The following is a 72,089-nucleotide window of genomic DNA, read 5'->3' on the forward strand; positions in this document are numbered from 1 at the left end:
TAATTTCAAAACCCTAGAACCATCTTCTCTCTCTCCCTACACACCTTCTCTCTAGGTTTTCATCTCCCTCTAGTGTAAATCTATACTAAGTCCTTTGTAAGAAAGGTAGAGTGGGTTGAGGGCTTTATTTTAGTCTGAAAGTTTGGCGATTTGGAGCACTTTGGTTTTTGGCCTTCATCTTCTCCATTCGGGTTATTTACTTCGAGGTAGGGATTTTCTACTCCATATTATAGGTTTTGTCCTAAGTTTTGGTATTTTGATATGTCGGGGGTTGTTTGGTAATTTTGGGAAAAACTCTAATTGTTGTAATAAATTAATTTGTATAATTAATTTAGGGAAAATTTGGGAATTTAGTTGAGTTCATGAAATTGAGGAATTTATTAATCAAATGGTGTAGTTGATTTGTTTAATCACTCACCTATGAAAATGTTGGAATTATATTAGTTGATTCAATTATTTCCTGTTTAGAAATAACTGTTTTGGGCTATCGGTGGAGGATAGTCGTGATTGTTGTAGACATTGCATGTGGATTAGGAAAAACTGAAACTAATCACATTGGTTAAGTCGTTGATTTTGACTGTTGAATTAATACAGAAAATACATGTATTGATTGTGTGTTGTATATGCCAAGTGTTTAATACATTGTATATGCATTTTGTTTGGGAGGAGATAGGGGATGTACTCCACGGTTTAGGGGAAGATAGGGGATGGACCTCTAAACCGGATTTTGTTTGGGAGGAGATAGGGGATGGACTCCATTAACACCACTATATGTGTGCTTATTGATTTATGGAAGTGTTTTTGCATGTTGTTGATACAGCACTAAAATGTGTATCAATCGGGAAGTATGGAAGTGTTTTGGTATGAGCCTTAGTCTCATTTGTTTTGTTGATATTGGAAGAAGTGTTAATGTGGTATTTAGTTCACTGTTATAGTTTGGCCAGGTTCTGAGCCATATTGATATAAATGGAAAGTTGAACAAATAATGGAAAATGAAATGTGTCATCGACATTAATGTCATGAAACTATATGTTGGGAAAGTGAATAGTTGTGTTAACCATCTATTGAATACTATTTCTTTATTCAATGCTTATATTTGGTTTAGTATGTTTCTAATGGGCTGTGGCTCACCCTATACGGGAACATCATTTTCAGGTTTAGGTGATATGCTACCTCCAAGGACTTAGCTTGGAAGGAGTTGGAGTTGAAGACTCTGTTTAGTTTAGTTGTTATTTATTTTATTTGATATTACATGTAAACAATCAAGCCAAGGGCTTAATTTGTAGTTGAGTTAGTACTCACATTTTGTGTCCAAGTGTTGGCTTGGAAAGATGTAAGCCCGTAGAGCATTTACTTTTGATGTTACATGTAATGCTTTTCAATAAGAATACTCTGATGAATGGTATAATGGTTGGTTTTCTTTTATTAATGCATGTCAATGTTATTTATTATGGGTTTATTTTGAGGGCGTTACAATACTGAACTAGACTGGGTGAATTAATTGGCCCATCAGGTACAGCATTCAAAGATTGGGCTTTGTAAAAGGTTCAAGAATTGGGCTAATGAAAGGTGTGTTTAGGACTGGGCATAGGGTTATCTGACCCGCCCAAACCGCCCTACCCGATCCGAACCGCACGTGTGTGGGCGGTTTCACAAACACATTAGGGTAGGGTGCGGTTTGGATTTTATATAAATTTCGGGTTGCGGGCAGGTTGCGGGTTTGAATAGCACCCGCCTAACCCGCCCGCATTAATACATTTTTTTTCCCTCTTTCAAATCCGACCGCTAGTTCATCTCATCTCACCAAACAAAACAAAAAAACCCTAATGATCTATCTACCTCTCAAACTCAAAAACATGATTCTCTCTCCCTTGCTCTCTCATCTCATCATTGTCTCTCTCACTCTCGTTACCGATTGTCTCACTCTCTCATCGCACCGTCGATCGACTCATTCTCTCATCGCACCACCAATCGACTCAGACCACTGATCGACTCACAGGTACATAAGCCTCTCAGTCTCTCAGTCTCTGTCTCTTTCTCTCTCGCCCCGATCTTTGAGTTTTTTTACAATATATATATATATATATATCAGATATATTTCTGATCTGTCTCCCTCACTCTCTTATCTCATCAGTCTCACTCTCTAGTTTTGCATCTGCACCGATCGATCACAGGTAAGCCTCTCTCTCTCCGTGATCTCTCATTTCATCGGTCTCACTCTCTGGTTTTGCTCTGTTTTTTTTTTTTGAATTGAATTGAATCTTATTTTTTTATCTGTATTGAATCTGTTTGTATTGAATCTGTATATTGAATCTATTTTTTTTTTTTTGGAATCTGTATTGTCTTAGGTTAAATTACAATGAGCCATTTAAGAGTTTTGCTTAATTAAAGGAGACATATTAATTGACTACCCAAAGATCAGTAATTCTGCAAGTGGAAATGTGTTTTTATGAGACCAAGATTAAAACATGGACTTTTGAAGCAGTGTCCAGTAATCCAGTATTCATTTCTTTCCTGTACAGGGTATTGCGATAATCATAGTTCTCCAGATTATACGCGTTCCTAATCTGAAGGTGATTTTCTAAACTAGGTTTTTTCTTTTTTTTGGGTGGACAGGGAAGCACTTATGCTACTTCTCTATGGATGTTATCTCAGATTGCTATGAACAGAAGTTCATTTTTTTGGCAATTTTGTGGCGCTATAAATTTTATTCCTAAGAATGTTGAAATTTTATAGTTAGCTTTTACGAAAATTAACAAGATTTGTAGATCCAGCACTGCTCATACACAATCTGTTATCACTTATATGAATCACTTGTGAATATTGGCTTTGAATGCATGATAGTGATGAAAATTTGGAAAGTAGTTTTGCTTTCTACGTTGTATTTGAATCTTCAGAATTTGGTGGTTTAAACACAATTTCATGTAAATCAATTTGTACTAGGGATGTTTGAGTCTTAATGAAGATAGGAAAATGTTCATAAACTAGCTACTGTTGATATTGTAACATTAAATGCTTGGCAATTGCATTCTAGGAATAAAATGATCCTCAAAACTTAAAAAACACGTATCTGAAAGAGATAGTTGACACTAACATTCCTTAGCTAGTGAATCAGATTAATAAATAGAATGGAGTGACAAACAGATACCTGATTTTATTGCAGGTATGAACCATAAATTGGCCAAATTGAAATTCTTGTATGCAAAAGTTTTTGTGACAGAAATTATAACTGATTTATTAGGGAGATTTCATATTTTATAAATGAAAAGAATCTTAATCAGTTATTAACTTTCAAATCTTTCTATGTTTGAAATTTTACATGTTTGTAAAAAGATTAACATTTTGTACATTTAGATATTGATGCTTCTCTTGAGGATCTGTATGTAATTATGTACCTTTCTAAAATTTCCTCTTCAGATCTGTATTTGATATTGATCCTCAAAAAATCAATTTAAATTTTTGCAAGGTGCAATTTTACAAATTTGGAACTGGTTGAGAAGCAAAAGCTATGCATTTCTTCCTCCTGCTAATTTGTTATTCATGTTTAATAAGTCAATGGAAAATATTAATTCCTATAAAATTGCTTTCATTGCTGCATTTGAATGCTTCAGGAAATCAGTTTTACTATATGTCAATATTTTGGCTTAGAGGAATGCAAATGGTTAGAACTAGTATTTTTTTTTTTAATATTTATTTCCATTCATGCTGAGAGGCTTATTGCTTTTCAATTAATGTAATTAAGATGATCTCTCATTCTTCTTGATGCAATCAGGTTGGAACTGTTCTTCTCAGTTGCGCTTTCTTGTATGACATTTTTTGGGTGTTTGTTTCTAAATTGTTTCTTGTATTTCTTCAAATCACGATGAAATAACAGTTCACTTGATAAAAGGCCATTGTTTAAAATGAAATCTGCTTTTCTTTTTCATACAGGTTGCTCGGGGTGATAAGATTGGAGAAGATGGCATACCGATGCTGCTAAAGATCCCTCGAATGTTTGATCCTTGGGGTGGCTACAACATCATTGGATTTGGTGACATTATCGTACCAGGACTGCTAGTAGCATTTTCACTAAGGTTTGAGCAATCCAGCCACGATAACTATTGTTCTCTTTGACTCTACTGAAAATGCATCATTGGCTCATTGTAATTTAACTTGTCGTTACTCCTTAGTAGTTTGTACAGACCCTACTACCATGTTAATTTAACGGAACCATCTATAGAGTGAACCATCTTAGGTTACGAATTGAATTTGTTGTGTTTTTTTTTTTTGTAAGTTTTAATTCATTAATTATTAATGTTTGAGCATTTTACGAATTGAGGAAAAAGGTCTAAAATAAAGATTGACAAAATGGGAGAAAAAAAAGGTTTGAAAATAAACTTTTTAAAAAAAAGTTCAATCCGCAAACACATCCACGAACCCTATCCGCACAAACCGCAAACCGCATTGTGGGTGGTTGCGGGTTGACTTTTCCCCAAACCACATAGATGCGGGCGGGTCCAAACCGAACCGCAAACCGTCCCAAACTGAACCGTGGACACCCCTAGGTGTGTTTGCTTGAATAGAGGCTAAAATTTTTAAGATGCGAATATGATACGAATAAAATACAAAATTAAGGTGGAGAGATGATTAATATATAACAAAAATAAAAAATAAAAAATAATTAGATTGAAGATTAATTTTTATTTTTTCAAAATAAGAAATCGGCAAAATTACCAAACAATAGCTTAGAATTCATATTACCAAAATAATAATAATAAAAAATAAATAAATAAATAAATTCCATCTTTGGTTGAAGATTAAAAATAAAAGAAATTTATTGACTCAGAAAATAAAATGCAACGTTATAAGTACAATTTGAGTTTTATTTGACTTGCATTTTGAGGTCATATATTCACAAAATACAAATTCAAAATGAATCCGACCTCAATATGCTACATCATCAACAAAAACATTTAAAGTGATTAGGTGAATAGTAAACCTAATTTAATGACTATTATTATTACATTACTTGTAAATTTTGGCTTTTATGAAACAAGTAAGGTAAATTTGCATTTAGTGTAGATGCCAAGTATGGATTAGGCTATTCCAGTGTGGTAGCTAGCTAGAGATGAATTGGATTTTGTTGCTTTGTTTATGAGATAAGAATTGTGAAGCGTTACACTTGAATTTGAGTTTTATTTTATTACTTGGGATTGTGGGGTTTTAGTTTACCAATCCCATTCCCTATCTCCCTCCCAAAATAACAATAATAATAATAATGATGATTTTTTGGGGGGAGAAATATAATTGAAAAAAAAAAATTAGATTCATAGTTAAAGTTTATAAACTTTAATTATTAAAGTCATATGAGTATTTAATTATTTTTAAAAATTACAATTGATTTATAATTGGTTATTTTTTCATTGAAGCACGAAATCATAATATAGATGGGTGCTCTTATCACTTGACATAAAGAGCCTGCTTGGTGCAATTTATCAAACAAGGTAAATTTGCATTTAGTGTAGATGCCGAGTATGGATTAGGTTGTTCCAGTGTAGTAGCTAGCTAGAGATGAATTGGATTTTGTCACTTTGTTTATGTGATAAGGATTGTACAGCGTTACACTTGTAGAACGTTACACGAAATCATAGTATATATATACATATCCCGAGCCCTATAAGTATTGTGCTAAGGTCGGCAAGTTTCTAGGCCTATGCCTATTTCCTACTTGGAAGTATTGTCCGTCATAAACGAGCCAAACAACTAATTTCATTGGTTTGTTGTTTTGGATTCAATCAAAGAAAGGACCTTTGTAATAGAGGTATCACGCACAGTCGATGTGGATTCCCACATCCTGCCTTGGCGCAAGCATGAGCCTAGCTTTGACATCATACATGTGGCCTAGCCCCTATTTAGAAATATTGTTTGATATGGCCCAATCCCCTTTGAGCTTTAACCCAAAAGGTGCTTTCACATTGGAGGTGTCCGACTATGTCTCATAAATTCATCTTGGACATCACCTATAAGTTGTAACTATACATTCAATGATTTTACTTACTTTCTTGAAGGAATTAAACTGATAAAGCATAGTAGGCCCATATCCTAGGATTGGAGCATTATGGAAGCTTAGCCACAACAATGATGCTGACCTGCTGTTAGTAGAAACAATGTGAATGCTTTTTCCTCAATCAACTTTAGCACCATTCTGCTACTTGTGGATTTTCTTTTATTGGGTTGGTTTGTTGTTCTCTGTTTTGAGATGTTTGGCTGGTCTCTCGTCAACCCTCCTCAATGCGGTGCTTGCACATGATTGGGTTAGTTCTGTAGTGCCAACTTAGTTGGGATCATGCTATCTTGTTATGATGCAATCTTGCACACACCATCTTCCCTCTTTGTTTATGAAGATCTTATTGGTTTCGTTTAGGATGTGGGTTGGCTTTTTGGCTTTTTGGTTTTAGCTATTTTAGCCTAAGGCTAAGGGGTTGTTTAGGATAAATTAAATAAGTTTACTTTTTGACTTTTTATGAAATATGGGTTAGGTATGGGTTAGGTTTGAAGTGATGTGGTTGAGAGATGATGGGAATTAAATAAGATGATGTGACTTAAATAAGATAGTGACTTTTTGACTTTTTGACTTTTTTAAGTTATGTCAAACCAAGCCTAAAAAGACTCATTTGGGATAGGTTTTTTTGCTTTATTTTGACTTCTGTGAGAGAAAAAATGAAATGATTATGGTTTGGATGTGAAATTTTGTCTTATTAGACTAAAAAGCCTATTTTGTCTTTTTATGGCTATTTTAGCCCCAATTCACCCCAAGCTATCATGCCAAACCAGTGTTGTATGTTGGTTTTTATCAGTAAGGTTTATCTCTCTTTTACCGAATCAAAAAAAAAAAAAAAAAGTTGTAACTAATGTGGGATTCCAACAACCCTTCCTAATTAGCTGCAACATACTTTTTAAGGATTAAAATGTTAAGTTAGTTATAGTCTAACATTTAAAAAGAAAGGTTAAAAATAGTACTTCTAACTTGAAATCCTATTTTACTAGAAGATGGTGACCAAAACAAAAAAAGATGCACTGGTCCGTCGAGAAGAGATGACAACCATAGGATTTGGGATAACCACTGACCTATTGGGCTGTTACAGCTTGCCCAATTCAAGTTAATAATTTTAGGACTTAGAATAAGTATTTTGGTCCATAAAGTCAAATTAGGCCAAAATTTGGAACCTATTTGTTTTTGGGTTGGGCTTAGAATGAAATTCTAGCTCAGTCTGGCCTATCTATTTATAAAATATTAATGAAAAATCTTATATTAAACATTTATTAAGGAACCCCAAAATCATTTACAATTGATTTATTAATGACTAAAATTCAAATAATCATTAAAAATGATAAATTAATATATATCGGATTAAGTGAACTGACTTGAGAGTTGAACTTACAACCTGAGTATTATACTTCCTGAATTCACTCATATATGTATTAAACTGTCCCACATATGCTCTATGTATATTGATTGATTTTCAGTTCATTTGTAGTGTTTGATGTAATATATATTTTTGTTTGATGTAAAGTTCATTTGTAGTGTTGCTGCCAAGGAATTTTGTGAGGATTTGATCAAGATGTTGAAGATAGGTATTCTCCTAATACTTGTTATATTTAACGTATTGCATGGTACCTCAAATACATACGCATCTGCACATGCTGCATACACTTGCAATGTTGATCTATATCTTTGCGTAGTATATGTATACAGGATTAATTAGCAATAGTAAATAAATCACAAACAATTGATTCCTACAATGTAGGAGATAAAATCAAATAAAATTATGTTTAGTAAAATATTTTCTTACAAAAATATCAGCTAAATTATTAAGCGTTTATGTATAATTTTATAGGCAAAAACATATATCCTAAGGGCACATGTTAAGAAAGTATTAAATAGGTACAACTACCTCCATTAATAGAGGAAGTTGTAAAAACTTAAATGATGTCTACATTAAATAGTTGTTTTTTATTATAAGATCAAAACACCATTGTTGTTTTTCTTTTCATTTTAACTTTTTAATTTATTTATTTTTGGTATAGAAATAATTTAAAAAATATGAAAAAATCTTCTTCTTCTTTTTTCTTTTTTGTATTTATTTTTAATAAATTAATTTATAAATTTCAAAATAAATTTTAAAAATTCAACCAAACAAATATAATTTTCAACTAAAGTTCTTTCTAATTTGGAATAACTTATTATAAAAATATTGAAAGATACCGTACATAAAATTCAAAATAAAAAACAAAATAGAAGATAAATGGTGGATAATTGAATAACCATTTATCAAAAAAGTTTGTTGGATTTTAATATTACAATTTCAGTTTTTATTTATTTATTTATAATTAATTTTTATCTTTGAACATCACACTATATTTAAAAAGCTTACCATCAATTTCATACCTCAAGAATGAGGTATTTTTGTCCACAAAAAAGAAGGGCTCAGCTATGGACTGGACTGTTGGACCCGTGGGGCCCACCATGGATTTTGTTTCAATAATCCGAACCGTTCAATGTGTAGAGCTCGTCGAGTAATTTATCCTTGAAAAAATCTCATTGATCGGATGTCGATAGCTACTTGATTGGATCAAATTTTCGTCAACAATTTATTTTGAAAATTATATTTATCGTTGACAAAAATCTGATCCAATCACGTAGCTATCAATATCTGATCAAAGTAATTTTGTATAGGGATAAAGTACTTAACGAGTTCTATATATTGATGATTCAGATCATCGAAACGAAACCTGTGATGGACCCCCACGGGCCCAACAACACGTTCCAATCCGTTTACGAACTGGAGAGAAGCCAGGTTCTAAAAGAAAATATGAAATTTATTAACATTTTAAAAAACATTAAATGTATTTATACTTTTGTTCAACATTCCCCATGCTAGTGGAAGTAGGTAAAGTTAATTATTACTTTCTCAATATGTGCCCTAAGAGCACATGTTAACAAGAACCAATCTTATACTTGTAAGATTATCTTGATATTTTATAGTGACTTCTGCTTACACTTATTGTAACCATGTTAAATAGGTTTATCATTATATGTATTCATAATTTTTTTAAGTTACTTAATCATTTGCCCCATACCTTTTCCCCTCTCTCTATTGCTTTTTTCACTTGGCAAGTCATCTCATTGTTGACTAATTTCACCAATTCGGTGTTGTGCTAGCACACGATTAAGTTTGCTTTGTGGTGCCCTAGTCTTGCTATGATGCTCCTTACACTCACCTCCTTTGCTGATATATCCACCTATATATATAAGAAGCGCTACACCCTTCGTGGCTCGTATTTTTTTTTCGATTTTACCCTTTTGCTTGGTTTTATTTATCAGTGGCTTACTTTAGTTTTCTCATTTTGTCTTTTTTTTTTAACTACTCATTTCATCATTCTCTTTTGCTTTTTTGTCTTATTAGAAATCCTTCAATAAATTTGCTTTGTTATTTTGAAATTGTATATTTTAGTTTTGTTTTGCGATAAGTGGTGGTGGTACCAACCATGGTTCTTATAGAACCAAGGGACAATTACAAAAAAAAAAAAAAAACTCCAGGGTTTGACCTTTATAACACTATAAATCTTAAGTTTTTAATTTTATCATTTAAATCCTAAATTTTTAATTTGTTTTCAATCTAAACCATTTATCTATTTTTGTTAACTAAAATCGACGAAAAAATAGTATTTTAGCCATTAAACCTAATGTAGGTATATATAAAATGTCTAAAATACCCATTTTCATTGAGTTTAATGACCAAAACATCAATTTTCTATCGATTTTACTTAACAAAAATAGATAAATAGTTCAGATGGAAAACAAATCAAAAGTTTAGGGTTTAAATTGATAAAATTAAAAACTCAGGGTTTATTTTGTTACATGGGTCAAATCTTGATATTTTTTTTGTAATTTACCCTCGAACCAATAACAATAATGATAGTGGAGATAGAAGATAATGGTTGTGTTGTTGGTGGAAGAATAATGTAATGGAGATAAAAACGAGGGTGGCAGCCATGGTGGAATGATGGTGATGGTTATGGCAATGGTATGAATTGTAGTAGTAGTTATTGTGGTGGTGGTAATGACAATGGCGATTATGGTGGTGGTGGTAGTGAAATGATGGCAGTACTTGTAATAAAAATGACAATAGTAATGAAGGTGGTGGTCGTGGAAGGGTGGTGGATGTTGGTGGTGGTTGTGGTGATAGTGGTGGTAGAGGCAAAGGTGGTGATGGTGGCAGTTGTGAGGTTGTAATGGTGTACGTTAATACTTATGTATAAGTATTTATAAACTTAGTCAGAATTAAGCAAGTTTCCTGTCATTTAAAGTTTTCTTAATTTTTAGCTTACATTTTAAGAGTCATTTAAATTTTTAAGAGATACAATTTGTTATTATCAAACGGACTTAATTGATTTTTATTTAATAGATTGGGTTTTAAGTGTTGAATTCAGTTATCAAATACTACCAAATTGAGGTGCTGTTTGATAAAATTGAAAACTAAAAGATGAAAATTTAGTGCTAAAAATTGAATACTAAATTTTTTTTAGCTAAAAAGTTGTTTAATAAAAATATAAGTGCTAAAGTAAAATAAATTATTTGATATATATGATATTAATAAATTTTAAATTTATTATTTTAAATTTTTTTTATTGTGATAATGAGTTGGTGTTGGTGGTGGAAGCAACAATAGTGCCTATAGCGTTAATGACAATGGTGGTGCAACTAGAGAGACAATGGTTGTGTTGATGATGGATGAGTAATGTAGTGATGATTAAAATTGAGTAACGGTAGTGTAATGAAGGTAGTGGAATGGTGGTGATTATTGTGGAGGTGGAATGATGGTGGTGGTTATGACAATGGTGGCAATGGTTGCGAATGTGAATTGTTGTAGTGGTGGTAGTAACGACAATGGCGATTGTAGTAGTGGTAGTGAAATAATGATAGTGCTTATGGAAATAATGATAGTGGTAAAGAAGGTGGTAGTCGGGGAAGGTTGGTAGATGGTGAGTGGTGGGTGGTGGTGGAGGCGGCAACGGTGATGGTGGTGGTAGTGACAGCATTGGTGGTAATGGCGGAGGTTGTGAGGTTATAACAATGTATGTTGATACTAATGTATGGTGGTAAAATTTTCTTATTTTGGGCCTACATTTTCAGAACCACTTAAATTTTTAATTGATATTATTTGTGATTATCAAACATACTTAATTAATTATAACTTAAAACATTCAAATTTAAATGCTGAATTAAGTTATCAAACACCACCTTAAATAATCTAATTAATTTACATATATTTAAATTTCTCAATAAAATTATTTCTTATGAACCTTCGACTTGTGCCTTGCACAAGCTTTTCTTTACTAGTATATATGTGTATATATATATATATATATCTTGTCTTGTACTCTGATCTTCATCAATATAGTTTTCTTTTGCCGATCAAAAAGAAAAAGATAGATTTCTTAATTTAATCATATTTTGTTTTAGCTTACTTATTTATTTAAGTTAAATTTTATAGCATAATTTTTTATCAACCGAAAAAAACTTTTATCGATGAGGAAACCCATACAAAGTGTACAAGATACATCAATAAAAGAAGAGCAAGTGCTCAAAGCATTATGGCGAGACAAATCAATCTCAACTAGGTTAGCACTAAAAAACATACCAAATCATCTGCTGAGCACCACGCCCACTGTTGGTGAGAAGCCAACAAAGCAAGACAAAACCAAACCAACACAACATCACCCCCAACAGCAAACAAAGCTGCTGCTACATAGTCAAACCACAATTACAAGTAAAATCTAGCCTCCCTAATGTTTTAAACAATATCATGGACTGTGTACTGAACTCCTATGAAATTTGATTTAGCCCACATAGCCACACTCACCTTAACAAGTTCCCCAATCTCTGCAAATTTTGGTTGACGACCATTAAACACCCAATCATTTGGGTTTTTTCGGGTTTTGCGCATGAATTCTTGACTTTAAACTCAATTATTTTAATGATACGGTTTCGTAGTTTACCCTAACCTTGATAGTTTTGACCTACATACCTATATATTTTACCCTACTTTATCAATGTTCTCCTAAACTTTTTTTTATTAAAATCGGGTTGGGACAAATATAATTGGGTTGGGTAATTTTGCCGTCTCCTTGCATTCCAAATCGACCACAACAGGGCAATAGGTACTGTTTTCCAAATCTGCTGCTCCATCTTCTTGAACTTGACACCCCTCCGCCATTGAAGCAATCCCTCCACATCTGCAGGTGTTACCCTGCTGATCTCCCACCAATCCAGCAAATCTGACCATACTTTCCATACTCCTGGACAAAGTAACAGAACATGATTCCCTGTTTCAGTTTCAGATTTGCAAAAGGGGCAAACAATACCCTCACTACTTCTAATAACCCCAATGCTATGCAAGAAATCTGCTGTCTTTACCCTGCCTTTCCAAGGTAACCACCCAAAAAATTGTGCTTTTGGTGGTGCTGCATTGTGCCATAACATCTTTGTAATTTGAAGCCTAGGTCCATACTTGGCATCACACTCCTTCCTTACTGATGCAACTGTAAACTGACTTGAAGAAGCAGCCTCTCACTGTAGGAAATCAGGGCAGTTCATTCTAAGCACTGGAGCATTACTCAGCAGACCCTGCAACCTGCTAACTTCTTCTTCTTCCCATGATTGGAGAGACCTTCTAAATGAGAGCATCCATTCCCCCGTGCTCCGTCTTCTTTGCACAAAATCCTTCAGAGAATCTTCTTTTTTCCATAGATAGACTATCGAACCTTGAGAATTCCTCTTTCAGTTGGATGTTCACGCACCACCTATCAACCCAGAAATGAATGCTGTAGCCATCACCTACCCCAATCTTTAGATTACTATCATAGAAGTTAAACAATGATGAGTTAGACATTACCACCTTCAACACGCCAAAGTGTTGATATCTTCCTTTCATCATCAGAGTTCATTGCTAGTAGCCATCTTCCACCCTGTAAACCACACTTGCACATTAGAACTCGTTTCCACAAAGCTTTATTTGCGGCCCTATACCTCCACTACCATTGCAATAAAAGACTCTGATTTACCTCCCATATCCTCCTAATGCCTAACCCTTCTTGATCTTTGTTCTTTGTCACTTCCACCCATTTGACCTTATGTACCTTTCTCTTCAGCTCTGAGCCACGCCACAAGAATGCAAAATTTAGAGTGTGGTGTCTTGCATCATAGATATGTAATATAAGATCAATTCCTTATTTTATCCTAAGGTTATGTTTGGTTTATGGATTTGGAAAAGGAAAAGATATGTGAAATGTGAATGAAATATAGCTAAATTTCATATATTTTTTCCCTTTCCCTACCCAAATACATGAACCAAACACAACCTAAAAAGAAATCTAAGATTAGTCACAGTTGGTTAATTATGCCTTGCAATTTTTTTTTCTTGTTATATATTGTTATATATAAGAGGAGTTAAAATTTTGTATTTCCAGACTCAAATATTCTGGGAGTGAACGTGGGTCATAAAAAATCCTCTTTCCATTTTGACATATTGGACAATCTTGTTAACCTTAATTTATTTCATCTAGTTCTCAAATCTAATATCCTATACTCTCAGTTTCACTTTGTGAGTTAGATTTGCTTGACTTCACTGAGTTCTAATATTTTATAGCTAAACTTCACCAGCTTTATAATCTATTTAGAAAATTTTAAATTTGTGCAAACAAAGATGTAGCATGAAAAATATTTTAATGGCGTAATTGATTAACTGGAAGTTTCATGATTATTATTATTGTTGTTGTTGTTGTTGTTTTTATAACCTATTTTTTACATGACTCGTGATTCTTTGTTGACAGGTTCAGTCTTTTTGTTGCACTTGGCTAAAAGCACTAAAAGATTAGTGAATTCAACAAGATCAATTCATGATATATATCTTTCATTTGTAATTTATGCCTTAATTAGTTTGTCAATATATATTTTTTAATAGCAAGATTTCAACCCTTGTAGGAGAGTAACACCCTTGGCCATTGAGTTGAACCCTCAAGTTTAAATTTACACTGTTATACTAATTCATTGTTCATAATTTACAGTTTGCTTTTTCTGCCTCAATTAATTGGGTGGAAAGGGGAGCACTACTTCCAGTTAGAAGACAAATTGGAAGTAAATGTTATTTTCTTCTTCTTTTTTGTTTTTCTTATTGATATTAAGTCCATAATCATTTTACTTTTATCCTTTTTTTTTTCCAGATACATGCTTTGTTGTTGCCGTTGTTGATGTGACGGCAAGTGCCCGTCACATATATTATGGAGAAGAGTTGGTTGCACTGGCAGCACAAGAGATCCTGGATTATATACCATGGAATCCGAGAAAAGGAGGATCGGAGATTATGGCATACGATTACATTTATAGGCAAGGGATCGCGTTGGAGAAGTATTATCCATACACAAGAGTGAAAGGGAAATACAAAAAATCAACAAAGGTATGTTTTACTTTTAATTAGAGTCAATTTGTGTGGCAAGTATGGTCAAACATCTGAATCATGTTTTACTTTTTTGTCCCTTTGTGTGGCAAGTATGGTAAAAAATCATAGGCCGGTGGGGATTAAAATGGTTATCCCATGTTTAGTTGATAGCTTAATGTAGTGGTGGATCGGCTGGAAATTCAGAAGAAAAAAAAAAAGGAAAGGAAAATTTGGAGAGCAATTCCCATAGCAATTGTTTTGTCACGCCCCAAATTTTAATTACTTGAAAACATTACTAAGAGCATGAAATTTAGGTCCATTTGTTTTTAATTAAAAATATCTATTACCCTTGAGTAATAGAAACATAGTAGTGCATGTTCTCTCTCATGATGAGTACAACAATAATAATAAAAAATACATGCCAAGCTCCCGCTACGGGATTACAAATAAATAATTACAAACATCAAGGTACAAAGAGATTACACACAAGATATACATGAACTTCCTAATCCTTCAACCAGTCAATCCGAAAATCTCTTCCTGTAAAAAAAATGAAACAATAAGGGGTGAGCACAATTGCCGAGTAGGAATCTCATAGTTCTAAAACAATAACCATCCTATAGATAGAAATGATCATGCATGCAAGGTGATACCATATAGTAGGTGACGTTTTGTAATTTCAAAATGTCATACACAGAGTATCATTTTTCTCGAAATTTATTTGAACATTTAGTAAAACCTTCGACCATCAAAACTATTGTTTTTATCAGAAAACCAAAAATCCTTTTGGAAACAAACAAGGTTAACGAACCACGTCATTTTATATTTATTAACCCATTCCAAAATATTCCTTATTAAATTTCCATCTTAACATTCCTCCTTTTTATTCCCATTCTCCCCTTTTACTAGTTACATTTATTATAACTCCATACCTCACGTTCATGTTCCCTTAATACTCAAAACAACCCTCATACACTCTATTCCCACTTGTCAATCCTTTATTGCTATAACTCTTTAACGTAGAAATCCAAGAAAAATTACATCACATTCACATTTGCATTATCAGATATAACTCAACACATCACAAGGACAATAAACTCTTTTGATTGAATTTCTCAATCAAACACAAAGCAAAACTACTAATCTTTCCTTATAGATACAAAAAGCCCGGTGAGTTCTTTATCACTAACCCCTTCTCCAATTACCATTTCATTATCCATTCTTTTCAAATAATTTCTATATGCATTTCCATTTCATACCAATTTACACATCAAATGGTAATTTCACAAGTTCATCACAAGTCACATATATCATCACTGACCATAACACACTTCACAACACATTCCACCTTTTGCCGGCTTGATACGGCGGGATAGCGGGCACCCAATTCATAGCACATTCCACCTTTTGCCGGCTATTATATGGCGGGAAGTGAACCCCCAAAAGTCATTCTCTCAAAAACCATATCTTTTTTTTTTTTTTTTTTTTTTTCGAAAACCATTTGCAACTTTTTAAAACCATCCCCCACATTTGCGGCTATTATACGGCAGGACGTGGGCACCCAAAACATTTTCGAAAATCATCCATTTTTCCACTTTGCCGGCTACAATACGGCAGGACTGTGTGGACACCTAAAATCATTTTTCCATTTTCACCAGCTACAATACGGCAGGACTGTGTGGACACCCAAAAACACTTTTGCCACATTCGTCCAGCGATAAGCCTAGACAGGGCAATTGGGCACCTTGAATTCAAACCACCCCCACATTTACCGGCTATTATACGAACGGTTGTGGGCACCAAAAAACCATTTTTCAATTTTTAAAACCATCCTCGACATTTACCGGCTATGATACGGACGGTCGTGGGCACCGAAAAACCATTTTTCAACTCCCCGTGCGGGTACTAACCACAACACAACTCAACTCAACCCAACACAACTCAACCAACTTAACACCACATAACCCAATACAATTCACATGACACACAACCATTTCAACACAAAGCTCATATCATCCATACTATTAGTAATTTCTTTTCCCCCAAGTTTGGTTCACATTATAACATAATTTAAAACATCAACATTGAGGGTTCAATCGCAACTTTTACATAAATTTGCAAACCTTTAAAATTTCAATTAAACTTGTACATGTGTAATTTAACACTTCAATTTCATGATTCTACTATCAATTGAAGCAAAACCATTAACCATCTTCATGATCCAAACTAGGGTTTTCAAGAGAAGTTAAAGCTTTTCACAAAACACATTTTATTCCAACCCTTCTATTACTTTTACACCCAAACTCAAGACCCAAGATCTTAACCCAACAAGTGAACCCAACTCCCTTCAAACCCTAACCCTCAATCTCATGATTCATCACAATATGCATAAAAATATAAACTCTTGTATTTATATAAAGAAAATACCACAAATCTATCCATAAACGAGGGTATTGAAAGAGAACTAGAAACCCCTACCTCTTGAAGCCAAGAGATGACGACCCAAAAATCAATGGCGACAAAACCACAAACCAATCGGACCAAAAGGAAGCCCAAAGGACCATGGTGAAAAGATCACTTTAGGTGAATAGATCTAGAGGTCTTAGTGCCAAGAGCTTGAGTTTAGAGAGAGAGAGAGAGGAGCACTCACGGTTTGAGAGAGAGGAAAGAGAAGAAAAGTGAAATGAAACTATGTTTAGAGCCTATTTATAGTAGTAGAAAAGTAGCCCTAAGGTCAATAAAATAATAGGCCCAAAACCTCCTAAAGGTAGGGCCCATTCAAACCTACAAATCTGGAAAAAAAAAACACGCAGGGGTTGACCCTTCGGGTAGGGGGGTTGACCTTTTAGGTAGAAAAAGACAATCTGACACAAGCAAGGGGGGTCGACCCTATTTTCCAACAACAAACACACAAATTCTACAACATAAGAGGGTCGACCCTCCCTAGACTGGTGTCTACCCTATTTTCCAGCAACACTTCTAGAAACTTCACCAATAGGTAAGGGTTGACCCTTAGGAAGGCTGGTGTCGACCCTAGAATGGAATTTCTAACTTCCTAATGAACTTTTTGACAAGAACAAGTGCAAACAAACAAACCCAACAAGTTTAAATCGGATCACACTCCTCCAAAACCAACATTCAATAACTCCAAAGACTCCCAAAAAGATAAAAATAAGGGAATTAAATACACACTCCAACGGATTAAAGGATGTGGGTGTTACATGTTTGGTCTGTGTGGAAACATATGAATGAATGTATCTTTAGTGATACTCAACCAAACTTGGAGGCATTGTGTGAGTTTATCAAAGTAGGATTAGCCATCTGGTTGAAATCACATAATGTTGGGTACTTTTACTCTATAAATGAGATTGTTTCAAATATACACTAGGTAAGAAGGTGTTGGAACCGAAGTGGTTAAGTCAGGACTGCTCAAATGAAGATGGAAACTGTGGGTTTGGCAGCTGCAGTGATTACAAGCTATTTCTGTGTCAACCTAGTTGGGATCGTTTAGTTTTGTTGTGATGCTCTTTTGCACCTACCTTCCCTTTATTGATAATAATTATTTGTATTGTTCCTTGGTTATTATTATTAAAGTTTATTTTTGCTGATAAAAAATATATATATTGAATTTATGTTGTTTATAATTTTTGTAGTTTCATAGTCCAAGAGTTTCTAACGATGGATATTTCGAGATGGGAGCCAGAAATGAGTATGAGATGTCAAGAATTCTCCAGTATCACCCGATCACTATTGGTATAGCCTGCCATACGTCTTTTGATCTTTATAAAGGGGTATAAACTACTAAACACAAAAATGTTTTATTTGAATAATTTTGAAATAAGTTCTAATTAAATGTTCTTGTAATTTATTTTTATATGTAGAGTTTGTACAAGCCACCTCGTTTTTTATTCGAGCTTGATATGGTGAAGCTGAGTGATAAATCAGATCTTGAAAACCATCCACTTCTGGAATTTCATGAGATTTTTCTTGTAGGCATGGGGACTGTAGACACCCCATTTTTGACCACCCTTAAGACTTGGGCGCTACTGATGGTTTGCTCGATGATGAAAGGTGTGCAGGGCAAATGTTCAGTTTCTTCGGCAAGGAGAGAGGCAAATCCTTCGAAGCACTTTGTTTAGGGGTTTGAAGTTGAAGAAAGGAGGGGAAGAGAGAAGAAACCAAGTTGGAGGAGAAGACGGGCATGAATCCGGGTAGAAGCGAGTCGAGCAGCCCTCGCTGAATCGGGCTTATCTATCTGTACACTTGGAGTTTAGCTATGGGGCCACCACCGTCGGAAAGCTTACTTCCGGGGCTTCATTTTTCACTCAAGAATCTCTTAAAGCCAAGTCCGGGTGGGGGAGATATGATTGGTTGAAGTTGGGTATCATCCCGGTTGGATCGAATTTGCGCGGCTTCACGAAAAAGGGCATAACTTTTTGCACAGAAGGAATTTTAATGCAAGGTTTGCGCCATTGGAAAGCTAACTTCCAGGGCTTCAATTTGAACACCAACCAGCTGTTTTTTGACCTTACCGGCCATCCACCGGCACTATATTTATCCGACCGGCCAGTATAAATTGCAGGTCGGCAATATATTGTGCCGACCGGCCATTTATTTTGCCGATGACCTCCTTTCATGGCCGATATGCCCCTTTTTCATCCCTCAAGCATGGTGCATGCCAGCTGTGCCAGCTAGGATGCACAGACCCTACTCCACGTGCATATATGTGGCTATTTTGCACCCTTTGCACACCCTTTGGCCCCTTTTCTTGCACCCTTTGCTCAAGGCTTCTTGGGGAAGCCTTGACCCCTTGTCTTGGCTTCCCCAAGAAGCTTACCAGCTGTCCTAGCTTCTCCAATAAGCCTTGACCTCCCCTCAAACCCCTTTGACCCTTTGTAGCTTGTCTTAGAAGCTTAGCCTTGCCTATATAAGGGGCCTCTCCTCCTCCATTGTTTAGGTTGGATTTTTGGAACAAAAAACCAGAGATATATAGATATATCTGATATATACATACATATATCCCTTCATCTCTCACTATATCTCTCCCATTCAACCATCAAACACCCTTGTTCTTGGGCCATTTCTTCATCAACTCATAGCACAAGGCATCCAACGCCCATTCCAGTGGCTTGAGGCTGTTCTCCAGAGCTTAGGAGCATCTAAACTTGGTCCAAGAGGTGCTGGTTTGCTGGTCTTCAAGGGTGAGTCCTCCTCTCCCATTTTCTAGTCTTTTCTTGCTTCATATCTAAGCCATAGTTGCTTGCATTTTTGGGCTCCGACCCAAACTGTAAATCATCATATTTTGAGGTCCTCTTCATGTTTGATTGAGGACCTCTTGCTGTTTGAGGACAGTAGCTTGCACTTGCTTCATTATCCTCCTTGAATGCCATTTTCTTGCATGCTTTGGCAGCCTATTATGCTTCTGTTTTTGGTCTTTACAGGCCTATAAATAGTCTTATTTTGGCCCATTCTTCATGTTTCATTAAGGGTCTTTGGCTGTTTGATGAATATTTTGTATACTTTGTGTTATAGCCTCTTTTGAGCCTCATTTTGCATTGCATTTCTAGCATGTTTGTACACTGTTTTGGAGTTTTTACAGTTCTGTAAATGTGCATATTTTGGGTCCCTCTTCAATGTTGTTGAAGGGCCCTAACCCATTTGGAGTTAGCAGCTGTGAGTTGCTTCATAATCTCATGTTTAGGGCCATTTTTGCATGCCATTGTTGCCCTATCTTTGCTTGCTGTTTGGCCATGATTTGTACTGAAAAAATGCTTATTTTGGGGCTGCCTTACTACTGTCTATTCATTGCATGTCCATATTGTGCATGTTTGGTATAGCTATAGGCCATTTCGGGTGCCAAAATTCATGTTTCGGGACTATTCCATGCATCGGGTGTGCTTTCGCCTCATTTCGGGGCTGTTTTCCCCCACATTTCAGTGCTGAAATCCCATTAGCATGTTTACATATCATTTTTCATGCCATTGCGTTGCATATACCATTGCCTCAGTTTGCGTGCCCGTGTGCACGCATTTCGAGGCACTTCATTTTCATCCATCGGCCTCTTATGTGAGTGTGGCTGAGGCTCTCTCATGTTAGTATAAGCCCATGTTGCATTCTATATGCCACTTTAGCCATTGCATTGCATATGCCATTGCCTCGGTTTGCGTGCCCGTGTGCACGCATTTCGAGGCACTTCATTTTCATCTTATGGCCTCCTATGTGAGTGTGGCTGAGGTCCACTTGTATTGTTGTAAGCCCATCTTGCATTGTGTATGCCATGTTTCAAAGTGTTGTGCATGTTATGTTGTTAGCATTGTGCATGCCATGTAGTTGCATAGCATGCTTGTATTCTTGTTTGCATACCTAGGTTGCATTGCATTGGCATGCATGCCTTGCCTCTTGATCATGTGATAGAGGTTGGGCTTTATGTGTTTGTTTGGTTTGCATGACATTTGAAATCAAAGCGCATACTTGGTTTCTTGGACCATCACGCATCGAAATGCGCAATTGGTGGTCCGAGAATCAAGGAACATACCCCTTTGAGTCAAAAGCATGATAAGGGATGTGTTGGTGCACACATTTGCTTGAAATTTCATGCCATACACTGCCTGTCCTTTGTTGCTGTCAAAATTGTCTTCTGCAGGAAGTTTCTGCCGACCGGCAACATTCAGTGCCGACCGGCTATTTATTCAGTGCCGATAGCTTTATCTCCAGCCGATGGATATTGTACACGGCCGGTGGCTATTCCTCCCAGCCGATGATGTTCTGCAATTCTCATAGAAGGTTCTCTGGGACTTTGACAAGTTTTCAGAGAAGAAAAGGCAGTGAAAACAGAGGCAGTAGTGCTATGGCAACGAGTTTCCGGGCAAGTTGGATCGAACGTGCATTATTCACGCATCCCAAGGCGGGGGCTGCGGCCATCTTCCTTTGGCACCTTTTTTTGATTAGACTAGAAGTTTTGTAATAATTATTCGGGCTGTATTATTATTTTTGTCCCTCCGAGTGAGGGCGTGTCTGTAATAAGTGTGTGTGCGTGGTGTGCATGTCTTCCAACCTCCACTTCTTTCTTCCCTTTTATTTACCTGCTTATGATGGTAGATTAGGGCACATTTATTTTAGCATACCTTATGCTACGCATGCGTGCATTCATGCATTTGTTGACATGCACCGGGCTCGGTACATCATACAAACTACATTGTACTTTTCAATTCCAAATTGAATACATGTTACTTGTAGCATTTCATATGCCATTTTAGGGTTAGCCGAGCCTGTTTAGATTGCATCTTTGCATGTGTTGCATTAGCCATTTTTAACATGAACTAGGATCATGCATATGATTACTGACTAGTTTCTGTTTTGGCTCGGAGTACTAGGTAAGCTTTTATGCTTTAGCATATCGCATGCGTGTGAGTGTTGCCATGACAGTATGATTACCATGAGGCTAGCTGCTTATGTGATATAACTGCTTGAATGCCTGTGGATGGAGGTTGAATTACCTAAATTGGAATAATGCATTAAAACTGTGAGTTTTAAGCCCACTAGATAGTGGCAAAATCATCTTTTCTAAAAGCCCACTTGAGGGTGGCAAAATCTGCATTTTAGCCTACTTACGAGTAGCAAACCATTTTCAAAACAAACATGAAATGTTTTGTTCCAATTTGGGCGATTTGGTCTATACTTGTTTGCTGTGCGCACAACATAGTAATTCTAGGCTAATAACCAGTTTAAGAACACATAACGTTTTCAAAATTGGATATCACGGTTAGTAGAGGCCGGTCTTCAGACCGGGCGAGAGGGGGTGCTCATAGCTGACCTTCCCCGATCGTACCCAAGTTCCCGAGCCGAGGCAACTTTGGTGATGACGGACACGTGGCCTTCGGCACCGGGTCAGGGTTTCCTAAATTTCCCCATTTAAAAATATTTAGGTGGCGACTCTGTATCTGGCAAAGCAGTCCATGTTTGGCACTACTTTTTCAAAAATCTGTTTCTCAAAACGATTTGCCAGATTTGGACTCTTTGGTTCAGATTAAGAACCGTGACACAAATTGAGTCCGAACTGTAGCATGAGGCCCACGGGCGCGTCTACAGGGACTTACAATGGAGAACCCGCCTGGTTGATAAAAAATTTCGGGGGGAAGCAGTGGGGTGTAGGTGGTTATGCATACATCTCACGTGACGGAAGCTACGCCGGAGCCTTAGGGATAAATTGTTGGCCAACTTATCCTATTATCGGTGATCACGAAAGATACGAGAAGCCTCGCCTCTATAAGCCACCTGCTGGGGTTATATTCCCGAAGAAGGATTAATCTTGTCATGTTCTCTGCTTGTCATTAACATTCCTTTGTTAGCAGTTTATTTATTATTTTTTATTTCTACATTCTGTTTCAATATATAAGGCATCTACTTGTACCGATGTGCACCTTTTATTTTGTGATAAACCCTTATGTGTGTCTGCTTATTTCATGGTCAAGCAAGGTAATGGAAATCAAAAGGATAATAACAAATAATAAAGGAGATGGATTCAACCAAGGTTTAGAAGGAGCCCAAAGACTCACAATGTTTCAATATTAGAGCCCATATGAGAATGGTTTTTTGCACGTATTTCAATTTGTTTGATGTGAATAAAGTTCTCTGGCTTTAGATTTATTAGCTATGGTTCATTATGTTATTATTAAAATCTTGGTTTGGTTGAGGTTCTTTAAAGGATTCCTTGCTTTAAGTCAATAAATTTTGGTTACTTGATCAAGCATGGTAGAACACTATAGTTGGGCACATTTTTAATTTACACATGTTGGAGACTTATATAGTAATTAGCTTTCCATGTATTTTACATCATGGTGTTGTGTGTTGATGGATATGAAATAAAGGGATTTGGGTTTCATTTCATATTGAAAGTAGTCGAGAGAATTGGTATTGAAGTTCTTCCATTTGAAGTGTTAAGGTAAAGGTATGAGATTCATCTTACTAGAATAGTTGTGCCACTAGAATTTTGAAGGTTTAGGTCAAAATTCATGTTTTTTTTTTCTTCTTCAAAATCATTCATAAAGTTCTTATAAATGCATTCATAGAAAATTTAATCCAAGCTATATTGCTTGAAGTTCTTTTTGTTAGAAGGTGGAAAAATAAGAGGAATGGAAGAAGGTAGGAGCAGAAGGATATCAAAGTTCACCTTTTTTCTTCCAAAATTACTGAGATACGGTTCTCAAATTCATTCGTGGAGTTTGTCCTCGTCAAATGATTTTTAGTTATGTTTAGTCTTGCTAAGGTTCACTATAGGAATTTACACTTTTAGCTACCAAACTTTTAGTCACCGAAGGTTCTTTTTTAGTCTTTGAAAGTCATTGGCGACTAAAGTTTTATGTTGCCCATTTAGTCACTGAAGCCTTGTCGGCAATAGTCAATGGTGAATAAATTCACGTTGGTCACTAATTATATTATCTTCAGCTACTACAACAAACTTAGTCGCCAATGGTCACTTTTTGGCGACAAAAGATTTAGTTGCCGAACGTGATCAAATAAAAATGAAATTCTTTTTCAACGACTAAATATTTTAGTCGCCAATAATAACACATTTAGCGACTAAAAAATTTAGTCATTGTTTTATGCCACCATTAGCCACCAAATAGTTTTGTCGCCAAAAGACTGGATATTTTCATTGCATTGTATTTTACGGCCAAACATTTTTGCCGGCAAAGGTGTAGTCAATGGCGAATAAATTCACGTTGGTCACTAATTATATTATCTTCAGCTACTAAAACAAACTTAGTCGTCAATGGTCACTTTTTGGCGACAAAAGATTTAGTCGCCGAACGTGATCAAATGAAAATGAAATTCTTTTTCAACGACTTAGTCGCCAATAATAACACATTTAGCGACTAAAAAATTTAGTCATTGTTTTATGCCACCATTAGCCACCAAATAGTTTTGTCGCCAAAAGACTGGATATTTTCATTGCATTGTATTTTACGGCCAAACATTTTTGCCGACAAAGGTGTATTCTTCTTTCGTGACTAAAATATTTAGCCAGCAATATTGTTTTGGCTACTAACTATTTGGTCGCCAAAAGTCTTTTGTTTTTTTTTTTTTTTGCTACAAAATATTTAGTCACCCAAAACCTTTGCTTACATTTTTGGCTACCAAATATTTAGTAGCCAAAAACTTTACAATCTGATTTTTTAATTAATTTCTCAACCACCTGTATTCATTCCATTATTAGTGCAACCTGTACCCTGTATATAAACAAAATAATCCATCTATTGATTATATTATCGATCATTCTAGAACGTGTACACATTTCACTTTCAACCATCCAATAAATTCATATTTAACATCAAATTCCAAATGTAATAGAAATTTCATATAAACGAAGTATAATCCAATCTCAAAAATGTAACTTCATACAGAACAGAGGATTAAACAAAAACCATGCCCTATAAACACAAAAAAGTAATCCAAAAAAATAATATATATAGACAATAGTAATATGTAGACTAAAACAATGTCCTCCGTAATTGTCCAAAAAAAGTCGTATCCACAATTCCACACCAAAAACCATCTGTAAAAATAAAATTAATCATTAGTATTGACTGAATATTGGCATATTTAAAATTATAAAAGAAAATCACATAAAACTCAAATGTAATTAATCTTTTCAAATTAATCATTAGTTTTGCATACTCAATTGTATAAAAAAAAATCAAAAAAAAAAAAAAGAAGAAGAAAGAAATTCAAAAAAAAAAATTAATAGTAATTTGTCTAAATAATTCTTCATAAACAACTCAAATCGCAGTTAGCAACTTAGAAATTCAGCTGACAAACAAATTAGTATTGACACAGACAATTCATAATTCCAATTTAGTATGAAGATAAAAATAAATCTCCATTATAATTTCACCAAAAGCTAAGCCTATTTCAACAAAGTGATACTAAACTTCTAGCAAAACAGGGCAAACACATAATATGTAGACTAGGGGCTCCAAAAAAAAAAAAAAAAAGACATTAATAATTGTCCCATTATGAGTATAGTCATTGTTCATTTGTGAAAGCTATGTTCAAGTTCGAAAGTGAAGGTAGACTTTTTAGTTTGTTTATGTTTTACTTCCATAAATGGAAAGTTAAAAAAAAAAAAAAGAATCAATATGCAACAACAGATCATACTAGAAGCAGAGTTGGAGATATTGATCTTCCTTTTTTTTTTTTTTCTCACAAATCAAAACTACTTCTACTACTACTTGTGAGCAGCACATTTAAATAGCACAAATGGATATGGTTTTGAACAATTAATAATAATGTAAGAACATTTAAAACAATGGTTTGGGGGTATTTTGCATTTTCGCCCCCAAATCCCATTTTTCGACTATGTTTAAGGTATAACTCTCAATTTATGTGTCCTATTTACATACCATCAGTTCTCACAAGTCATTTTTTACACAAGGAAGCTGCCCGTTACATCCAAACAGTGGTTGGGTGGCTGTTTTGCATTTTTGCCCCCTCGAACGCCCTTTTTCGACAAAGTTTAAGGCGTTTTTGACTCTAAATCCCAATCTACATGTCCTTTTTACGTACCATCAATTCTCACAGGTCATTTTTGGTACGACGAAGCTGCCTGTTACATTCCAACAGTGGTTGGGGAGCTATTTTGCATTTTCGCCCCCCAAACTAAGGATGGCAATTTGAACCCGGCCCGACGGGGACCCGACCCCCCGACCCTGATTTAAATGGTTTTTCTTCGAAAAATATCCCAAACGGGACAGGAATGGTATTCAAAAATCAATCCCCGATCAGTTTTGGGCTGGGGACGGGGATAAGTGTCCCAGCCCCGTACACGGCCCGGCCTCGTCCTCGTCCCCGCCCCTGTTCATCGCTGAAGCAAAATTACTATTTTACCCCTTTATATATATATATATATATAAGCCAAACAACACTCTCTTTGAGTCTCACGGCTCTCATCTCTCTCTCCCTCAGTCACGGCTCTTATCTCTCTAAGTCTCACCACCAGTTCTCTCATCTCTCTCCCTTACTCACTCAGATCTCTCTCATCTCTTATCAGCATCAACATCATCCAAATCCACCACCATCACCGATCTGAACAGATCGGTGGAGCCACTGATTTGAAGCCAACACTACCACCGATCCCTCTGTTGCCACCGATCTAAAGCCGTGACCATGACCAGGACCGTGCAGCCACCGATTGATGTCTTGATGCTGGTAAGAAGCTACTGATCTGAAGTCACTGACCGTAAAGCCACCGATCGTGAAGCCCCAATTCTCTATATGTATATATATATATATCTGTTGTTGATTGATGAACAAATTTTTTTTTCCAAGTTATTATCTATATTATCTGTTGTTGTTTGTTGTGTTGAACAGATCTGTATAGATACAGATTATTTTTTTTTTCTTTTTTGTTCTTGTGTCTGTATCTGTGTTGAACAGATTTGTCGGGGATTTTTCGGGGTCGGGGAAACCCGATCCCCTTTAGGGGACGGGGACGGGGATCGAAAAGGTGAAGGGTTTTCCACTGGGGATCGGGGGCAGGGCCGAGGCCAGGGATTTTGTTATTGTCAGGGATCGGGGATGGGGAGGGTCATCCCCAGCCCCGACCCGCCCCGTTGCCATTCTTACCCCAAACCCCCATTTTTCAACTAAGTTTAAGGCGTTTTTGACTCTGACTCCCAATCTACGTGTCCTATTTATGTACTATCAGTTCTCACAAGTCATTTTGGCACGAGGAAGCTGCCTGTTACATCCCAACAGTGGTTGGGGCGCTATTTTTCATTTTCACCCTCCGAACGCCTTTTTTTGACTAAGTTTAAGGCATTTTCGATACTAACTTCCAATCTGCGTGTCTTATTTATGTACCATTAGTTCTCATAGGTCATTTTTGGTATGAAGAAGCTGCTCGTTATATCCCAATAGTACCTAGAAACTAACCAAGCACCCAATTCCCAAGGTTGAAGAAAATAAATTGGGTAAATTACACTAACAGTCCCTGTACTTTATCTCTCATGTTACTTTGGTCCCCATAGTTTTAATTTACTCGATTTTGACTCTCAATTTTTGATTTTGTATCATTTTAGTCCAAGTGTTAACACCAGTTAAAATTGTCGACGGAAAACTAACACGTGAGATGCGCATGCCATACTCTTAGGGGTAAAATAGTAACTTCACCAATACTATTTATTTTGTTTCCTTCAAATCAGTGAGTTAACTCATAGAGTTCACTAATTATAAGTTCACTCATAGAAAACAAACACGTGAGACGCACATGCCATAGTCTTAGGGGTAAAATAGTAACTTCATCAATACTATTTATTTTTTTGCCTTCAAATCATAGAGTTCACTCATTATAATTTTTCCCTAAAATATCATTTTTCTAAAGAGAGAACTAGGAGGAGGAAGAGAAGAGAAACAAAATGGAATAGGAAGAGAGGAATGTGGTGGTTTATCGATGTTGAGACGAAAAAGTAGTGTGGTTGAGAAGATTGAGAGGTCATGGTTGGAAGTCTAAGGCAGGGGTGTCACAGCTGGAGAATGGTGAAAGAAGCATTGACGGAAAGGAAGAAGAGGGGGAGAGAGTCATTGCTGAACGAGGAAGATGGAGATTCTGACAGAGAATGAGCGGATCACGGTGAAAGAGAGCAAAGGTGAGGCTGATAGATAGGGGTTGTGAAGGGGCTAACTAAGCCCAAAGCGATCGCAACTGAGCAAGGTAAGGAAGAGGATGATAGATGGAAGTCGTGAAGGAGCTGACGGATGGAGGTCTGGGTTGGGAGATGCCGATCTTCTAGTAGATCACGATGATCTATTCAACAGATTGCAAAGAATCTTCTTTGCCAATATTCTTCTTCTCTTATTTTTTCTCTTCTCTTTTGTTGATTTTTTTGTATTTGATTTGCATGATTTGTTGTTTGATTTGATTGAATTACTATTTTATTTGGAGGAATTTGCGGTCTGTCACTTTGTTATTGTCATTGTTATCATCTCTCTCTGTTATTTTTTTGACTGTCACTTTGTTGTTTGGTGATGGTCGAATGATAGGGGTAGATGAAGGAGGTTGGATGGAGGTGATCGATATGGTAGGTATATGCAAAAGACAAGGTGGTGAATTTGGTAGTCTGGGTGGCAGATGATACTGGGTTTGATGTGGTGGAGGTGGATGGTGCTGATGTTGGGATTGGCCATGGATGATTTTGGTAGTGGAGGAAAGCAACGGTGGTAGGTGATTATTGTGTTGCAAAGACTCAAGAGGAAGAAGATGGTGAAATAAGGAAAGGGTTGTGAAATTTCTATATTGTCCTTGAAAAAGGGTCATGGGCGTCTCACGTGTTTGTTTTCCGTCAATAATTTTAACCAGTGTTAATAATTGGACTAAAATGATACAAAATCAAAAATTGAAGGTCAAAATCGAGCAAATTAAAACTACAAGGACCAAAATGACACAAGAGGTAAAGTGGAGGACTGCTAGTGTAATTTTCCCAAATAAATTTACATGTTATTGGCTAATATATATGTAGCAATATTTCCAAAGTTGATTGACCCTCCAACAATTATAATTAACAGCAAAGTGATGCTCATTCATTCTCCCTTTCAAACTTGACATTACAATGGCATAGATCATGCAATATACGCCTCTAATTATGCTTGCCATAGACATACAGAACTTGAAATTATGATATGCATATTGCAATCAAGTTAGGCAAAAATAGATGTTAAAATTTTCAAACTTCAAACTCTCCGTAACACCAACTTGTAGGAGGTATGACAAAGGAACTTTCAAATGCCCATAAACATATTCATAATTAAAAAAAAAATATGTTATTGAGCTAGGTGAAACCTGGCTCTGATACCACTTGATAGAACGGAATACGCAGGAAACTAGATATCGTTTTAGTAGACGAATACTCTTGAATCCATAAGAAAGAAACCCTTGAATCCACAAGCAAAATAGAGTAACTTGAAAATTATAATGATAGATAATGCCTTTGCCTCTAGGGTTACATAACTATTTATACTAGATAAAGTCTTGGTCACCAAGCATACCTGGATACCAAGTAATATAAAAAGAACTAATTGACTAGGGTAGTACTAGTCTTGGTCAACAAGAATACTTGGAGTCCAAGTATAGGAAAATATAAGAAAATAATAAATTAAGAAGTGGGGTAGGTCTAAGGATGAGATTCTTGTGGCTTCTAAGAAGAATTCGTGGTGTATGGTGTCATCCGAGCAAAAGATCATGAGAGTGATGGAATTTTTTGTTAATAAAACGGGTTGGGATTCTTCATTTCTTGCAAGAAGTCCAATACTTATTGGTTTTAGCTTAGAAAAGAGGATTGTTCCAAGGTGTGCAATGTATCAAGTATTGTTGTTGAAAGGTTTGATTAAGAACAGTTTTAACTTGACAACTATGTTGAAGAAACTTGAAAAGTGGTTCCTAACGAAGGTTGTCAACTGTCATGAGGAAGAAGCTCCTGAGCTATTGAAATTGTGGAAGGACAAGTTGGCTCTTGCAAAGAAAATAGCATATAACGATGTTTCTTTTGATACCAACTTAACAAACAATTGCCCTATTGTTTTGCTTCTCCTAGTTTAACACTGGTTATTGATTTATCTCATTTTGTCATCTGTAAGCAAGTTTGAGGTCAATGTTTTCACTTTGACAAATGGGATTTGAAGGTTTACATTGCTGCATTGAATCTTTATCATTCTGTAATGGCTGAGGCTTGAAGCAGTGTACCTATATCTGAAGATTAGCAAACTCCTTAATGCTGCATTCATCATTTGAGTAACCGTTGCACATTAACAGTTATAATGTAGATTGTTGTGTCCAGTAAATTGTTGATGTTATGCCTATGAGATGTTAACAAAGTGTCGGTAAGATAAGCCATTGTCTAACTTTTTTGTAGGGCTAATTGTGCAAGCCTCATTTGAAGGTAAGTAATCTTTCAAAGTTTAAATGCCACGATTTCAAGTAGCAACTGACAAAGATTGTCACATTTTCTTCAAAGATGCATTTTTCATTTTCTTAAGTTCACTCTTCTATTGTAGGGTTCCCGAATTTTGTATACTATTTACTGCATACAATAAGTGTAGCGGCTAGACAGGAACTAATAATTAGCTTCAATTTGAAATAACAATGATAGTTGAAATGGTTCACAACATATGGAAGTGTAGAGAAGCCTCTGGAATTCCTTGAAGGCTTATGGACTAGATGAGTGATCGGTATTAGAAGGTTCTTGAATGTGTTTAATTAATTCATCCATAGCTAACACCAACAGATAAGGATGCAAAGTTGACCCTTGATGCAATATCCTGCAGTGATTGGAAATTAGCAACTAGCCCGGAGGTTCTGAATAAGCTGAAATTAGCAACTTCAATTATGCAAACCATTGAAACCTTTTATGTACCCTGTATTTGGTTTGTGCAATTCTGGTAACCAGTGATGTTCATGGTCGTTCTGGTTGCTTAGTTTCCACATTTCTCATGTACATTAGAAGCATAACTGTGGTGTAAAGTTGTCATATAGGCACCGAAATGTTCCACATTGTGAGCTGTGGGCTTATAATTTGAGGTTATCAGATCTAGGTTATTATTTGTATTCTATTGGAAGCTATTATTTGTTTTCTATTGGAATGGGCATGTGGCATGGCTGGTGCTGGACATTTTTACCTTGTGACATTACCTTAAGTTGTATAAATAAGCTCACATTCTGTTGTCTTTTTTACTGTCTATTTTTAGTTGGTTGAGATAGGGGATCTAAAACCTGATCCAACTTTGTGGCACGAGGATAATGGAAGGAAGCCATGGGAAAATTGAAGGTATACTAGATTGTCTTTTCATTCAAGTGCCAATTTTTAATTGATTGATTCTACTCTTGATGAATACTTGGCACTGTTGTCTTAATATTCTAAAAGAATTGTTGTTTTGGGCTTTCTTCTTTCAAGCAAGATCCCCCTGGAAGCATTTCTGGCTGGCATCTAGGTGATGCTGCACATCGACTTGTAGCTAATAGCTTACAATTAAGGGCAAATCGGAATGGTTACAGCAATGAGGAAAAGAAAATATGTGTAAGATCTGCAGAAGTAGCCAACAAGAAGCATTTGGAAGGAGTGAAGAAAATAGCTAAGCTGAAAGCAAGTGCCAAAGATTGTGTGGTCTTGTGCGGAAGAAGTTGCCAGGTCCTGCAGCACTGGCTCAAATGAAGTTAGAAGTATAGAACTTGGGCCGGGATTACGGAGAAACTCAAGTAAGGAGGTCTCCTTTACAGCCTCCAAGTCTACACCCACCCCAATTGCCTGACTTTTCCCTTAATAGTGTACCAAAATTCTATAAAGAGAATGATTTTCTCATAGAACGTCTTTTGGCAATGGAAGAAGAAACAAAGATATAGAAAAAAGCTTTGGCAATGTGCACTAGTGAATTTCAAGCTTCCAGGAATATTTGTGCTAAGACAGTCAGCAAGCTTCAAATTTTAGAATCACAACTGCATGCTGATAATCAACAAAAAAGTCCATCAACATCTAGTCTTCAGATCCCCACTGAAGGTTCTCTCATTCAAAATGCTATCAGTCCACCGAGCTTCACCTCCATGTCTGAAGATGGAAATGACAATGAAAAAAGATGTGCTAGTTCTTGGGCTACAACATCGATCTCTGAGCTTTCCTATTTCAAGGGAAAGAACATCAAGAAATCTAACAAGGCTGAAAATGAAAATCACGTGGAGCTTATGGATGACTTTCTGGAGATGGAGAAATTGGCATCAAATGATTCAAATGGAGCCATCTCCGGTTCAGATATTTCAAATAATATGAGATCTGAAATGGCAAACCAAGATACTACAATCAACCCACATTTCCATTCCAAAGAACAACCTGAGTTGGATTCGTTAGAAAATCATGAGTCAAATGTGGAATTGCCAGTACTAGATCCATAATCTGATATTGATCCACTGCCCTTGATGAAATTCCAAATGCGAATCTCTATGTTGTTTGAGTCCAACGATACTGACATGAAAAATATTTTGGACGACATCAGACGTGTTGTGCAAGAAACACAGGATAGCCTGCATCACCACACCATGGGTTGTGTTTTCATGGAAAGTCACTACTCTGATGCCATTTGTGATAGGCAGGTTTGTTTTGAGGGGACTGAAGTAACTAAAGAGAAGGAAATGTCTTTGTCCAAAGATAGTTCCATTAATGAAGAATTGGTAGCTATTGTATCTTGGATTCATGACTTTGTATTGGTTCTGGGGAATGAAGCTACGGCTGTCCAGGGAACATCTCCTGACGGGGATGTACTGAGCTAAAAAATTCAAAAGTTCTCTGCCACCTTTGACAAGGTTATTAACAATAAAATAAGTTTGCTTGATTTTGTCCTTGACCTTTCATATGTTTTGATTAAAGCCAGTGAACTTCACTTTAATGTCCTGGGCTATAAGAATAATGAAGTAGAAACCAATTGTTCTTATTGCATAGACAAGGTTGCTTTACCTGAAAATAAGGTGGTTCAGGACACATCAGGAGACAGATATTCAAATAGTTGTGCTCACTTTTCTGATTCCGCTTTCGATCATGAAGAAAGTTTCATTTCAACCGTTGAATCAAATGCTACATCGTGGAAATACTTGCTTGAGGAGTTTGAACAGTTGAAATTAAAAAATGATAATATGGCTTTGGATCTGGAAAGCACCAAGGCTCAGCTACAGTGAACAGAGCAGCTTCTGGCAGAAGCTAAATCGCAATTGGCATCTACTCAAAAGTTGAACAGCTTGGCAGCTGAAATGTATGGCCAAGTCATACAGGTCTCTTGAAACACATGCAGAGGAGTTGCAAACTGAAGTGAATCTTTTGCCTGCCAAAACAGAAAATTTAGATAACGAGTTTCAAGAGGAAAGGCGGAACCATCAGGATGCTTTGGCCAAATTCAAGGATTTTTAGTTCCTAGCATTTTTATCGCATACTGGTCATCCTGCCCACAAACTGATACGTATTTCAAGTACAATGTCCAAAAGGATAGTTACTGTAGACACCCCATTTATGACCGTCCTCAAGACTTGGACGTCACCGTTTGAACACTCGGTGATCATCCTTGTTTGTGTTCGTCTTGAGTTCCCGGAGGTCTCGGCTACGCGCCTTGTCTCAGGATCTCTCCACTCGATTGTTTTGTGTTTGGTTTTGCACCAAACACTTGTGTTTGGTTTTGCACCAAACACTTGTGTTTTTGCTTTGGGAGGCAGGGAATGGCTTGTTGGCCTTTCCCACACATCACCGGCCAAGGCTTGAGCCACCGGCCTTGATTTCTTTCCACCGGCCATTGGTGATGGCCGGTCGGCTATTTGGATGGTCGACCGGCACTCTATTTAGCCGATGGCCTCCATTTCGGGCCGGTACCACCTTTGTGCCTTTTTCAGGCATAATGCAATGCATGGGTATGGCTGTTTTGAACCTTTGCACCTTTTTACTCAAGCTTCTTGGAGAAGCTTGCACTCTTTTGGTCTAGCTTCTTGAGGAAGCTTGACCCTTTGTCTTAGCTTCCCCAAGAAGCTTGGACCTTTGGGATAGCTTCTCTTAGAAGCTTGGTCCCTTTGACCCTTTTGTTTAGCTTCTTTGAGAAGCTTAACACTTTTTCTTGTTTATATAAGAGACCTCTCTTCTCCTTTGTTTGGGTTCAGCAAAAATAGACCTTAGACACACATATCTGATATATATATATCACCTTATCTCTGTATATCTCCCTCTCTCTCTTCATTTGTGTGTGTTTGAGAGCTTAAAAGTGTGTTTTGTTCTTAGTTTTGCACTAAGACACACACTATTACACCATACTTCGGTTGGGGAGGCTTTGAGAGGGTGTTCTTGGAGCTTTGAGTTGATTTTGATCAGAAGAAAGGGGCTGAGGTTGCTATTCTTCAAGAGTTCTTCAAGGGTGAGCACTATTCTTTTTTATCCCCCATTCTTGCACTAGTCTTTAACCTATCTTGCATACTGTTTTTGACTTTGTGTATAACTGAAAAAATTCTTGTTTTTACTTTCTTAAGATAGTTGTTCAAGGGTGTTTTGTTGGTTGAGGTTGTTTGACCCCTCTTAGGGCTTATTTGTCCCCATTTTGTGCTATTTTGGTTGAGCTCTGGGACCACCTTGCTTGGGCCTCCTCACCAATGAAATCTTGAGGGATTCCAGTGGTGAGGATGGTGGTTTGAGGTCCTAAGAAGGAGAGGGCCATCCCCTCTCCTTGTTGCCTTCAAAATAGGCCATTTAAGCCTCATGTGTGAGCATCTAGTTTAGGCTCATGTTGGCCATGTCCTGCCTCTTTTTTAGTGTTATTTAGCCATGATATAGCACTATGTTAAGTTGGTTTAGACACACCATGCTTTCCTTACATACATGTCTTGTAATGCCATCATTTGCCTCAACATGTACTTAGCATGTAGACTACCATGCTTACTTGTTTTGGCCAAGCTTTGTGAAGCTTTTAGGCTTGTTTTGCCGTGCTTAAGGTCTAATGTTGGTTGTCTTAGCCATGTTTTCCATGCTTTGCATACCCTCTTTGCATTTTAGCTTGTTAGCTTTAAGTGCATGAACCATGAGCATGCTTTACTTCCTTTGTTTCAGTGGTTTGGAACCACTTAACATGTCATTTCAGTCCTCATGATATACTTGTATGCTTGCATTTGATGCCCCTTTAATGCCTTAAGAGGTTGGTGTCTTATGCTCCATCTTTGTGCTATTGTGTATGCCTCTAGAATTAGATCATTTAGATGCCATTTAAGTGGTTTTGGGGCCTTACATGTGCATGATTTAGGACTGTTTTGATCCACTTTGGTCATTTGCTTCATGTGTCATGTGATCATAGTTTAAATCCTTGGGCTAATCCTAAGCTTTGTGCATGCTTTGCTTGTTCTGTTTAAGTGGTTTGGCACCTCTTTTCATGTAATTTCAGAGCTTACAATGCATGCCTTATGTCCATGATTGTCTTCCTTTAAGTGTGCTTAAGAGTTGCTCTTTATGTTCAAGTATTGGATCATGTGTGCATCAATGTTTGTGTGTACATTTGCCTCGCATTTCGTCACATACTTGACTTATCAAATGCTTGTTTGCATGCTTGAACATCCATATTGCATCTTGCATACTTGTTGGTTAACATTGCTTCATGCCTTGCACGCTTGTTTGCTTAGGTTGTGTGCCTAGCTTGCATAATTGCCCTCATGCTCATGTTGCACACTAGCCTCCATGCCTTGGTTCCATTCCATAGCATGCATGCCTTGACTCTTGAATTGAGTATGATAGAGGTTGGGTTTCATTTGTTTGTTTGATGTGCATTTCATTTGCAATTAAAATACACAACTTGGTTTCTTGGGCCATCATGCATCGAAATGCGCGATTAGTGGTCCGAGAATCAAGGACCATACCCCTTTGAGTCATAAACATGATAAGGGATGTGTTGGTGCACACATTTACTTGAAATACATTGCCATGCCATGTTTTGCCCTCTGCTGTTATCAAAACAGGATCCTACAGGAAGCTTTGGCCGGCGGGCCATCTTTAGTGCCGATCGACCAACAGTTGGTGGCCGATAGCTTCATTTTTGGCCGATGAGCATTCCCCATGTCCGGTGACAATTCCCCTTAGCCGGTGGTGTTCACAGTGTGCAGAGAGCATACCTTGGGACTTGTACAGTCTTCAGAGGAGGGAAACAGTGGAAACAGAGGCAACATGTGCATGACAGTGGACTTCCTAGCGGAGCCGAGCACGCATTGCATTGGACCCTCTTCCTGAGGCCTTTTACTGCTTTCCTTAGCTTAGTTAAATTGTTAATTAATTAAGTGGTCTGTAATAATTAATTAGCTTGTAGGCTAATCAATTTGTATATTCTTTTGGTCCCTCCGAGCGAGGGCAAATTTGTAATAGTGTGGGTGCGTGTGTGCATGTCTTCCAACCCCCACTTCTTTCTCCCTTTTACTTACCTTCTTTTGATGGTTAGTATTAGGGCATATTTAATTTAGCATACCTTATGCAATGCATGCGCGCATCCTTCATTTGTCTTGCATGCACGGGGCTCGGCGCATCATGCTAACCGCATAGTATTTCAAATCAAACTTGAATACATGCTATCTGTTGCATTTCGCATGTCATCCTTAGATTAGCCGAGCCTATTCTAGTGACATTCTGTATGCGTTGTATTAGCCATTTAACATGGACTTGGATCATGCATGACTGCTAACAAGTTCTTTGTTTTGGCTCGGAGTACGCTGTAAGTGTTTTATGCTTTAGCATCTCGCATGAGTGTGAATGTTAACATGATAGCATGCTTACCATGTGGCTATATACTTAGTTGATATAAACTGCCTGAGTGCTTGTCGGTGAAGGCTGGATTGTTTGAGTTGGAATAATTCATTGAAATCTGTATTTTAGCCTACTTGCGAGTAGCAAACCTCAAAATGTTTTCCAAACAAACGGATATGCGATGCTTTGTTCCAAATTAGGCAATCCAGTCTATACTTTTCTGTTGTTCGCATCACATAGTAAGATTAGCTAATTAATCGGAATAAGAATACATAACGTTTTCAAAACTGGATATCATGGTTAGTAGAGGCTGATATTCGGATCGGGCGAGAGGGGGTGCTCATAGCTGACCTTCGCCAATCATACCCAAGTTCCCGAGCCGAGGCAACTTTGGTGATGACGGACACGTGGCCTTAGGCAAACGAGTCAGGGTTTCCTAAATTCTCCCATTAAAAAATATTTAGTTGGCGACTCTGTATCTGGCAAAGCAGTCCATGTTTGGCACTTCTTTTCTAAAAATCTGTTTTCTCCAAATGATTTTCCAGATTTGGACTCTTTGGTGATTTATGAATCTCACATTGCACATTGTGGGGTCAGATTAAGAACCGACACAAAAGGAGTCCGAACTGTAGCGTGAGGCCCTCGGGCGCATCTACAGTTTCTGGCAACTTTGTTTGGGGAATAGGAGAACTTGACTCGAACTCATGATATCTTGTTTTGACTGCACTTATGTGTTTCTTTGCATTGCATGTGCATTGGTGCGCCTAGGACACCGTGTTTGCCATCTGCCATTCCTGAGCGGTTTGCCGGAGGCTTGTCTTGTCAAGGCATGACCATAAGGCTGACCGGTCATGGGCTCTGCCAGTATGGGAACACAAACCCCGGTTTTCACCGCGGCACCCTTTTTTACAATTCGACCTAGTGCATATTCGGAATCCATAGTGACCATTCCAAACTAGGACAGGTTGCTTACCCGATGTTAGGTTGTTTGAAACCGCTGCATGCGTAGTGAAACCCCAACTCCTGACAAAATAGGACAGGGAAACCTACCCTAACATAGGGGTGTTTTGGCTCTCACTTGCTTGCTATGTGCTTTTAGAGTGTATCTCTACAGGGAACGCACATATAAGTTTGCAAGTTTTTAGTATCAGGCCTAAGAGCATCATTATCAGTGTTTTGGGGAATCAGTTGTATCTGCAGGTATCAGATTCAGTGTTTTGGGGTAGTGATTTTGGGGAACAGTGATCAGTGGTAGAATACAGTTATGCAGCTACGCTAGTGTCTGTTCTGTTTGGGCTGAAATGCTGCGTGTTTTCTCTTTTAGTTCAGAGAGTTGATACAGAATAGCCAGTGTTCTCCCTCGCTGAGGTAAGGCAGATATTGGATCCGTCAATCGCCGGTTGCGTCATCTCCATTCAGCTCAGTAGACTTTCGATGACCCAAAATTCAGTGGAAATTGTGGTTATGGCAGCCGCATTAGACCAAGGAATCACCCTGTGGGATGAGACCAACGTTGATGTACCACATCCGCCCAGGTCGCATGTTGCACACCCGATCTGGACAACCTAGTTGTATCAGGCCCGCGAGCCCACCACGTTCGAGTTGATGGGAATGATCGGCGACCTCCAGAGGTCCGTGGCTGATCTTGCTTATGGAATGTCGGCTTCGCCACCAACCACATCGTATGCCGGGAATTTTGTACCACAGGAGCCCCCGTTACTAAGACGGATTGTGATCGAGCTCAGCCAACCTGAGGTTGCCTCAAGCTATAACAATGATGTGTCAACAATAACCCAAACCCTCGATCAGGCTGAGGCTAGAGGTAAGAACAAAGTGGGAACAGATGCTGATCCTGTTGAACAACTGTTGTGGGCAGTCGAAGCTTTGAAAGTCGGGGGGATGAATAAGCAGCATGTATTCGTAGTTGTGGCCAAGACTGTGGATGATGCCTACCCCACTCCACCTGAGGGTAGTTCAAGCCAGTCGGAAAATCGAGATAAGCCCCGTCATACCAGAACAATTCCTTCCACTCCTAACCCTGCATCCGGAAAGATCAGAAAGTCAAGGCAGCACCTGCTGATCCTTTTGCTAGTGCATCCAGTGAAAATGCACAAAGCTCAAAGTACCTGCCTCGAGGCCGCAGGGTTTTTCATGCTCTCTACATGCCTTTGTCTAAGGCACTCCAGATCCTCACCGAAAGGGGGCACCTTAAACCCATTGAGCCCCGGCCTCTCCCGAAGAACCTTCCTCTCACGCATGATGCCACCTTGTACTGCGCGTACCACGAACAGACCGGTCACGCCATGGATAACTGTTTCCGCCTTCGCCATGAAGTGCAGGACTTGATTGATAATGAGGTCATCCTCCCACCTATCTTAGCAAAGTCTGTCACTACTGAGTTGTTGGATTTCGAGGATACTACAAGTATGTGATCAGGGGTTTGGTCCACCTACGGGCGACGCTCGGTGTATTTCAGATGTGCCGTCTGGCACGCATTTTTGAGCATCTGCGAATGCCAATTTTTGTAGTTTCTGACTGGGGTGTTGAGTCAGTTCAGTGGCCTCGTTTTGAGTCCGTCTCTTTGTTTTGAGTCAGTCTTTTCGCTTAAGGGCCTGTCTTGATGTACCGAGTCAGTCCCATTGCATAGGATGTCAGGTGATTCCGGGGTTGTTGCCTTGAACACCGTTTTTGTTTTGTAATTACCCTTTTACTTTCTTTCTAAGTCTGTCTCTGCTGTGGAACCAGTTGCAACCGGAAGTTTTGAATGAAACAGCTGCGGCTATCATGATTCCGTGCTTACTGCTACTTTGAGCTAGTTGTGATAGAAGATTTCAATGGAACAGCGGAGCATCTCACCTACTTTTCTGCACCCCGAAATCATTGCATTGACCTAAGTTTGTCAAAACCATTTTAACACCGCGGTGAAAACGAAGAGAGAGGAATTCCTCAGGTTTTGTAAAAATTTGATCATCTGAGAGAAAAAGAGGCATGCTAAGCCCTTAATGATTGAAATCATGTTTGTTAACGTGAGTACTGAAAAGGACCTTGTCTTGATCCAGATTGGTTCCACACTATCTTCAGCGCGAGCAATTCGTCGCTTTCTTAAAAAACCTTTCAAAAACAAAATGTTTTGCGCAGTCCTGCGAAGACCTGTGTGGAATCGCTCTTGAGATTGTGCAGCTTAGGATCGCTCTCAGTCTCGAGACTTGAGTCCTTGCTTTCAAACCTTGAACCACAATTTAGACTGTTCAACGATCAACCGTGATGTAAGGCCTGTGTGGCCAGATTTGAAGCAGCCCTCGAACAAGAGACACAGAAGTCAGATCAAGAAGATCAGATCTCATCAGAAGAAGCTTGTGAAGCTAAAACAGAAGCACCCCTCAAACTAGGGGCAAAAATGTCCGATGTACTCGAAGAGCCGAAGATGAATCCTTTTTCAAATCAATACAGCAGTCGTTCTCCTGGATTCAGATGATTTCAGGATCTTAAAACCATTCAGCATGGACTTGTTACACTTTTAGCCTTTGAGAGGCTCGCTGCGCCGAAAACCCGGAAGGGTGACCCAAGCAAAAGTTATAGAAAGAAAAAAAAATACAAAAAAAAAGAAAAAAAAAAGAGAAAAAAACGAAAAAATGCAAATAAAAGAAGATGAAAAAGGAAAAAGAAAAGAAAAGAAAAGAAAAGAAGAACAAAGCTCGCAAGGTTGAAAACCCACAATGGGCGGCCTTGGCAAAAGTTAGAGCCTAAAAAGGTGAAGGTTAATACCCGAGTGTACCTTAAACCCCGAACTACGTAAGGCTTGATTCCCATGTTTGGGATATGTAGGCAACTTCATCCTGAAGTTCAGCCCCCAACGCTTTCAAAGCGATTTTGTCCATGTAATGGTTTTGATCATCCTTGCCTTTTCTGAATTCGATAGTTCGGTTATGACCCCCGAACTACGTAAGGCTTGATTCCCATGTTTGGAATACGTAGGCAACTTAATCCTAAAGTCCAGCCCCCAACACTTTCAAAGTGACTGTGTCTATATATTGGTTTTGACCATCTTCGTCTTCTCTGAATCCGAGAGTTCGATTGCGATCATCATCAATGAAAATTGTTCACAATATGCTGCGGTGTTATCCAGACAAGGGGCAACTTTCTATTGCCATGAGTCGCCATTCAAACCAGGGGCAACTTTCTGTTGCCGCGCAGTGCCATCAAAACAAGGGGCAATTTTCCATTGCCTCCGATCTGAGGTTGTGCATCTCAAGGGTAAGTTCCGTGCTCGTTGAGCATTGACTGTTTGCAAAAATAGTTTTTGAGAATTTTTACTGAAGTTGACTCATTTTCTCGAAAATTATTTCATTTTTCCAAAAAACTGGGCCATTTCTTGGACTCGAAAAAGGAAAATTATCAGTGCTCATAACCTGACTTGCATGATTTCAAATCAGAAAATCGAACAAGCATGTTAATCTAACTCTCATATTGGTCAAAATTGTTTTAGTAGAAAACCAAAACAAAAAAATGGTCAAAATGATGAACTAGGGGCACAGTTGAGTCAGGCTTCCTGTCTTTCCCCCTTGTCAACATACTTGCCAAGAAGGGCACTCTACCTGCCAGAAAAGGGCACAACTGGAGCTGTCTGAAAAGGGCTGAAAGATCTCTCATCCTCCAAGCAACGAGGTATCAAACCAAGTATGAAACCCGAATTAGAATGGATCAAGGTACTCCGTTCCCTTATCCGGGGCACCGACTAAACGTCCCTGGAAGAAATAGCTGTGAGCTAACAGTGTTGGGCATGAACCCACGACCTCTTGTTTATTCACCGACCAGATCTGGGTAGGGATGAAAAATGAGAGACTAAAGAATATAGAGATGTATGATGAGAGAAAAGTGAGAAAAAGGTTTTGAGAGAAAAAACCGAGCCTGAGGGCCGAGTGATGTGAGAATCACAAATGAGAAAGGGTGGGATAGAATACTCGAAGAAACTGGCTCCTCGGGATTTGAGGTCTCTCTTTTCTTGTAAACACGTCCATGTGTCGTGTCTTTTGTTTTGTTTACCTCAACTCTTGTTTTGAGTCTTTTCTAAGTGTTACTCGTTGTATTTAGGTTGTTTACCTTTTTGTTTCAGTGGTTGAGTCGTTGTCACTGTGTTCAGTTGTAGGCTCAATACCCGGTTGAAAATCCTTTCCTCAAATCGTTTGTGCTTAGAGTGCTGTGTCATTCTCCACATTTGTGCGAAGCAAAAGAAGAAGGGGAAAATTTGGGACATCTGAGTGTGTTTCAACATCAGCAGATTCCACCATCATATTCCATCTTGTCAGATTGGACTGTTTGTTCAGGATCCGCCACGTGCAGGATGAACCAAACACTGTGTTATGGCTGTATGCAGATTAATCCCCAGCAGAGTATGAGCTGAGTGTTCAGAATGAGCAGTTTTGTTGTTTAAGTTGTTTTGCCGTTAGCTAGTTCATTGCCTGGTTATTACGATACAAATGGTTGATTTTCAGACAGGAGATCAATCTCATTTACATTAAGATGTAACATGATGCAATGCAATGCGAAGTATGAAAATGTACCAATGTAACACTTTTTTGGATAAAAAGCTTGTGTCATTTCATCATCTTTTCAAGTACAAAGTTTCCGAGAAAACAAAAATCTGCCTGCGGCAATACAAAGTACTCTAGGTCCCAAAAAAAAAAAAAAAGAAGAGGTAAAACAAAAGATGAAAAGCAACAAAAATCTGGATCAACATCAATCAACTCAGGCCTGAGGGTCTGTCCTCGACCTCTTCCTGGACGAAGGTCCAGGAGCATCATCATCAGCACCGTCATCTGAGCCTGAGCCCGGGCCATCTCCGGTCCCCTCCACGGACGACTCTGCCTTCACCTCGGACTCATCGTCCTCAGGAACTGGTGCCCATGAGCTACTCCCAAAATGAGTGCGCCCCGCCTTGGTGCGGGGGTATACTCTGCCGTCTCGGGTAGGAGCGGACGGTCCAGCTAGAGCACCTCCTATAGTAGGAATCTAGAAGGGAGGCTGAAAAGTGCAAATGGCATACGCATCAGTATGCTATGCAAAGCAGAACAGGAATACAGAAAGCAATGTATGAGTACGGTGTGTGAATACTGTAAGAAGTGTATCAGTGCAGAATGCAGTGTATGAGTACAGAGTATTGTATCAGTGCAGAATGCAGTGACTAAGTACGGTGTATGAATGCCGTGAGTAAAGCTGTGAACAGTCTATAGGCTACAGTGTGTCAAGTGTGGTGTTGACAGTACGATGCATCAGATTATGTGCGAAGCAGACATATGCAAAGTTTGAGACTGCGGTTGAAGAAACTTACAGGAATGCCATAGATGGCCAATAGATTGAGGCTCCGCTGGAACATCCCCATCACAGAGGCAGTCAACTCCAGGGACTGGCGAGTGTACTCGGAGGAAGCCTGCAAAAGTGTGAGAAGCATCAGTTTTCTGCGGAATATCAAATGAAATGACATTGCAAGATGCAAAATGCAATAGTACGTACCGGAGGCAAGTCGTAGAACCTGACTAGCTCATGATCAGCTGGAGGGGGAGCAATGGGGATCTGGTAAGTCGCTCCACCCTGTCCTCGGCATGTCATCGTCGTGGGTAGTGTTGGCCAACTAGCCCCCCGACCTCTCCGAGCTCCACTCCTACCATGGACCCGAGCCATCCTCGGTGCTCCCGCTCCCGCTCCTGCTCTTACTCCAGCCGCTGGCGCCGTAGGCCTCTCTTTCTTAGCTCGACGGCCACTGCTCAAAGGCTGCATGATGTAGGTCCGGACGTACTCTGAGTAGTCGCCTATGCCTCTGAAGCGTATTGAATCCCAGCCGATCGTGTATTCGACCATCTACTCAGGGGTGAACTTCTCGGTGTCACTCATATGGTTAGGAGGGTGAACCGGGACTATCTTCTCTGGTAAACCTAGGGTCTGGCATAGGAAGTGCTCACCCAGGTACCAAGCCCGACAGATCGGGCCCTCCAGCAAGATCCTGAAGCGTGCGGTCTCCTCAGCACCGACAAACCGCTCCTGGATCACGGCTGACAGTGGAGCCCAAGGCTGCCAGGTGATCTGAGAATGAAATACAATTTGTTATCTACTGTTATGGAAAATATAGTGCAAAGCGAAGCTTAAATAAACTTTAAAGTTGAACATACCTTTGCGGGGGTGATGGTGTCGAAATAGCGGTGGAAGAAGATGAAAGTCTCCCGCGACTTCCGCACACACCTCACGTCGAAGCGCCGGGAGAACGGAACGCCGAGAGGGGTCTCCTCGTCAGGCACTGGCGCGAGCCTCGGGAAATAGGCGTAGACCCACAACTACAGAGCAAATACCAGTATGCGTATCAGATAATGCAGAAATTCCAGAGTCGTGTATTGTGCAGTGTATTGTGCAGTGTGTACAGTGTGTGCAGTATACAGTCAGTGTAAAACAGAGTATATGTGTGCCGTGTGTGCAGTATTTAGTCAACGTGAAGCAGACCGCAGTGTGTGCAGTGTACAGAGTACAGGAAATGGAAAGCAGAAATATAAAACAGAAGAAGAAGATGTACCTCCCAAGCCCGCCAGTAGCCTCCGAGCAACTGCCCGCTGCAACGGGAGGCTGAGCTCATGTATCCGTACAGAGTGGCCAAGGCAACGCCACCCTAGTCATAGCACATGATCTTGGTGACGTTCACTAAAGCATTGAGCAGACAGAGGGGCACAGTGTTCGCCCAGTCGGCGAAGATGGTAGTCCCTAACAGAAACATGAGGAAGCCGTGGGCATACTGCTCCACCTCCTACTGAGCCATCAGTACCTCCTCGGCCAAGGCTGGCTGAACCGTGAAGTGGCTCTCGAACCATGAATATCTAACGAACCCTGGGTGCGCAAGAGGCGGCATCTCGCCCAGCAAGTAAATCTGAGCAGCCTCCCACTCGTCCATGTCTGTGTCAAAGGGGATCAGATCACCCCCTATCCCGATGCCGGTAAGCATCGAGAAGTTGACGGGAGTAATCATCATCTCCCCAGCGGTGGAAAGGTGGAAGGAGTCAGTGGTGTCCCACCACCTCTCCACTAGAGCGGCAAGAAGAGGCCTGCTCGCAGTAAGGCATGAGAGTCCTCTGTAGAAGGCGCCGAAGCTGGCCTGGTCTACGATGTGGCAGACCGCATCTGGCAGCTCCATATACCAATCTCTGGCAGCAATGTTCCCATACCCACGGAAGGCATGGAATCTCCCTGTATTCAAAAGCAAACAGTTGCAAAGTAGTATAAAATGTACAGTTTTGAAGAGCATTCAGAATTGGTGACAATACAGCGTGTGTGCACGTTCTCAAGTTCAAACAAACATCGGGTGCCGGTGTGCTTGCAGTAAACTACAACATGTGACGTGTCAGCGTGTTTGAGTGGTTCAGTACATGATACAGCGTGTGTGCACGTTTTCAAGTTCAAACAGATATCAAGTGCAAGTGTGTGCACAGTCAACTGCAGCATACAGTGTATCGGTGTATCCGGGCTAAGCAGTTAAAGAACAGAATCCACTATGGCAGTTAAGTGTTCTACATTGCGAAAAATGAAACGGGGAAGAATATACCTCGGAAGCGCCGTATGATAGATGTGACTTTGGCTCGAGCAGGAGAAGCTCTGGAGGCACTGTCTTGTCAAAACTCCAGAACAGGCGAAGTCCGTCGGGGGGGCAGTATGTGAATTGTCGGCCGGTAGGTCGCCGGGTCGAACGGCCGGACGCTCAAGGGCAAGAGCTCAGCCTCGAGATCCATCTCATGCTCCGGGGGAGTCCTGCCCTATAGAAGATCGTCTGCCATGCCAAGAGTGGTGTGAAAAAGGCCGGAAGAGGGAAAACCAGGCTAAAATGCAAAAAGTCAACGAAAAGTCAACCCCGAGAGGGTAGAAAATGACCGGAAAAGCCTGAATGTGGAAAAGTCACGAAAATCAAGGAAAACTCGAGGGAAACAAGCCCCGAGTGGTGAAAATCAAGAAAGAGACACCAAAACGAAGATTTGTTCGGTTCAAAACATTCGAAATGCGAAGGTATTCGCGAATCAAATGTCGAAATGGGCGCTAAAACTGAGAAAAATGGTGAATGGAAGGGAGAAAAATGATCTAGGGAGAGAGGAGGAGAAATTTCGAGCAAGAGGAAGTGAACAAAATAGGGTTTGAAGCCCTATTTTAAAAGACCTGAGGCCAAAAGACCAAACTGCCCTCATTCAGGCATATTTGGCCGGTCGGCCACACTGTTGGCCGGTCGGCCAAATATTTGGCTGGTGAACCTTTTTGATGGCCGGTGGATGGCCAGTGACCTCCCCTGATGGTCGGTGAGCCTCCTATAACCTGGTTTGGGTCAATTATGTGGTTTGGCACCTTCATTACTCAAGACAGTGCCAGAAAGTGCACTTTTGGAACATTAGTAGACCTTCGAGTTGACCTCAAGCTGTGTCTTCTATGAGCGATGCTTGGTGCTTGTGAGGAACATCCCTTCCCGTATCCTTTTTGTATCTTGTGAATTCCACAAAACGCTTCAATTATACTGTGTTGCAGTGCTTTGCATTTCAACATCATGAATAACATGCCTTTTACCATGCTTTAGTTGAATATGCACCTTTCAAGTTCCTATTCACATTGCATGCGTACGCGCATTGCTTTACTTACATGTGTTCAAGTTCCTTTTATACACATTGTATGCGTTGTCGCGTATACTTTACTTACATGTGTTCAAGTTCCTTCTATACACATTGCATGCGTACGCGCATTGCTTTACTTACATGTGTTCAAGTTCCTTCTATACACATTGCATGCGTACGCGCATTGCTTTACTTACATGTGTTCAAGTTCCTTTTATACACATTGCATGCGTACGAGCATTGCTTTACTGACATGTGTTCAAGTTCCTTTTATACACATTGCATGCGTACGCGCATTGCTTTACTCACATCTGTTCAAGTTCCTATACAAATTGCATGCATTGTCGTGTTATGCTTTACTTGCATGTGTTCAAGTTCCTATACACATTGAATGCGTACGGGCATTGCTTTACTTACACGTGTTCAAGTTCCTATACACATTGCATGCGTACTCGCATTGCTTTACTTACATGTGTTCAAGTTTCTTTTATACACATTGCATGCGTACGCGCATTGCTTTACTTACATGTGTTCAAGTTCCTGTACACATTGCATGCATACGCGCATGGCATTACTTATATGTGTTCAAATTTCCTTTTATACACATTGCATGCGTACGCGCATTGCTTTACTTACATGTGATCAAGTTCCTTTTATACACATTGCATGAGTTGTCGCGTTATGCTTTACTTACATGTGTTCAAGTTCCTTTTATACACATTGCATGCGTTGTCGCGTATGGCTTTACTTACATGTGTTGATGCCTTCATAGCATTGTTAGGCTTGTTTCAAATTGCATTGTCATGCATTCCTTCACTTGCGTCATCACGCAGTCTTAACTTGCATTGTCGTGCATGTTGCTAACGATGTTGTACCTGTTAAGTTTCTTTCTTTTACAGGCACGATATTATATGTACGGTTCATTTGAAGCTGGTACAACCAGACGAACCGCATAGGTATTGTATTCTCCGCGTGAAACGTAGTGAGAATGGCATAATTCTCTTACTTCCTTTCTGCATTGTAATGTAGTTGGGTTTGTGTTTGATTGCTTAAAACTGTTGCATGTTATGCTTCGTTACAGCTTTCTTTGCATGATCGTAAGTTATGTTCGGCTTCTTGCATTGTCAGTTGCATTTTGCCCCTGCCTTCAGGCGCATATCTTACCTGTAGCTTGTATGCTTGTCTAAATCTTCGGCCTTGTCAAAAACGGGTCGTCTCTGGACTTTAACACTCACTCCCGTCATTGTTATGACTTTCGAGTTCTGTCAAAGAGGGGCAACTGTAGACACTCCATTTTTGACCGTCCTCAAGACTTGGACGTCACCGTTTGAACACTCGGTGATCATCCTTATTTTTGTTCGTCTTGAGTTCCCGGAGGTCTCGGCTACGCGCCTTGTCTCAGGATCTCTCGACTCAATTGTTTTGTGTTTGGTTTTTCACCAAACACTTGTGTTTTTGCTTTGAGAGGCAGGGAATGGCTTGTTGGCCATCCCCACACATCACCGGCCAAGGCTTGAGGCCACCGACCTTGATTTCTTTCCACTGGCCATTGGTGATGGCCGGTCGGCTATTTGGATGGTCGATCGGCATTCTATTTAGCCGATGGCCTCCTTTTTTGGCCAGTACCACCTTTGTGCCTTTTTCAGGCATAATGCAAGCCAGCTGTGCCAGCTGGAATGCACGGACCCTGCCCCCAATGCACGGGTGTGGCTATTTTGAACCTTTGCACCTTTTTACTCAAGCTTCTTGGAGAAGGTTGCACTCTTTTGGTCTAGCTTCTTGAGGAAGCTTGACCCTTTGTCTTAGCTTCCCCAAGAAGCTTGGACCTTTAGGATAGCTTCTCTTAGAAGCTTGGTCCCTTTGACCCTTTTGTTTAGCTTCTTTGAGAAGCTTAACACTTTCTCTTGTTTATATAAGAGACCTCTCTTCTCCTTTGTTTTTGTTCAACAAAACCAGACCTTAGACACACATATCTGATATATATCACCTTCTCTCTGTATATCTCCCTCTCTCTCTCTTCATTTGTGTGTGTTGGAGAGCTTAAAAGTGTGTTTTGTTCTTAGTTTTGCACTAAGACACACACTAGTACACCATACTTCGGTTGGGGAGTCTTTGAGAGGGTGTTCTTGGAGCTTTGAGTTGATTTTGATCAGAAGAAAGGGGCTAAGGTTGCTGTTCTTCAAGAGTTCTTCAAGGGTGAGCACTATTCCTTTTTCATCCCCCATTCTTGCACTAGTCTTTAACCTGTCTTGCATACTGTTTTTACTTGCTTAAGATAGTTGTTCAAGGGTGTTTTGTTGGTTGAGGTTTTTTGACCCCTTTTAGAGCTTGTTTGGCCCCATTTTGTGCTATTTTGGTTGAGCTCCGGGACCACCTTGCTTGGGCCTCCTCACCAATGAAATCTGGAGGGATTTCAGTAGTGAGGATGGTGGTTTGAGGTCCTAAGAAGGAGTGGGCAATCCCCTCTCCTTGTTGCCTTCAAAATAGGCCATTTAAGCCTCATGTGTGAGCATCTAGTTTAGGCTCATGTTGGCCCTGCCCTAGCTCTTTTTTAGTGTTATTTTGCCATGATATAGCACTATGTTATGGTTGTTTAGACACACCATGCTTGCCTTGCATACATGTCTTGTAATGCCATCATTTGCCTCAACATGTACTTAGCATGTAGACTACCATGCTTACTTGTTTTGGCCAAGCTTTGTGAAGCTTTTAGGCTTGTTTTGCCATGCTTAAGGTCTGATGTTGGTTGTCTTAGCCATGTTTGCCATGCTTTGCATACCCTCTTTGCATTTTAGCTTGTTAGCTTTAAGTGCATGAACCATGAGCATGCTTTACTTGCTTTGTTTCAGTGGTTTGGAACTACTTAACATGTCATTTCAGTCCTCATGATATGCTTGTATGGTTGCATTTGATGCCCCTTTAATGCCTTAAGAGTTGGTGTCTTATGCTCCATCTTTGTGCTATTGTGTATGCCTCTTGAATTAGATCATTTAGATGCCATCTAAATGGTTTTGGGGGCTTACTTGTGCATGATTTAGGACTGTTTTGATCCACTTTGGTCATTTGCTTCATGTGTCATGTGATCATAGTTTAAATCCTTGGGCTAATCCTAAGCTTTGTGCATGCTTTGCTTGTTCTGTTTAAGTGGTTTGGCACCTTTTTTCATGTAATTTTAGAGCTTACAATGCATGCTTTATGTCCATGATTGTCTTCTTTTAAGTGTGCTTAAGAGTTGCTCTTTATGTTCAAGTATTGGATCATGTGTGCATTAATGTTTGTGTGTACATTTGCCTCGCATTTCATCACATACTTGACTTATCACATGCCTGTTTGCATGCTTGAACATCCATATTGCATCTTGCATACTTGTTGGTTAACATTGCTTCATGCCTTGCATGCTTGTTCGCTTAGGTTGTGTGCCTAGCTTGCATAATTGCCCTCATGCTCATGTTGCACACTAGCCTCCATGCCTTGGTTGCATTCCATTGCATGCATGCCTTGCCTCTTGAATTGAGTATGAAATTTGTTTGTTTGATGTGCATTTCATTTGAAATTAAAATGCACAACTTGGTTTCTTGGGCCATCATGCATCGAAATGCGCGATTGGTGGTCCGAGAATCAAGGACCATACCCCTTTGAGTCATAAACATGATAAGGGATGTGTTAGTGCACACATTTACTTGAAATGCATTGTCATGCCATGTTTTGCCCTCTACTGCTGTCAAAACAGGATCCTGCAGGAAGCTTTGGCCGGCCGGCCATCTTTAGTGCCGACCGACCAACAATTGGTGACCAATAGCTTCATTTGTGGCTGATGAGCATTCTGCATGGCCGGTGACAATTCCCCTTAGCTGGTGGTGTTCCACAGTGTGCGAAGAGCATACCTTGGGACTTGTGTAGTCTTCAGAGGAGGGAAACAATGGAAACAGAGGCAACATGTGCATGACAGTGGACTTCCGAGTGGAGCCGAGCACGCATTGCATTGGACCCTCTTCCCGAGGCCTTTTACTGCTTTCCTTAGCTTAGTTAATTTGTTAATTAATTAAGTGGTCTGTAATAATTAATTAGCTTGTAGGCTAATCAATTTCTATATTCTTTTGGTCCCTCCGAGCGAGGGCAAATTTGTAATAAGTGTGGGTGCGTGTGTGCATGTCTTCCAACCTCCACTTCTTTCTCCCTTTTACTTACCTACTTTTGATGGTTAGTATTAGGGCATATTTAATTTAGCATACCTTATGCAATGCATGCGTGCATCCTTCATTTGTTTTGCATGCACCGGGCTCGGCGCATCATGCTAACTGCACAGTATTTCAAATCAAACTTGAATACATGCTATCTGTTGCATTTCACATGTCATCCTTAGATTAGCCGAGCATATTCTAGTGACATTCTGTATGCATTGCATTAGCCATTTAACATGGACTTGGATCATGCATGATTGCTAACAAGTTCTTTGTTTTGGCTCGGAGTACGCTGTAAGTGTTTTATGCTTTAGCATCTCGCATGAGTGTGAATGTTAACATGACAGCATGCTTACCATGTGGCTATATGCTTAGTTGATATAAACTGCCTGAGTGCCTGTGGGTGAAGGTTGGATTGTTTGAGTTGGAATAATTCATTGAAATCCGTATTTTAGCCTACTTGCGAGTAGCAAACCTTAAAACATTTTCCAAACAAACGGATATGCGATGCTTTGTTCCAAATTAGGCAATCTAGTCTATACTTTTGTGTTGTTCGCATCACATAGTAAGATTAGCTAATTAATCGGAATAAGAATAAATAACATTTTCAAAACTGGATATCATGGTTAGTAGAGGCTGATCTTCGGATCGGGCGAGAGGTGTTGCTCATAGCTGACCTTCCCCAATCGTACCCAAGTTCCCGAGCTAAGGCAACTTTGGTGATGACAGACACGTGGCCTTAGGCAAACGAGTCAGGGTTTCCTAAATTCCCCCATTAAAAAATATTTAGGTGGCGACTCTGTATCTGGCAAAGCAGTCCATGTTTGGCACTTCTTTTCTAAAAATCTGTTTTCTCAAAATGATTTTCCAGATTTGGACTCTTTGGTGATTTATCAATCTCACATTGTACATTGTGAGGTCAGATTAAGAACCGACACAAAAGGAGTCCGAACTGTAGCTTGAGGCCCTCGGGCGCATCTACAGTTACAGAATCAATTTAAGGCCTGATCAATATCAAGCCAGCATCAGGTTTTATTATGTCAAACCTGCTCCATTCTATATGTTTTATGTGGTTAACTAAAAGTAAAAATGTAGATGATTGAATCTCTACATGTGACCCATTGATCCTTGTCTCTTGTTTCTCCCTCTGAGAAGTTAAATGATTTTCGGAAAGTACATCTTGCCTCTGTTTGTCTATATATTTGTTTGTTTATATGTACTCATGCCTCAAGTAGATTTTGATTTATCTCTAATTCTTTTTATTTTTTTATTTTTTTAAAAAGAATTAGAGTGGCACAGTGGCTGGCGTTGATGTGACGACTAACCAGGTGAGGGTTTATACTTATATCCACCATGTGTTTACAATTTTGGACTTGTTCAAATGCTCGCAAGCTTTCACTTCTAACTTCACCTAGCCTATGTTGAAAGTAGGAATCTGATATTTTAATAGAGAGTCATACTTCGCTTTAGGATTTTGTTTATTTGTTTAGAGTAATGCTAGGGATCATGAAAATGATCATGAAAGATTCTCCACCTTTAGATTACACCTACAATAAAACACCACACTCTAATCAAAGGATGAGAAATTTTTATGATGCATTTTATGATAATTTTTTTCATGATCCCTAATATTATTGATTTATTTATGATTAGATCTGCCTCTGCATGCTGTTGGAGTTTAAAATTCTACAATGAAAAGTTATGCTTAGTCTCTAAATGTTTTTATATTATTTTTTCAAAGAAATGTAGTTGTGTTCCGTACTCTTTCATTTCGTTTCACTTAGCCTTGCCACTATTGTTTGTAAATAGTAGACTGTGTATGTGGCCATGAGAGTTCTACACGATCCTTGAAATGTAAAAATTTGTGGAATGATAATTTAATGAGTTAATTTCCTAAAAGTCTTATTTATAAATATTATGGTAGCTCAGGTCCTATCTAAGATTTTTTGAATTAATAAGTTATATTTAGTAAAACTGATAATATTATCAGTTTTTTTTTTCAATTTTTAAAACTAAGAAAATTATCAATTTTGCATAGTAATATTCCAGATAATTGTTTAAGTAACTAATGGAAAAAAAAAAACAAAGCATGAGATTAAACGTTTTTGCCTTTCTACTTACTGGTTTGATTCAACTATCCAATAAAATTGAGAACATTATCAATTTTTTTTTTCAGTTTTAAAACTGAGAATATTATCAGTTTTTTCATACTTGTCTATAAATGTCCCATTATTAATCCTCATATACGAAGTCAAGACCAACATTTTCTAAAATCCGTGACTTCAAAACTTGCATCCCAACTTTTATAATTGGCTGTCTGGCTTTTGCCTCAAAGACTTGTTACACGTAAAGATGCATTACGTTCTTGTTATTATATGGTCTTAAAGCTTGATTTGTTTTGATTATTTGTAAAGTAACACATTGCATTTTATATATGTAATCTAAGTTGACATCTAGACATGAAAATTGAAGCAACAACACGTATTTTTTAGGCATGACATAGATTGGTAGTGTAATACAAGACACATCACTGGTCATAAATATATAAATATTCACAAAAGTGCATTTTCTTATTGTAAAAGCCAGTATACAATTCGTGCTATGCATGAGATTAAATAATGATGGATAAATTTATTTATTAATTAATTAAAAATAATTGTAAAAATAGATAAGTAAATTTTAACTATTTTAACTAAGTGGTTGTTTGAAATTAACATTTTAAATGGTTTTTTTTTAATATTATTTTAAGAGATAAGAAAAGTTATTGTGTTTGGGAATGAATTTTTTTAAGTGTATGAGAAAACGTGAAGAAAATTTTTGAGTTTGGCCAAGAATATGAAGTTAACCTAATTCCATAACTTGAATCAATAAAATCTTAAAGTTAATTTAAAATTTTAAAAATCATATTTGTTTCTAAATAAAATCATTCGAAAAACATTAATATATACTGATTATATTTTCCCATCTCTATCTTATAGAGACTATGCATATAAAAAACAAATTTACAATATTTAGATTGAGTAAGTCATTTGAATTGTCTGTATGATTTTGTGAAATTACAGGCCATTTGTATGCCCTTCATATTAGTTAGAGATATGAAGAAATTATAAGCATTTTTTTTAAAAAAAATGGAAAAAAGCAACTTTATTGATGAAAACAATACATATTGAATCAAGCATCAATATATGTGAGTCCATATTAGTTAGAAATTTGAAAAATTTAAGAGTGAATGATATGGTTAGAAAATCATAATTCATAATTCATAATAATATGATAAATAATATACTAAGTAATGCTGACTTAAGCTAAAACATGATCTCACGTACAGAAATGACGATCTAAATGACTTCCATGGAAAATTCCAAATGATTTGTAGCTCTACATTCAAGGACTTTCATGAAAAATTTCAAATGATTTGTAACTCTATATTTTTTTTAAACCACAAAAAATATATATATAAAAATAAAAAAAATTTAAATAACAAATAAATAAATAAAAATAAACAAACAAACAAAACTTACATGTTGTCAATCTGATGACCATCATTGCAAGTTTTTCTTATGATAGTGAAATTAGAAAATAATCAAAACAAACCACTTAAAATCAAAATTGGAGGAATTACAATTAACACATGCATTTTTTTTTTTTTTTTTTGTTGGTAAATTCATCATTGTATCATTGACTTTCTCTTATTGCTATATATCTAACAAAAAATAAACTTATAAATATAAATTAAAACTCTCAAATACTATAATCAATAAATATTGTAATATCTCATTGGTTAATGTGGGTGTTGATTTTCGACATCACAACCAAACAGGGAACTTAGCTAGAGAGCATGCGGCAAGATAGACTGAACCAACAACCTACTAACAAGACAATGAGAATACACACTTTGATGATCAAGTCAGTAGTCTTATCTCTCAAAGATATCTCATAAGCACTAAACTTCACAAAATAAAGCATACCTTAGACTTATGGGAGTGTCTTTCTTTTATAGCCTGCAGTGCCCAACTTCCCTAGAAGTCTCACTTCATAGGACTCAAGCGCAATGCTTGTTTGGGACTCTCAGCAAGATAGGGATAAACTCCTCAAGAGCATTATCCTTATCTAAACTAAGTCCCCATTCTTATCTAGGAATCTTGTCCTCTATCCGAATATCTCAGGATTCTGGAATTACCGCACTGAACCCAGGCAATGCCGCAACCACATCGGCAACATGACTTGCCCACGTGGCACCGAGGCCGACACCTCGACTGAACCTCGTCCACGCAATGTTATTCTCAAAATACTTCCCCACAATTGTCCCCTATGTTCTATTACCTCGACAACTTGAGGTGATAGAACCTACATCGTTTAAACTTCCAACACATTGGGCAAACAAAGGTACTACTCCGACCAAGAACTCGTCGTCTTCAAGTAACCTCGACTCAGATGCCCACTACATCAAGAATCAAGAACCAAGGACCAAGTCCTTTCTACATCTCGACCGAGATTGCTTCACTAGCCAAGCTCATTACCCTACTAGTTCACGAATTTCAAGGGCCCCCACTACGCATAAGCCCTCACGTACCATTATCCCAATTGTTTCTTTAGTGTGTCCCCTTTTTATTGGTTTGTACCCATCACACGCCATCAAGTCACATCGAAGCTGCCCACACCGCCCGACAGGCATGTCATCCAAGGCAGTTCCATCATGTTTTACAATATTTTCATTTTTTGACAAAATTTCCTTCCCTTTCTCTTTGTCTCTTCACTTTTGCAATCACAACTCTCTCTCTTCTCAAGATTTCCTCTCTCTACGAAACCTCCTGTAGACACCCCATTTTTTACCATTCTTGAGCTTGAATGTTAGCTCTTGAGGGTGAGAAATTGGTAGTTTATAACTCAAAGGGTCACTCCTCTTCAAAGGGTATAACTCTTGACTCTTTTACACTACTTCTGTCATGACCCGAACCCGGTCCTATGGGTTAAGGTCATAACCGACGAGTAATCAAGAGATTACCTACGACATCAAACCTGATTAAAACATATTTTAATAGAGTTAAGGGGCCAAAATGGAAGCAAACTTAAAAATTTTGTCTATAGAGCTGTGCTTACATGGCACATCATAACATTTCACATATGTATATTAATAACCCACACAAAAAGAAAGACCATATATGATTTTGTCTATATAGAAACATTCTAGTCACAGTCAGCCAAACCAAAAGCTTATATACAAAGGTGGTGGAACATGTTCACCAAGATAACAAAAGAGTAAATCAAAAGAAACAAAGCATTGTCTCGTGCGTGAGACATTCGGACTGACTCCACAAAACTTGACTCCCCTCATGTCTTTCACTGGGGCTGGGTTTGGACATCTCTTTGCTCACCTACACACACATAAATGAGAGTGAGCAATAGCCCAGTGAATAAGATCAAAATAAAGGAGTACATAACTGAAATTTATAGCAGTCATATCATACGGCCTTAGGCCCATTCATAATTTGATCTAATATATCAAACGGCCTCAGGCCCAAACATATCAAACGACCTTAAGCCCATTTTGTTCTTATCAACCAGCCTTTGGCCCATTCGTTCATATCAAACGGCCTCTGGCCCAATCATTCATGTCAAACAGCCTTTGGCCTAATCATTCATGTCAAACAGCCTCTGGCCCAATCATTCATATCAAACGGCCTCTGGCCTATTCATTCATGTCAAACGGTCTTGGGCCCAATCATCTATATCAAACGGCCTCTGGCCCATTCATTCATGTCAAATGGCCTTTAGCCTAATCATTCATGCCAAATGGCATTTGGCCCAATCATTTATGTCAAACGGCCTCTAGCCCATTCATTCATTTCCATACTCGTATCCATGTGTGTGTCATACTCATGATAGTAATCACATTCGTATTCAATTAGTCATGTGTAAAAGACTGTCATTCGAACTATTCATCCATAATTCAAATTACGAACCCATAATGCTCACATAGAAGTAACGTTGTGAAAAATAACGTACTTTAACATATCTTTATTAAACATTACTCACGGTGATCTGCCGAATGATTTGCCCTTGTGCTTGACCCTACACATTTCATAAACATAATGGGTCACAAGCGATTCAATCCGTTCTTAATTCATATATCCTTCTTAGGCTTCTTCCTTATCTTTTTAATTCATTTATAATGCTCAATGAATGCCTAAGAGTGCTTAGAAATGAAAGATAACGGAAAACAAAACACAAAACAACTTTTTAAAATTTTTGAAACAGGGCTCTTCGCTCGAGCAGACCTCTTTGGTCTACAAAAGTACTGGTTACCTCATGTTTGCGCCCAAGCGTGACTTCGGAGGCTCGAGCAGAGAGTCAGACATGTGACTAGATGCTCGAGTGTAACTACTCTCGATTGTGCAGACATCAATGTCTGCAAAACTTCTGGGAGCTAACATTTTATGCTCGAGCGACGCCTTTCCCGCTTGAGCGGACTCGATGAATTCTAGAATTTCCAGAACTGAATTTGAAGCTCAATCTTGATGTTCAAAGGTCCAAAACTCATGTTTTTGATACAAAGGCATGGAAAGACATTGTACAACATAAGAATATAGGTAATTTGAAACCAATTGTCTAAAATCATGGTTCATCTCTCAAATCATTTCAAATTCTTCTTGTCAATTTCTAAACTCAAATAGTTAAGCTCCTTACTTACATGAATCTTGCATGCATGTGAAATATTGACTTCAATTCCATTTCAAATGGTACAAGTGGTGCTCAAAATCATGAAGCTACACAAAATTATGCATGCATGTGAAATTTGGTGTCCAATTCGTCATGCTCAACATGATTCATGCTTGAATATGTAAAATCAAAGCAATTCTATACATGCATGTGCATATAGACTTCAAATTCATCATGATCAACTCAAATCTTGCTTGAATTCACTCAATTGCCAACTAAAACTTATAAGTTAAGCTCAATTACTCACCTAGGAGTTCAAATCTTCTAAATTCTAGGTAGCTCTTGAACCTAGCCTTCCAAATCCCTAAGGTTTGAGACAATTTCATAAATTTTCTTCTTCCTCTCTCTCTAGAACCGGCCCCTCTCTCTCTCTAGAGTGTGATTTCAGCCAAGAAGAGCTCAAAGGAAGGAATTAAGTGCATATAGGCCTATTTATAGGCTTGGCCAATCAAATTGATTAAGGCTAAGTAATAGTGCTCTAATTTAATCATTTTGAATCTAATTATTTTGATCCGAATCAATTTTTCAATGAAATTTCACCGTAGGCTCTAAAAATTACATCAATCGCAATAGTGTAGTCAATTTCGATTTTTGTGGCCGATAAGGCCTTCAATTTTCAGTTTACAACAGCAAATTGAACATATTTTCCTACGGTGAACAGATGTAAAGCCAAAAACGCATTTAATCATATAAATAGCACTCAAAATCATATTAAACACATAATCACAATTAATTAACTTAACACAAGATAGGGTTATCACAATTTTCCCCCCTTTAGGAAGTTTTGTCCTCCAAACTTATTTTACATTCGTTCGGAAACAAATGAGGATAGCATAGTCGTATCTCATCCTGTTTTTCCCTTGTAGCGTCCTTCCCATAGTGTTCCTTCCATTCTACCTTCACCATTGGAATGGACTTATTTCTCAACTGCTTCGCTTGTCAGTCGATGATTCGTTCCGGCCATTCTATGTATTCCATATTTTCATCAAGAGCTATCCGGTGATAATCAATCACATGAAACGGATCTCGAAGATAACCCCTCAACATTGATAGGTGGAATACATTGTGCATTTGCTCGAATCTCGGTGGCAAAGCGACTCGATAAGCAAATAGACCTAGCCTTTCGAGGATTTGAAACGACCCAATGTAACGAGGAAACAATTTACCTTTCTTACCAAATCTTAGTTGGCCTTTCAACGGAATTATACAAATAAACACATGATCACCGACCTCGTACTCAAGAGGTCTTCTTCGAACATCTGCATAACTCTTTTGTCGACTCTGGGCCGTTTTGAGCCTTTGTTGAATAATTTTGATCTTCTCAGAAGTGTCTTCCACAATTTCAGGCCCAAGTAAAGCCCTATCTCCGACCTTTGTCCAACAAATTGGAGATCTACACTTTCTACCGTACAATGCTTCGTATGGTACCATACCGATGCTGGAGTGGAAGCTGTTATTGTATGCAAACTCTGCCAGTGGCAAATAGTTCTCCCAACTCCCTTGGAAATCTAAAGCACACATTCGTAGCATGTCTTCCAAGGTTTGTATGGTCCGTTCTAATTGCCCGTCCATTTGTGGATGGAACGCGATACTGAATCTCAATTATGTTCCCATAGCTCTTTGTAAACTCTTCCACAATCTAGACACAAATTTCGGATCTCTATCTGAGACAATGGACATCGGAACTCCATGTAAATGAACAATCTCATCAACATATATAGTAGGCAGTCTATAAACATCAAATGTAGTTTTAACAAGCAGGAAATGTGCAGACTTAGTCAGTCTATCAATTACAACCCAAATAGAATTCATACCTCGAGGAGTTCGAGGTAGACCAACAACAAAGTCCATAGTCACATGCTCCCACTTTCATTCCGGAATAGGGAGAGATTGAAGTAGACTGCCCGATTTCCGATGTTTAGCTTTAACTTGTTGGCATTGAAGGCACTTGGATACATACTCTACAATTTCTTTCTTCATTTTGGGCCACCAATAGCTTTGCTTCAAGTCCCGATACATTTTGTTATTACCTGGATGCATAGCAAATACTGACTTATGAGCTTCATCTATATCCTCTTATTTAGTTTCGGAACTTTTGGGACAAACATTCGGTTTTGAAATCTCAACACTTCACCTTCGATGCTGAATTTTGCTTTTGGACTTGCCTCAAATTCATTAATCACTTTCTTGAGGGACTTATCCTCTTTTTGCCTTTGCTTAATTTCAGTAATTATTGTTGGTTCAGCTGAAATGGTGGCGATCAACCTGGTTTGTTCGTGTAACACAACTTGAATCTCGGTTCTCTCAAAATCTAGCAAAATTTCTCTCTGTTTAGTAACTAAACATGTTAATTTCCTCGTCCATTTTCTGCTTAAGCCATCAGTAATTGCATTGGCTTTCCCGGGGTGATACTGAATCCAAAGATCAGTCTTTTATCAAATCCAGCCATCTTCTCTGTCACATATTTAACTCTTTCTGTGTAAAGAAGTACTTCAGACTTTTGTAATCCATGTAGACTTCGCATTTTTCCCCATACAAATAATGCGCCAGATTTTTAAAGCAAATACTACTGCAGTCAATTCTAAGTCATGTGTTGGGTAGTTCTTTTCATGTGGCCTCAACTGTTTAGAGGCATAAGCAATTACTTGCCCATTCTACATTAACACACAACCCAGACCCTTATAAGATGCATCACTGAAAATTACAAAGTTTTCCGTACCTATAGGTAATGTCAACATTGGTGCAGTGGTTAGTCTCGTTTTTCAGTTCATGAAAGGCTGATTCCCTTTTGTCATTCCATTTAAACGGTTTCCCCTTGCGTGTCCGTTGGGTAAGAGGCACAACTATTTTCGAAAAGTCTTTTACAAACCTTCTGTAGTACCCAGCTAAGCCCATGAAACTGCGGACTTCTGTTACATTCATCGGTGTAAGCAAATTCACAATTGCCTCTATCTTTTGTGGGTTCACTGAAATCCCCTCCTTGTTGATATCATGTCCTAAGAAAATAACTTCATCCAACCAAAATTCACATTTCTTTAGTTTGGAAAATAATTTCTTTTCTCTAAGTGTTTGCAAGACGGTTCTCAAGTGGTGCTCATGTTCAAGTCTATTCTTTGAATATATCAAGATATTACCAATAAAAACCATAACAAAATCATCAAGGTAAGTCTTAAAAATTTGGTTCATTAGGTCCATAAATGTTGTAGGAGCATTAGTCACTCCAAATGGCATAACAAGAAATTTATAATGACCATACCTCGTTCTGAATGCGATTTTCTCAAAATCTTCTACCTTCACCTTCAACTGGTGATACCCGGATCTCAAATCAATTTTGGAAAACACTTGTGATCCCTGCAACTAGTCAAACAAGTCATCAATACGTGGTAAGGGATATTTATTCTTTATTGTCACCTTGTTCAATTCTTGATAGTCAATACACAAGAGTAAGGTTTCGTCTTTCTTTTTTTTAAATAACATCGGTGCACCCCATGGTGAAGTACTAGGTCGAATAAACCGTTTGTCAAGTAGGTCTTGCAATTGTTCTTTCAATTCTTTCATTGCAGTAATAGCCATTCTGTAGGGAGCTTTGGAAATTGGTTGAGTGCCTGGCACAACTTCAATAGTAAACTCTATCTCCTTGTCCACTAATTCCCCTAGCAATTCATTTGGAAACACATCTGGAAATTCGCTAACAATAGGGATACTACTCAATTCAACATTCACAATTTGTTCAGATAGCACACAACACAAGTAACCCTGGCACCCTTTCCTGATAAATTCACATGCTTTCATTGCCGATATCAAGTAAGGTGGAGGCACTACCCCATTACCCACAAACATAATTTCTTTCTATTCCAGTGGTTTAAATACAACCCGTTTTGTTACACAATCAATGGTGGCACAATATTTATTTAACCAATCCATGCCCAGAATTACATCAAAATGTCTAAAGTCCAAGGGTAATAAATCTACATATAGAATAGCATTCCCAATACGCATGTCACAAAATCGATATACAAATGTACACAACACAGATTCCCCGGATGGAGCAGAGACACATAGCAAATATGGCAATGATTTTACAAGTCTACTCAGTCTAGATACAAATGCACAAGTTACGAAAGAGTGTGTTGATCCAGAGTCAATTAACACAAAAGTATCCTGATTGCATATAGAGATAGTACCAGAGACAACGGCTTCGGCGGTTCGTGTATTGCCAGGAACAAGTGCAAAAGCTCTCATTTGCCTCATGGTATCTTTGGTGGTAGTAGGCCTCGTAGTATTCCCCAGTTTTGGGATCGATGTCGTTGAGCTAGCAGCCTACTTTCCACTATTCTGATTATAATCTCTGGCCATATGCCTTGCTTTACCACATTTAAAGTAGGCTCCTGACACACGGTGACAAACTCCACGATACCTTTTAGTACAAATATTGCACATTGGAGATGTATCTCGGGAAGAATTCGAAGTACTTGAGGAGCCCGTATTCTTCTTGTTTGAAAATTTCTTCTTCGAAAAGTAGCCTTGTCTTTTACTACCTTTCCAGTCAGTTGTTGATTTGGCCTATATGGCTATGTTACCTTCTGATATTATGGCCCGGTCTAGCACTCCAATATAGGTTTCCAGTTTGAGAAAATTAACCTTCTCTAAGATATCATCTCGAAGCCCTCCTTCAAAATGCCTCGTTTTCTTGTAGTTGGTATCGACCACATGTGGTTCAAATCTGGCCAACTTAATGAACTTGGCCGCTAGCAGCTAACTTTCCACTGTTCTGATTACAATCGCTGGCCATATGCCTTGCTTTACCACATTTAAAGCAGGCTCCTAACACACGGTGACAAACTCCGCGATGCCTTTTAGTACAAATATTGCACATTGGAGATGTATCTCGGGAAGAATTCGAAGTACTTGAGGAGCCCGTATTCTGCTTGTTTGAAAATTTCTTCTTCGAAAAGAAGCCTTATCTTTTACTACCTTCCCAGTTAGTTATTGATTTGGCCTGTATGGCTATGTTACCTTTTGATATTATGGCCCGGTCCAGCACCCCAATATAGGTTTCCAGTTTGAGAACATTCACCTTCTCTAAGATATTATCTCGAAGCCCTCCTTCAAAATGCCTCGCTTTCTTGTAGTTGGTATCAACCACATTTGGTGCAAATCTGGCCAACTTAGTGAACTTGGCCTCATACTCAGCTACTGTCATGCTGTTTTGTTTAAGTTCCATGAACTCCGACACCTTTCTGTTGCGGACACATTATGGAAAATATTTGTCATAGAAAATCTCCAAAAATCGTGCCCAACCAATATCCTTGTTACTCTCACGCATTAACATCCATCATCTTCTTGTCTCATCTTCAAGAGTAAAAGTGGCTAGAAGTACCTTTTGTGTTTCTAAACAAGGAAACACTTCAAATAGTTTCTCTATGCCGAGGACCCATGCTTCAGCCTTTAATGGATCCAATCCCCCATGAAACTGTGGCGGTTTCATTTTCTTAAACTCTTTGGTGAGAGCTATTATTTAGTCATCATTCTGAAGGTCTTGAATAGGTGTTCCTGGAGGAAGAGGCGGAAGATGTGGTTGCTGCCACTTGTAGACGCGCCCTCGGGCTTTTGTATGCTACAGTTCGGACTCAAATGTCACAGTTCTGAATCTAATCCCGCAAAGTGCAATGCGAGACCGATAAATCACCAAAGAGTCCAAATCCGGCAAATCGTTTTGGAAAACTGATTTTTAGAAAGAAGTGCCAAACATGGACTGCTTTGCCAGATACAGAGTCGCCACCTAAATGTCGCCACCTAAATATTTTATTTTGGGGGAATTTAGAAAACCTTGACTCGTGCCTAAGGCCACGTATCCGTCATCACCAAAGTTGCCTTGGCTCGGGAACTTGGGTACAATTGGGGAAGGTCATGTAATGAGCACCCCCGCTCGCCCGATCAAAGATCGGCCACTACTAAACATGACATCTTGTGTTGAAAACATGTGTTCTTATTCCGGTTATTAACCTAGAATTACTATGTGATGCGCACAACACACAAGTACAGACTAGATCGCCTAAGTTGGAACAAAATATCTCATGCTTGTTTGTTTCGAAAATGGTTTGAATGTGCTACTCGCAAGTAGGCTAAGACGTGAATTTGTCACCCTCAAGTGGGCTTAGAAAACATGATTTTGCCACTCTCAAGTGGGCTTAAAAATCGCATTTGATGAATTGTTCCAATTCAAGTAATCCAACCTTCACCCACAGGCATTCAGGCAGTTATATCACATAAGCAAATAGCCTCATAGCAAGCACGCTATCATGGCAACACTTATACACATGTAGTACGCTAAAGCGTAAACACTTACCTAGTACTCCGAGCCAAAACAATAGCTAGTTAGTAATCAAATGCATAATCCTAGTTCATATTAAGACGACTAATGCAACACATGCAAAGATGCAACTAGCATAGGCTCGGCTAATCTAAGAATGGCATGTGAAATGCGACAACTTGATATACGTATTCAGGTTGGAATTGAAATACTATGCAGTTAGTATGATGCGCCGAGCCCAGTGCATGTAATACAGATGAATGATTCAAACACGCGAGCATAAGGATGCTAATTGAAACATGACCTAGAACTAACCATTGAAAGGAGGTAAGTAAAAGGGAGAAATACGTGGGGTTGGAAGACATTCACACACTCACGCACACTTATACAAAATTCGCCCTCTCAACGGAGGGTCCGAATAAATAATACAAACCAAATAACTAATCAACCATCCTAGCTAATTAAATATTACAAAACCCTTAACTAATTAACAAATTAATCACAAAATAGTCTAAGTATGGAACTAAAGAGGCCGTCGTAGCTTCGCCTCGGAATGATTGAATGATGCATGCTCGATTGCCTCGCTCGGAAACCCATTGCCATGCCATATGTTGCCTCTGTTTGCACAGTTTTACACCTCTGAAAATAACACAAGTCCCAAGGATGCTTCTGAACCACTCCCTGAGCACTGTGGGATGTCACCGGCCAAAATATAGGAACATCGGCCATGTGGAATTGGTCATTGACCATTTGTTTGGATCTCGGCAAAAATTTTTAGTCGACCAGCACTGAAGATGGTAGGCCGGCCATATCTTCTTGCAGAATGCTGTTTTGTTGCAGCAGAGGACAAACAGAGCATGACAATGCATTTTCAAGGCAATTTGTGCACAACCACCCTTCCTATCATGTCATGAACTTAAGGGAGTATGGTCCTCGATCCTCGGACCATCAATCGCGCATTTCAATGCATGATGGCCAAAGGAGCCAAGTGTGCAAATCAATGTGGAATGAATGCAACAAAACATATGAGCGCCTAGAACTCTATCATGCTTGATCAAGAGCGTCGGCGACTGTGGATTGAGGCACGCTTCGTCACTTCAAGTACGAAACGTCCCTCGACCCTCATGTTTGGTTTGACACCCCAAACCAAACATAATGCAATGTATGTATGCCAAATACAATGCAAAGCACGAAAATGCAAGGCAATGTAACATGAACTTGACAAATACAATGCAATGCAACCTAACATGTACACAACATGGTATACAATAAGTATGCAATACTACTATGCAACCTTGATATGCAAACATACAATGTGATATAACTCAAGCATGCCAAATGCAATATGACTCAAGCATGCACACAAGGCTAAGGTAGCAAGCATGCCAAATGCAATGCAACCTGAACATGCAAATATGCAATGTGCCAAACATACAAAATGCAATGTAATAACATGGAACAATATGCAAATTAACAAACATGCAAGATGTAACCTAAACATACAAACATGCATGACATGCAAAGGTGGACAAGCATGCAACATTGAACAACATGGTGAATGGGCTTAAACTAAAGATGGATAGGCCTCAGTCATGTCCAAAACCAATGGCCAAAACACCAAATTCAAGGTACCAAAATGGGAGACATGCATGCACACACATGGGTCCATAAGCTAGACCACAATCCACAATCCTCAATCATGAGCAAGATGCGATAATCATGAGAATATGACAATGTAATAAACTCTGAAATCATGTGAGGAGCGATGCCAAATCACATACATAGGTCAAGCATGGCATGCTAATGGGCTCAATGCTCAAAACTAGTCAAGGGGCTCACACCTTGGTCATATCAACCAAGCCCCAAAGGGCCAAAGTGGCCTAAAATAGTCCCAAAGCAGACCAAAACAAGGCTAGAACATACATAGAATAAGGCCAAAGCATGCTAAAAGATGAGCACCAAAACAAGAGACATGCAAGGCTACAAAGGGAGCATTACACTATACCTATTACAACCAAACATCGCAAGACTTAATCAATGAAAAACAGAGTTATAATATGCCAAAATAAGCCCAAATACCCACTAAGATGGCATCCTAAAGTCCTAAGCAAAGAGGCATGCACAATGACCTATTCTTGAAACACAAAACAATAACTCTTCAAAGCATTGAAAGGATGGGAATTGTGAGAGTATGGCTACACTAAATGGACTGAAATATGATTTAAAATGATGCCAAATCATGAGAACAGTCAAAACAATGCATGCTAACAACTTAGACACTCAAAGCCAACGAGCTAGGTTGAACTGTAGCTATACAAAGCAATGCAAACATGATCAAAACAACACCCAACAGAGCTTAAACATGGCAAAACATGGCTAAAAGTTCCTTTGGGTTGAGCCAAAATAGACAAGCATGATGGTCCAAATGCATGATACAAGTTAAGGCAAATGAGGGGATTACAAGACAAGTGAATGATGCATGCAAGAGACCACTAAACCAACTCAAAATAGAGGTATAAATTGACAAAATGACGCCCAATACCTACTGAAATGGAGCTAAAACAAGCTAGGCAAACATGCTACCATTATGGGCCAATAACACAAGCATATGGGACGCAAGGAGACGGGGGTGTCCCTCTCTTATTCAAGACTTCAAAACCACCTTTTCACCACTGAAAATCCTCAGGATTTCAGTGGTAGAAAGGTCAAAACAAGGAGGTTCCAAAACTCAAAAAGAAAGGCACAAAATAAGGCTAAACAAGGTCTAAGAGGGGGTAGACAACCCCAACCCCCAACCCAAAAGTAACCTTAAACAAACATCTTTAGCATGTAAAATCAAAACTTTTTTTAGTAGGACACTAAGCTTAAAACAATATGCAAGTATTGCTAAAAGCTTAAGCAAAATGGGGAATAAAAGGATAGTTTCTCACCGTTGAAGAACACCTTCAAGAACACCACTCCAGCACCTTCTTCTGATCAAAACCAACTCAAAAACTCTGAAATCAACTCCTTAGCACCTCAGCAACTAAAGGATAGTGTATTACTAGGTGCTTTAGTGCAAAAATATGAACAAAAACACACTTTAGAGCACTATTACACACACAAATATATATATATATAGAGAGAGAGAGAGAGTGTGATATATATCTTCTATATCAGTTTTTTGAACCCCTGAGAAAGGAGAAAGAGCTCCCTCTTTATAGAAATCAAATGCAAAGCTTCTTGGAGAAGCTAGCACAAGGATGAAATCCCTCCATACACGTGTATAGAGAAGCCAGTCTGTGCTCTCCAGCTGGCACAGCTGGCAAGCACAAACTCTGCAGACACAAAGAAAAAGGGTCGGCCAGGAAAAATGGTCGATTTCCCAAAACAAGGTGCCGATCGGCCAGAAAGAGTGCTGATCGGCCAAACATTTGGCCGATAGCAATAAAACAAGGCCGATGGCATCATGCCTTAGCCGATGGGTTGCAGGGATGGCTAACAAGCCACTTCCTACCCTCAGAAGCAAAAACCACAAGCCCTTGGTCCACAACCAAGGACAAAACAGTCAAGTTGAGAGATCCTAAGGTAAGGCGCGCAGTCGAGTCCTTCGGGAACTCAAAATGAACACGATCATGGATGATCATCGAGTGTTCCAACGATGACGTCCAAGTCTTGAGGACGGTCAAAAATGTGGTGTCTGCACCACTGTTGTTATTGCCTCAATGTTTCTGCCATTTCCTAAATCAATCTTTCCATCCTATTAATTTTGGCAGTAGAAGACTCCTCTATATCATCACCTCTTGTTCTCACCATCTGATTAGACTTGCCTTATTCTTTATACAAAAAGGTTCACAAGTATGCATATACCAAAGAGCATACATATTCAAATAATTCGCAATGCAAGTAAATCACAAACATATAGCACATAATCATTCATCTTGAAGCATTTAAGCATGTTCTTGATGCTTTCAAATTCATACTTATCACATGAATGCATCCTAGATCTTTTCTAGATGCTTATTGCTCATTTGGACAAGTGTATGAGTTATTAACTCGTGCGCTGATACCATTCTGTCATGACCCAAACCCACCCCTATGGGTTAAGGTCATAACCGGCCAGTAATTAAGAGATTACTTATGGCCTCAAACCTGATTAAAACATATTTCAACAGAGTTAAGGGGCCAAAATGGAAGCAAACTTAAAAATTTTGTCCATAGAGCTGTGCTTACATGGCACATCATAACATTTCACATATGTATATTAATAACCCACACAAAAAGAAAGACCATATATAATTTTGTCCATATAGGAACATTCTAGTCATAGTTAACCAAACCAAAAGCTTATATACAAAGGTGGTGCAACATGTTCACCAAGATAACAAAAGAGTAAACCAAAAGAAACAAAGCAGTGTCTCATGTGTGAGACATTTGGGCTGACTCCACAAAACTTGACTCCTCTCATGTCTTTCATTGGGGCTAGGTTTGGACATCTCTTTGCTCACCCACACACACATAAATGAGAGTGAACGATAGCCCAGTGAATAATATCAAAATAAAGGAGTACATAACTGAAATTTATAGCAATCATATCATACGGCCTTAGGCCCATTCATAATTTGATCTAATATATCAAACGGCCTCATGCCCAAACATATCAAATAGCCTCAGGCCCAAACATATCAAACAGCCTTAGGCCCATTCCGTTCTTATCAACCGGCCTTTGGCCCATTCATTCATATCAAACGGCCTCTGGCCCAATCATTCATGTCAAATGGCCTTTGGCCCAATCATTCATATCAAACGGCCTCTGGCCCAATCATTCATATCCAATGGCTTATGGCCCATTCATTCATGTCAAACGGTCTTGGGCCCAACCATCTATATTAAATGGCCTCTGGCTCATTCATTCATGTCAAATGGCCTTTGGCCTAATCATTTATGTCAAACGGCCTTTGGCTCATTCATTCATTTCCATACTCGTATCCATGTGTATGTCATACTCATGATAGTAATCACATTCGTATTCAATTAGTCTTGTGTAAAAGACTGTCATTCAAACCATTTGTGGCTCGCTTTTTTCGAGCCCCCTTTCGGAAGCTCGAAAGAAGCCCTATAGTTCGGACTCCTGCAGTTCTGAATCTAATCTCACAAGTGAAATGTGAAACTGATAAACACCAAAGAGTCCAAATCCGGAAATTTTTTTTTGGAAAATCGATTTTAAATCAAATAATGCCAAAATTGGACTGCTTTGCCAGATAAAGAGTCACCACCAAAATATTTTATTTTTGGGGAAATTTAGGAAACCCTGACTCGTGCCAAAGGCCACGTGTCCGTCATCGAACTTAGGTATAAGAGGGGAAGGTCATGAATTGAGCACCCCCGCTCGCCCAATCAAAGATCGGCCTCTACTAATCATGATATGATTTTCTATAAACATTATGTGCTCTTATTCCGGTTATTAGCTAACATTAGTATGTGATGCGCACAAGCAATTATAGACAAGTTTGCTCAATTTGAAACAATTCAACTCATGTTTGTTTGTGAAAATGGTTTGAATTTTCCACCTCAAGTGGGCTTAAAGATTGCGGTTTTGCCACCAAACATAGTGGGCTTAAAACATGATTTGCCGCTTAACAAAGTGGGCTTAAAACGCACATTTTTTGAATCGTTCCAATTTAAACAACTAGCCTTCATCCACAGGCATTCAAGCAATTTAGCATTTAAGCACATAGCCTCATGGCAAGAATGCTAAACATGGCATCATTCACAATCATGCAAGTATGCTAAAGCATAAAAACTCACCTAGTACTCCAAGCTAGGAAAACATGAGTTAGTGAAATATGCATGATCCTAACTATACAAGATGTCTAATGCAACACATGCAATATGCAATTAATAGGCTCGACTACTAATATGGCATATGGATCAATTTGATAACTTGCGATTAAACACGTATTCAAATAAGATATTGAAATGGCAATGCAGTTTGAATGATGCGTTGAGCCTCGGTGCATGCAAGGCAAGATGAATCGATACAAGCATAAGGCATGCTAATCGAAATATGCTCCTAATCTGACCATCGAAAGCGGTTAAATCAAATGGAGAAAGACGTGGGGTTGGAAGATATACACACGTGCACGCACACTTATTACAACATTACGCCCTTGCGAAGGAGGGTCTGAATGAATAAGTTAACTAACTAGCTATGCTAATTAAGCTAACTAATTATTACAAACTGAATTAGTTAACTACTCTAACTAATTAATTATTACAAACCGAAAACGAATAACTAGTCAAACTAACTAATTATTTACAACACTTAATTAGCCATACCTAATTAATTACAACACATATCTAAGCTAGATATTTAAGCGATAAGTAAACTTAAAATGCAAGGGAGGCTGATGCACGTGCTCGGTTTCCACCCGAAAAGCCATTGTTCTGCTACGACAAGACTCTGTTTGCACATATGATCACTTACAAAGCTGTCCACTTCCAGAACACCTCTGCTTCATCTTACCAACACATTGTGCAAAAATCACTGACGGCCTACAAGAGGGACAAGGGGCCGGTTGGCTACCAATGGTGGCCGGTCGGCTTCCATTAGTGGTCGGTCGGCCACTCCTGGTTTACACTTCCATGCTGCAACAGAGAGCAAAACAGTGTATTCTCACAGGTTGTTTGTACTATTTACCCTCCTTATCATCACACAAGCTCAAATGAGAGAAACTCTTAACCCTCAAACCATCAATCAAGCAATTTCCATGCATGATGGCTAAGGGACCAAGTTTGTACAAGTTCAATAAATGCACAAATAAGACCAAAATGACCACCACCCTATCATGCATGATCAAGGGCAATGGTGACCTAGGAAAATGACACATTTCATCACTTTGAGTATGAAATGTTCCATTTTCCTTGTGTTCAAATTAACGTCCGATTTAAACACAAGTAATGCAACACAAAGAATGCTTATCTTGCACACTTTTACTTTCCAATTTTATTTACTCATTTTAATTACCAAACCATTCAATAACCAATTGTCCATTAGTGAGTGCCCTCTAATGGAAAGAGGGCTCAAACCACAAGTTGCTTTGGGCACGAAAGAGGCATTACACTGTTGGTAATGAACCACTTAAGGGATTAAACCATTTGGTGTAGCACCTCCATTTCACACTTGGGCAAACAAGTGGTTTGAAACCACTTTCAAAGCAAAACCAAAAAGTGAAGAAATGAGGGAGATTACAGAGATTATAGGTGTTGAAAATGAGTGATAAAAACACTAAAACATGCAACCAACTCACACCAATGCTAGTTAAAGCCTTAAAACACTAAGCTAGTGAAGGAATTAACACTACAACCATGCCATACAAGACTCAAATGAATTAACCAGCCAAAAATAGAGGCAAAACAACCCTAAATATAGTCTAAAACATGCTGGACTTGAGCCACAAAAAAGCTAAAACAATAAGCTAACTAGGCATGCAAACAAAACACAAGGATGGGAGGCTAACCCCTCCAATTTTTGAATTGAAAATAGCATTTTTGCCACTGAAAAACCACTGAAATTCAGTGATTAAAAGGCCGAAAAAGGTTGGTTTGAAAGTGATGAAAAATGGTACAAAAACTTTACAAACAAAGAAGCAAGAAGGGTGAACCACCCCTTAATTGAAAATAGCGTCAAACCAACACTTTTAGGCCACAAAAATAGAGTTTTCTACAGTTCAAAATCAGCCCAAAAATAGTTCGAAAAGATGGCAAAACAAGTGTACAAAACAAGCTTAAAGGACAAGTGTTATACCTCTTGAAGCAAATGACAATTCTAGGCACAAATGAGGCACTAAATCGAGCCAAGACCACCTTCTAGATCTCAAAGAGGGTCCCAAGTAACCTCAGCCCAAAGATAAGCAACTTTGGTTAAGGGTTGATAGGCAAACTAGAAGTATATCTCTACTTGTATGCACAAAAGTTCAAGAGAGAGAGAAATGTAAATTGAGAGAATTGTAGAGAGAGAGGCTCCCAAAATTTTTCCAACCTTGAAAACAATTTAGAAGGTCCTCTATATATAGAAAAATGAGAGCTCAGGTCGAAAATATCAAAGAAAGGATAGCTGGAGTAGTGTGGAACAGCTGGAGGAAAATATCTGCAGAAAAAATGGCCTTTTCGACACCAGTGGCCAACCGGCAATCACTGGTGGCCGACGACCACCATTGATGGCCGAAAAAACTCACCTCTGGTCGACACATGGCCGAAAAAGTCCACTCATGGCCGACACATGGCCGACAAAGCCCATTCATGGTCGGAAAACTCCACCAGTGGCCGACCAGAAAAACTTGCCCTCTAGGTCCAACTTCAAATGGGCATATCTCCTTCGTCCGGACTCCATTGTAGTTCATTCTTAAGTTTAAATTGAAACCCTGGAAGTAATCTTTCCAATGGTGGCAGCGTTACATCAAAATTCCAACTGTGCAAGAAGATATTATTATTTTAGTGAAGACTGCTCAGTT

General features: G+C 38.7%; 1 pseudogene; it reads left to right on the forward strand.

The window, feature by feature from the left end:
- The first annotated feature begins 10,878 nt into the window (after nt 1-10,878).
- On the forward strand, nt 10,879-33,448 carry LOC114318435 (filament-like plant protein 4; annotated as a pseudogene).
- The last annotated feature ends 38,641 nt before the right edge of the window (nt 33,449-72,089 follow it).

Source organism: Camellia sinensis, chromosome 12 (assembly GCF_055761805.1).
Source record: "Camellia sinensis isolate YWXY chromosome 12, ASM5576180v1, whole genome shotgun sequence".
NCBI classification, from domain to species: domain Eukaryota; kingdom Viridiplantae; phylum Streptophyta; class Magnoliopsida; order Ericales; family Theaceae; genus Camellia; species Camellia sinensis.